Source organism: Musca vetustissima, unplaced genomic scaffold (assembly GCF_032173495.1).
Source record: "Musca vetustissima isolate MV318-11 ecotype Yass unplaced genomic scaffold, APGP_CSIRO_Mvet_v1 utg7477, whole genome shotgun sequence".
NCBI classification, from domain to species: domain Eukaryota; kingdom Metazoa; phylum Arthropoda; class Insecta; order Diptera; family Muscidae; genus Musca; species Musca vetustissima.
In genome coordinates this window covers 1-72,089 of record NW_026872851.1, presented here as the reverse complement: position 1 = coordinate 72,089, position 72,089 = coordinate 1, and the positions used below count along the sequence as shown (strand labels likewise).

The window sequence follows — 72,089 nt, the reverse complement described above, 5'->3', positions numbered from 1 at the left end:
ATTAATTCAGCAAAGTATTTCCATATTCAGCAATATTTTAAAATACGTTTCTTGGCTATAAAACATATGAAAGGTCATAAAATAATTTATTTTGTATCGATAATGTATATTCAGCTACTAAAATGTGTATTCAGCTGCTAAAATGTGTATTTAGCTGCAACATTTTAAATTCAGCAAATTTTTTTTCAATACAATTGTATTAAATTTTATGATTTACTACAATAAAAATTAATTTATGAGAAATTTTTATTGATAAATTGCATTGAAATTGCTATTCAGCTACTAAAAATGTTAATTCAGCTGCAAAATATTAATTAAATATTTTTTTTTTGCAATAAAATGGCATATATTCTATGAGTTTTGTTGATTTAATTTAAATAAATTATTTTCAAAATTATTTTTGTTCAAAATTATGTTCAAACTACTATTCAGCTTTAGAAAAAGTAATTCAGCAAAGTATTTTCATATTCAGCAATATTTTAAAATAATTTTCTTGGCTATAAAACATGATGTCAAAAATAATTTATTTTGTATCGATAATGTATATTCAGCTACTAAAATGTGTATTCAGCTGCAAAATTTTAAATTCAGCAATTTTTTTTCAATAAAATTTTATTAAATTCTATGATTTAATACGACAAAAATTAATGTATGATAAATTTTTATTGATAATTTGCTTTTAAAATTGATATTCCGCTGTACAACAAACAATTCAGCAAAGTTTTTCTTATATTTAAAATAAGTTTTCTGCACCTATAAGCCTATAAAAAGCCTTTAAATAACTATGTGATGTCAAAAATGTTTATTCAGCTACTAAAAATGTTAATTCAGCTGCAAAATATTATAATTCAGCTAATTTTTTTTTTTTTTTTTTTTGCAAAAAATTGCATGTTTTCTATGATTTGATGTAATTAAACTAGGGTAAAACCAATTTTTATTGAATATGTGCTTTAAAATTGTTATTCAGCTATATTAAAAATCAATTCAGCCAAGCATTTTCCAATTCAGCAATATTCAAAAATTATTTTCTTAACTTAAAAACCTATTAAAACCCATCAAATATTGTATATGGGGTCAATAATATGTATTCAGCTAGTAAAATGATAATTCAACCGTCCAAAAATATCAACTCTTTTAGGAAAAATGTTAACATTCTATGAATTTTGGGTAATTCAGGTTATGGGTCAAAATAATAATTTTTTAGTAATTTTTAAAAATTTAAAAAAAAACTTCCCTTTCCCCTTTCAAAATTATTCCCAAATTACCATTTATTTATTAAAAATAAATGAATTTGCTGCTTCTTATTACCGCCAAAAAATGAATGACAAAAAACAATCATCGTTTTAAACGTTCGGCCATAAAGCGAACGCATTGAACCGGCCAAACAACGCTGAGACGGCTGATAGGCAGGCCAACCCCGGGTATAACCTGTTGTTCGGTTGGTAGGTTGTTTGGTTGGCTGCTATTACAACATTTAACGTTATTTCGACTTAAACAATTTTATTTTTGTTCATAAACAATTTACAGCAACAACAACAGTAATTATTTTTTGCCGCGCTATTAAAAAAAAACGTCCAAGGTTGCCAACTGGTTTACTGTGTTAACTGTTTTGAATTGGGCCCAAAATGAAAAAAAATAAAGTCAATAGTTATTATGGCTTATGAGAGCCAGCCAGGCCAAGAGCTGGTGCTACAATGCACATTGGCCAGAGAGGTGACAATCGGAAGACAGTATAAATATGTTTGTTACTGTTGTTGTTCTTTTTTTGTCTTGGGGGGATCGACCGCCACCACGGCGGCATGAATGTTTCTTTCGAAGGGGGATTTCCCAGGCCTTCACAAGAAATAAACCAGTATTGATGATTGGCCACAGTTGGTGGGGTGTAATGGAATGACATTTTACGGAAGGGAGGAAGGAATGAAGGATGGAGGAATGTTCGGTAGATAACCTTTAGAAGGAATTCTAAGATAGACCAAACCTAGAGGAAATTTGGAAACATATTTTAAAACAAGTGAGCGGAGCAGTATAGTCGGACGGGGCCGACCATGATACCCTACATAACTTCCACGAAAAACTAACTTTCTGTAGATTTATATTTCGATCTTGGGCAATATTTCGCGATAGTTGAACGATCTGGACCAACTAGAGACCGACAATTATTACTAATGTTCAGTACAGCCCAACCCTTATTCCCATTGGAGCCTATAGATCGACTCGAAAAAACACAAAAAAAAAATAAGTTTTCGGTCCACTTCATCACAATATAATTATCTGGTCGTCACCGAAAATTATAGGCGTTATCCTTGACCATAACTGGAACTTCATGGAACATTTTAAAGCGATCCGCGCTATATTTCCGCCCTCTAGTGTGGTAAAGGCTTACTAAATAATTTCTGAATACTTAAGCACCTGTAAATGTTTAAGTGTAACTCCCACATCTGAGTACATACGACCATATAATTGGTATCATTTTAAAGGCCAACCACTGCCCTTGGATATACCAATAACTTTGCGGGTCTGTGTCCTTCAGGTGTGAATCTATACGCTATAGAATACAAATTTTGTAATTTTTCACACAAAAATCAGGGTCCATTTGACCTGCTAAATATTGACCGATCCTTATCGAAACAGGCATGCTTATTCTTTGGCCCGATCCCCTTCTCTATGTAAAAATTCGCGATAAAAATTAAGTATTTGGTCCATTTCATCCCCTAGATATTAACCGATCTTTACCAAAAACAATAGGGGTCTTCATTGGGCAGAACCCATCATACATGCAAAATTTCGGGAAGATTGGTCTATAACTGTGGCCTGTATCGTGTTTACAAAATATAATGGACAGACGGACGGACACACATGTGTAGATCGACTCAGCTAGTCGAGATATGACTATCGGTATGCTTAAAGGTGGGTCTAGGACCAATATTTCGCGGCGTTACAAACTCTTGGAGCTGCACAAAGCTATAATACCCTGACAACATAGTTGTGTGGGGTATACTTATTTTTAGAAGGTGTGGAGATTTAAAAAAATATATATTATTTCGAAGTTTTAAATAAGAGTTGGATTTTTTAAAATTTAATTTTGATCCTTATCATGAGGAAAATAGGTGTGGATTTTTATACCCTCTAGTTGTGGATTTTTATACCCTCGAGGCAAAAGGAAACGAGACAGACACATGCTCGTCTGTACGTCCGTCCATGTATTTTTGTGAACAAAGTACAGGTCGCATTTATGATCCGATTTGGATGAAATTTGGCATAGGTCACTTATTTGGCCCAAGGACGAACCCTATTGAAATTGGAAAAATCGGTTCAGATTTAGATATAGCTCCCGTATATATTTTAGTCCGATTTAATGTAAATGGTGTACCAAAGTCTCTATATGTCTTTCGATTTGCACGAAATTTGGTATAGTGTACTAAACTAGGCCTGGAATGATGTGTGTTAAGTTTCATGAAAATCGGTTCAGATTTAGATATAGCTTCCATATATATTTTCGTCCGATTTAATATAAATGGTGTACCAAAGTCCCTATATATCTTTCGATTTGCACGAAATTTGGCACAGCGTACTGAACTAGGTCTAGAATGGTGTGTGTTAAGTTTCCTGAAAATCGGTACAGCTTTAGATATAGCTCCCATACATATTTTCGTCCGATTTATTGTAAGTGGGGCACCAAAGTCCCTAAATATCTTTCGATTTGCACGAAATTTGGCATAGCGTAATGAATTAGGTCTCGAATGATGTGTGTTAAGTTTCCTGAAAATCGGTTCAGATTTCGATATAGCTCCTATATATATTTTCGTCCGATTTAAGGTAAATGGTGCACCAAAGTCCCTATATATCTTTCGATTTGCACGAAATTTGGTATAGTGTACTAAATTAGGTCTAGAATGATGTATGTTAAGTTTCGTGAAAATCGGTTGAGGTTTGGATATAGCTCCCATATATATTTTCGCCCGATTTAATGTAAATGGTGTACCAAAGTCCCTACACATCTTTCGATTTGCTCGAAATTTGGTATAGCGTAATGAATTAGGTCTAGAATGATGTGTGTTAAGTTTCCTGAAAATCGGTACAGCTTTAGATATAGCTCCCATACATATTTTCGTCCGATTTATTGTAAATGGGGCACCAAAGTCCCTATATATCTTTCGATTTGCACGAAATTTGGTATAGCGTAATGAATTAGGTCTAGAATGATGTGTGTTAAGTTTCCTGAAAATTGGTCCATATTTAGATATAGCTCCCATATATATTTTCCTCCGATTTTATGTATATATATAATGGTCCTTCAAAAATTCGACGTCTGTTAGGATTCATCTGTTGAATATACCCAAAGTGGTGAAGGGTATCATATAGTCGGTCCCGTCCGACTTTACTACTTTCCTTACTGGTTTTTTAGAATATTATCAGCAGTGTTTCCTGTTAACTTCTTCACTTTAATATTTTTTTTAAACTAAAACCCCCAACATCATATCTCTCCATCTACTGAGAATTTCAATTATTTATTTGTTTTTTTTTTTTTTATTCTCAGTTATTTTCCACATAATCGGCTGCTACTATGATTTCAGATACCTCGAATACCCATAATTATTCCATTGAATTGATAATGACTCAATTCTAACATTACGATGTCGTCATTATAGCAAACCAAAAAAAAATTTGAAATTTGGAGCGTTGGAGATTTTTCTAGACCTGGTAGCTCAATAAAAATTCTATTGAGCCGAGAAAAACAATTCCGAACAATGGCAACAGCAGCAACAACAACAGAACAATCTAATTGTTATTCTCAACGTAGAACAATTTCAATTCAATTCAATTTAGAATGTGGCATGATAATTCTCCAAATCACCCTTCCAAATCAGTTTTCATTTGACGCTTCGCCAACATGTAATTAATTATAATTATAGGTTTGAATGTGGGGGGAGAGATTGAGAGAAAATGGAGGTGAGCCTCTCTTGAAAAATAGAAAAAAAAAACATAACAATAATTTTTAGAGGATATGAAGAGGTGAGGATTCTTTTTTTTAATATTTTTAGGGGTCATAATTTAAAAAAAAACATGCGCTATAAAAGAGGCGTAGATTTTTTTGAACCGATTTTCTCGAAACTTAACACACGTCATTCTACTCTTAACTCAGTACGCTATGCCAAATTTCGTGCTAATCGAAAGATATATAGGGACTTTGGTGCCTCATTTACCTTAAATCGGACGAAACTATATATGGGAGCTATATCTAATTCTGAACCGATTTTCACGAAATTTTGCACACATCATTCTGTACCCAATTCAGTACTCTATGCCATATTTCGTGCAAATCGAAAGATATATATACGGACTTTGGTGCCCCATTTACCTTAAATCGGACGAAACTATATATGGGAGCTATATCTAAATCTAAACCGATTTTCACGAAACTTGGCAGACATCATCCTAGACTCATGTCAGTGTGCTATGCTAAATTTCGTGCAAATTGAAAGATATATAGGGACTTTGCTGCCCCATTTACCTTAAATCGGACAAAACTATATATGGGAGCTATATCTAATTCTGAACCGATTTTCTCGAAACTTGGCACACATCATTCTGTACCTAATTCAGTACTCTATGCCATATTTCGTGGTAATCGAAAGACATGTAGGGACTTATGTGGACCATTTACATTAAATCGGACGAAACTATATATGGGAGCTATATCTAAATCTATACCGATTTTCACGAAACTTGGCAGACATCATTCTAGACTTATGTCAGTGTGCTATGCTAAATTTCGTGCAAATTGAAAGATATATAGGGACTTTGGTGCCCCATTTACATTAAATCGGACGAAAGTATATATGAGAGATGTTTCTAATTCTGAACCGATTTTCTCGAAACTTGGCACACATCATTCTAGATCTGATTCATTACGCTGTGCCATATTTCGTGCAAATCGAAAGATATATAGGGACTTTGGTGCCCCATTTTCATGAAATCGGACGAAAATATATATGGGAGCTATATATAAATCTGATCCTATTTTTCCCAATTTCAATAGGGTTCGTCCTTGGGCCAAATAAGTGACCTTTGCCAAATTTTATCCAAATCGAATCATAAATGCGACCTGTACTTTGTTTTCAATTTAAAATCTACAGACGGACGGACATGCGTAAATCGACTCTGAAAGTGCTTCTATGCATATTCTCAAAAGGAACCATGTGTCTATCTCATTTCCTTTTGCCTGTTACACACATATGCACAAAGACAATACCCTGTACCACTTAAGAAGGGTATATTTTTTAGATTTTTAAAAAATATTTTCCAAAGTCTATAAAAGGCGTAGATTTTTTTTTAATATTTAAAAGGGTCTATAGGAGGTGTGAATTAAAAAAAATGTTTTTAAAGGTCTACTAGAGCCGTAGATTTTGTAAAGTATATTTTTAGGTGTTCAGAAGAGACGTTGATTTTTTACAGAATATTTTTTTAAGAGACGTGGATTGTTTAAAAAACATTTTTGGGTTCATAGAAGAGGCGTGGATATTTCAGAGGATCAGAAGAGACGGGTTTTTATAAAAAAAATGTATTTTAAAGAATATTTTTAGGGGTTCAGAAGAGACGGGGATTTGTTAAAAACATTTTTATACCCTACACAACTATGTTGTCAGGGTATTATAGCTTTGTGCAGCCCCAAGAGTTTGTAACGCCGCGAAATATTGGTCCTAGACTCACCTTTAAGTATACCGATCGTCATATCTCGACTAGCTGAGTCGATCTAGACATGTGTGTCCGTCCGTCCGTCCGTGTGTCCATTATATTTTGTAAACACGATACAGGCCACACTTATGGACCAATCTTCACGAAATTTTGCATGTAGGATGGGTTCTGGTCAATGAAGACCCCTATTGTTATTGGTAAAGATCGGTTAATATCTAGGGGATGAAATGGACCAAATACTTAATTTGTATCGATTTTTCTGGTCGCTCTAGAGGCCGCAATTATGACCCAAACATCGCGAATTTCTACATAGAGAAGGGGATCGGACCAAAGAATAAGCATGCCTGTTTTGATAAGGATCGGTCAATATTTAGCGGTTCAAATGGACCCTGATTTTTGTGTGAAAAATTACAAAATTTGTATTCTATAGCGTATAGATTTACCCCTGAAGGACATAGACCCGAAAATTGTTGGTATATTCAAGGGCAGTGGTTGACCTTTGATTGATCGGCCGCGTCCGACTATACTGCTCCGCTCACTGGTTGGAAGTTATTGAAGATAAGTGCCTTTAAAAAAAATTATATTAAAGGTTCAATAGAGGCGGGAATTTGAACAAATATATTCTTAGAGGGTCTATAGGATAAAATATGTGTTGGTGGCTATAAAAGAGACGTGGTCTTTAAAAAAAATATTTTGGAGGCTATAAAAGAGACGTGGATTTTTTTAGAAAATATCTGGAAAGCTATAAAAGAGGCGTGGCCACTTAAAAATATTTTTAAAAAATTCAAGCCTTTGGTAAGGCCTCCAAAAAAATATTTTTAAAAAATCCACGCTTCTGTTATTGAAATATTTTTTTTTTATTTTTAAAAGTTTGTAGTAAATTTTGAAAAGAGTGGCTTTTGAAGAACTTTTTTTATTGCCATTGTATAATTTGTATTTCTTGAACCCCAATTTATTACATTCTATGTATGTGTATCGGACATTTCAATGATTTACGTTACCGTCTTTATGATAATTATATTTAAACGTTGTATTTATTATTTAAATGTTTTTTTTCTTGTTTTTGCCGGCTTATACAATGGCCACTTGTGGTTATTATTTTTTTTTCTTTTTTTTTTTTCTAATATTATTGTCTTCGAAAAGACAAAGAACGACTTGACGGAATTTGTTGTGTCATTCGCAATTAAGATGAATAATTTGAATTTATTTTTTTTCAGTTTTTAAATATATATTTTTTTTCAATATACTTTTTCTATGCTCTTTAGAAGACAAAGTGGAGGTTTTGTGTAATCCTTATGACAATGACTTGCCATAACTATTTTTTTTATTTATATATTTGTTTTCATTGCATAAAAAATGTCTTTGTTTTAGGATTTTTTTCACTTCTTTTTGAGTTATGGGGTTAATATAAGGAAAGCAGTAAAGACGGATGGGGCCGACTATATGATACCCTTCACCACTTTGGGGTATATTCAACAGATGAATCCTAACAGATGTCGCATTTTTAAAGAACTCGTAAAATGAAATTGGATCCATAAACATGTCATTCTGTAACCGATACTAAATTTTTCATTTGGTCAGATATAGAAGCTATATCTAAATCTGAACCGATTTTCAAGAAACTTAACACACATCATCCTAGACCTGAAACATTAGGCTATGCTGAATTTCATGCAAATCGAAAGATATTAAGGGACTTTGGTACACAATTTAGCTTAAATCGGACGAAAATATATATGGGAGCTATATCTAAATCAGAACCGATTTTCAGGAAATTTAACACACATCATTCTAGAGCTAATTAATTACGCTGTGCCAAATTTCATGCAAATCGAAAGATATATAGGGACTTTAATACACCATTTACCTTAAATCGGACAAAAATATATATGGGAGCTATATCTAAATCTGAACCAATTTTCAGGAAACTTTACACACATCATTCTAGACCTGAATCATTAGGCTATGTCATATATTGGAGTTATATCCAAATCTGAAGCGATTTTCAGGAAACTTAGCACACATCATTTAGAGCTAATTCATTGCTTCGTGCAAATCGAAAGATATATAGGGACTTTGGTGCACCATTTACTTTAAATCGGACGAAAATTTATATAGGAGCTATATCCAAATCTGAACCGATTTTCAGGAATGTGTGTTAACATCATTCTAGAGCTAATTCATTGCGCTGTGCCGAATTTCGTGCAAATCGAGAGATATATAGGGACTTTGGGACACCATTTACCTTAAATCGGACAAAAATATATATGGGAGCTATATCTAAATCTGAACCGATTTTCAGGAAACTTAACACACATCATTCTAGACCTGAGTCATTAGGCTATGTCAAATTTCATGCAAATCGAAAATTATATAGGGACATTGGTGCACCATTTATCTTAAATCGGACGAAAATATATATGGGAGCTATATCCAAATCTGAACCGATTTTCACGAAACTTACCACACATCATTCTAGAGCTAATTCATTACGCTGTGCCAAATTTCATGCAAATCGAAAGAAATATAAGGACTTTGGTGCACCATTTACATTAAATCGGACGAAAATATATATGGGAGCTATATCTAAATCTGAATGGATTTTCAGGAAACTTAACACACATCATTCTAGAGCTAATTCATTGCGCTGTGCCAAATTTCGTGCAAATCGAAAGATATATAGGGACTTTGGTACACCATTTTCCTTAAAATCTGACGAAAATATATATGGGAGCTATATCTAAACCAGAACCGATTTTCAGGGAATTTAACACACATCATTCTAGACCTAATTCATTACGCTATGCCAAATTTCGTGCAAATCGAAAGATATATAAGGACTTTGGTGCACCATTTACCTTAAATCTAATGAAAATATATATGGGAGCTATATCTAAATCTGAACCGATTTTCACAAATTTTAATAGGGTTCGTCATTGGTCCAAATAAGTGACCTATGCCAAATTTCATCCAAATTGAATCATAAATGGGACCTGTACTTTGATCACAAAAATACATGGAGGGACAGACAGACAGACGGACATGCCTAAATCGACTCAGAAAGTGATTCAATGCATATTCTCAAAAGGAACCATGTGTCTATCTCGTTTCCTTTTCCCTGTTACAAACATATACTCAACGATATAATACCCTGCATCACAGTGTGGCGAAGGGTATAAGAAAAGACATCTTTTCTAAAAACCCATGGAATTTTTTTTTTTTAAATCCACGCCTTTTATGGAGCACAGAATTTTTTTTTAAATCCACGCCTTTTATGGAGCACAGAATTTTTTTTTTAAATCCACGCCTTTTATGGAGCCCAGAATTTTTTTTTAAATCCACGCCTTTTATGGAGCACAGATTTTTTTTAAATCCACGCCTTTTATGGAGCCCAGAATTTTTTTTTAAATTTACGCCTTTTATGGAGCCCAGAATTTTTTTTTAAATCCACGCCTTTTATGGAGCCCAGAATTTTTTTTAAATCCACGCCTTTTATGGAGCCCAGAATTTTTTTTTAAATCCACGCCTTATGGAGAGCCCATAAAAAATGATTTAAAAAATCCACGCCTCGTAGAGACTCCAGAAAAAATGATTTAAAAAATCCACGCCTCGTAGGGACTCCAGAAAAAAAATGATTTAAAAAATTCACGCCTCGTAGGGACTCCAGAAAAAAATGATTTAAAAAATCCACGCCTCGTAGGGACTCCAGAAAAAATGATTTAAAAAATCCACGCCTCGTAGGGACTCCAGAAAAAATGATTTAAAAAATCCACGCCTCGTAGGGACTCCAGAAAAAATGATTTAAAAAATCCACGCCTCGTAGGGACTCCAGAAAAAATGATTTAAAAAATCCACGCCTCGTAGGGACTACAGAAAAAAAGATTTAAAAAATCCACGCCTCGTAGGGACTCCAGAAAAAATGATTTAAAAAATCCACGCCTCGTAGGGACTCCAGAAAAAATGATTTAAAAAATCCACGCCTCGTATTGACTCCAGAAAAAAATGATTTAAAAAATTCACGCCTCGTAGGGACTCCAGAAAAAATGATTTAAAAAATCCACGCCTTGTTGGGACTCCAGGAAAAATGATTTAAAAAATCCACGCCTTGTTGGGACTCCAGAAAAAATGATTTAAAAAATCCACGCCTCGTAGGGACTCCAGAAAAAATGATTTAAAAAATCCACGCCTTATGGAGAGCCCATAGAAAATGATTTAAAAAATCCACGCCCTATGGAGAGCCCATAAAAAAAATGATTTAAAAAATCCACGCCTCGTAGGGACTCCAGAAAAAATGATTTAAAAAATCCACGCCCTATAGAGAACCCAATATTCTACCAAAATATAAATGCATGCACATGGTCAATGGCCGGTCTTTTTTGGGCCACTGATTAAATCCACGCCTTTTATGGAGCACATATTTTTTTTTTAAATCCACGCCTTGTATGGAGCACAGAATTTTTTTTTTTAAATCCACGCCTTATGGAGAGCCCATAAAAAATGATTTAAAAAATCCCCGCCTCGTAGGGACTCCAGAAAAAATGATTTGAAAAATCCACGCCTCGTAGGGACTCCAGAAAAAATGATTTAAAAAATCCACGCCTTATAGAGAACCTAATATTCTACCAAAAAATAAATGCATGCACATGGTCAATGGCCGGTCTTTTTTTTTGGCCACTGAAATGCAGTTTTTTTTATTATTATTTTTTTTTTTTTGTTCTCAGAAGTTTTGGTGTTTTTTTTTTTTAGAAACCGGTTGACGGGTTTCTTGCAATTCAATTCAGTGGAATTTCATTTCGATTTCAACACTTGTTGGGTTTTTTTTCAGAGTGCATTGCACTCTTATATGTATGTGAGTATGTGTGGATGTTCTACTTTTGCAGCGATCTGACTACATAATTTTATATAAACACACATATATTTATTTAAAATTTATTTTTTTAAAAACTTTTAATTTTCCAAAACACGTTTTTTTTTCTTAGCTTGCTATGGTGTTAATTTTGTTTTGGCCCCAAAACAAAAATCGAGTTCTTCAATTAAACAAATTAACACCAGAGTGCAAATTATTTTTTTACAATAAAGCAATGAGTATTTATTTACACATACACACACATAGATTCTTAAAAAAAAAATATTAAAATCAATTGAATTTATTTTAAAAACTTTAAAAAGTGTAACAAAACTGAGTTTCGAAGGTGTCAATTGCCAGGGAATCTCTCAGCCATATTTTTTTATTTCTTATGTGTCAATACGCACACACCTTTATTTTTTTTATTTTTATTTTACGCAGATTTTTTTTAACTATGTACAATTAAAGATATAACAACAAATAATAACTCTAATTGCTGTCATTGCCCCATTTTTTCGTAAGTGGCTCTAATCGGATTTAATCGGTGTAGAAATAATTACAACTAAAAGCCAGCCAAGCTCAATTACAAGGATTGAGCAACTAATTGCAATGCGATTTAAATAATAAATCCGCAATGCGACTATCTACGGAAATGATCAATGAAAATACTTATATAGAAAAAATAGGTCAGGCGTAAAACAACGTGAAGATCAATCCACGCCTTATAAAGAGCACCGAAAAAAATTATTTTAAAAATCCACGCCTTATAAAGAGCCCCGAAAAAAAATTTTTAAAAACTCCACGCCTTATAAAAAGCCCCGAAAAAAAAATTATTTAAAAAATCCACGCCTTGTATAGACCCCGAAAAAATTATTTAAAAAATCCACGCCTTATAAAAAGCCCCGAAAAAAAATTATTTAAAAAATCCACGCCTTGTATAGACCCCGAAAAAATTATTTAAAAAATCCACGCCTTGTATAGACCCCGAAAAAAATTATTTAAAAAATCCACGCCTTGTATAGACCCCGAAAAAAATTATTTAAAAAATCCACGCCTTGTATAGACCCCGAAAAAAATTATTTAAAAAATCCACGCCTTGTATAGACCCCGAAAAAATTATTTAAAAAATCCACGCCTTGTATAGACCCCGAAAAAAATTATTTAAAAAATCCACGCCTTATAAAGAGCCCCGAAAAAAATATTTAAAAAATCCACGCCTTGTATAGACCCAGAAAAAAATATTTTAAAAAATCCACGCCTTGTATAAACCCCGAAAAAATTATTTAAAAAATCCACGCCTTGTATAGACCCAGAAAAAAATATTTTAAAAAATGACCCCTAAAAAAATTATTTAAAAAATCCACGCATCTTTTAATGCCTTGTTAAAAAATTTTTTAAAAAATCCACGCCTCTTTGATGACCCCTAAAATTAGTCTTTAAAAATCCACGCCTCTTTGATGACCCCTAAAATTAGTCTTTAAAAATCCACGCCTCTTTGATGACCCCTAAAATTAGTCTTTAAAAATCCACGCCTCTTTGATGACCCCTAAAAATATTCTTTAAAAAAAACCACGCCCTTTTCCTGTTTCTCATCTAAGATAAAGTTCTCGAAATAATGTATACAATTTATTCCGCAATTAATTATTTAATTACAAATTGAAAAATTATTAATAATTAATTATTTGTTTATTATAAAACTTGCGCATTAAATAGGTACTTGAGAATAAAAAACAAATATTTTCTAATTAATAATTGGCGTTCTTTACATAATTTACACGTGTCAGGGTGTGCAGATGACGTCAAACTTTATTTGATGATTATAAAAAAAAAAATCATGTTTAATATTGATTAAAATTGTCCCCACAAGGCGAGAAAAAAAATAACCAACAGCTATAGGATAAATGTCAAAGCTTTGTTTTGCGGAAAATTAAAAAAAAGAGCGGAGATTGGGGAGGTTACGAACCTGTAAAAGCCTCTAAAAATTTTTTACAAACCTGTAGGAGCCTCGGAAGATATTTTACGAACCTGTAAGAGCCTCCATCAATATTTGAGGAACCTGTAGGAGCCTCTAAAAATAGTTTACAGACCTGTAAGGGTCTCCAAAAATAGTTTAGGAACCTATAAATAATATTTTAGGAACCTGTAAGAGCCTCCAGCACAATTTTACGAACCTGTAGGAGGCTTTAAAAACATTTTACGAACATGAAAGAGCCTCTTAAAGGCGAGGAAAAAATAAACCAAGAGCAGTACGATAAATCTCAAAGCTTTATATTGCGGGAAATTTTGAAAAAAAGAGGGGAGATTGGGGAGGTTACGAACCTGTAAGAGCCTCTAAAAATATTTTACAAACCAGTAGGAGCCTCGGAAGATATTTGAGGAACCTGTAAGAGCCTCCATCAATATTTGAGGAACCTGTAGAAGCCTCTAAAAATAGTTTACAAACCTGTAAGGGTCTCCAAAAATAGTTTAGAAACCTATAAATAATATTTTAGGAACCTGTAAGAGCCTCCAGCATTATTTTACGAACCTGTAGGAGCCTCCAACAATATCCTGCGAACCTAAACGAGCCTCCAAAAACATTTTACGAACCTGTAAGAGCCTCTAAACATATTTTATGAACCAGTAGGTGGCTCTAAAAACATTTTACGAACCTGTATGAGCCTCTAAACATATTTTACGAGCCTGTGAGAGTCTCTAAACATATTTTATTAAAATTAAATTAAATTCTGTAATAATTGTGAAGCATACATATTTTACGAACATGTTAGAGCCTCTACAATATGTTACAAACCTGTAAGAGTCTCTAAAAATATTTTACGAACCTGTAAGAGCCACCATCACTATTTTACGAATCTGTAGGAGCTTTTAAAACTATTTTACGAACCTGAAAGAACCTCTAAAATTATTTTTCGAACCTGTGGGAGCCTCTACAACATTTTCCGAACCTGTAAGGACCTCTAAAAATATTCTACGAATCTGTAAGAGGCTCCAACACTATTTTACGAACCTGTAGGAGCCTTTAAAACTATTTTACGAACCTGAAAGAACCTCTAAAAATGTTTTACGAATATGTTAGAGCCTGTAGGAGCCTCTAAAAATATTTTGCGAAACTCTAAGAGTGTCTAACATATTTTACGAACCCGTAAGAGCCCCTGAAGATATTTTACGGGCCTGTTGGAGCCTCGGAAGATATTTTACGGGCCTGTTGGAGCCTCGTAAGGTATTTTACGAACCTGTGAGGGCCTCTAATAATATTTTACGAACCTGAGGGAGCCTCTGAAGATATTTTACGAGCCTGTAAGAGCATCTAAACATATTTTACGGACCTGTAAAAGGCTGCAAATATATGTTAAGAACCTGTTGGAGCCTCGGAAGATATTTTACGAACCTGTAAGATCCCCTAAAAATATTTTACGAACCTGTGAGAGCCTCTACAACATTTTACGAACCTGTGGCAGCCTCTACAACATTTTACGAACCTGTAAGGGCCTCCAAATATTTTACGAACCTGGAAGAGGCTCTAAAAATATTTGACGGACTTGTAAGAGCCTCCAAATATATGTTACGAACCTGTAAGAGCCTCTAAAAATATCGTACGAATCTAAAAAAAAAGTTTGAAAAAATCTTCTCATCTTTTTTTATGTCCACTTCTCTCTCTCTCCGAATTTAGATCTTTATTTTCAACGTAAAAAAATAATTAAATTGTTTTTATTACTGCTCAAGATCTTTGCTCGAAATTATATCATAATTCTGTTTTAGTTTTAATATCTCAATAATTGTTGATAATAAGCTAATTTTAGAAGTGTGTACGATTTTAATAAGCTTTTTTTAAACACGTACTCAAATAATCATACGAAATTATCGTAAATTGTTGAAATAATTTATTACATTTTTTAATGGACTTGCAGCGGATTTTTTTTGTCGAGGGTCCAGAATGAAAATTTCCACAGTTCATTTTTTAATTCTTATTTTTCAGAATTATCAATTTTATATATACTCTTTATTTAAAATTATTTCAAAATATTTAATTTGGAAAAGTTGAAAAAATTTTCCCACCTCCAAAATTTTGAAACGGAAAAATCAGCTGGGGTTTGTTTTTCTGGTTGCAACATCTGATGTCGATGATGATGGATGTCGTCATTGTAGTTTTTGATGCGGTTTGAAGTTTATGCATGACTGGTAATAATTTTTGTTCAAGCAGGTCTTTGTTGTTGTTGTTGGCGATCGAAAGATTTTCTTTGGAAATACTAGCAACAACAACAAGAAAATATACACGACAGTAGTCACAACAACAACAACACCAATATTAAACTATCAAACCATCCACTCAATGCAATTAAAACAGGCCAAGCCAGACCAGCCAGACCATCTAACATCGAACAGCTGGGGAACATGGCCATACTCCCTCCCCCTCCTTGGGGAGATTTTTGGCGCTCCACTCACTATTACAGTAAAAACAACAAATATTGAAGGCCTTTCCTCAACAAACAAGAAATTGAAATGAAAAAATCAAAAAAAAAAAAAAAATCGAAAAAACTGGGTATTTGGTGTAGAGGAGTACTCGTATTTGTGTCTTTTCCCGCTGTTGCTGCTGCTGTTGCTGGTTTTATTTCTTTGTAACACTTCCTCTAAAATTGGTAAAGAAAATTTACAACAACAACGACCGCCACAAAAATAAACAATAATATAAAACACAAAGTTGTTGTTGTTTTTTCTGTGAAGTAGGAAAAATTTTGTTGTACATGGTGGCTGACGATTGACTGCCCCCACAAGGCGAGGAAAACAAAAAAATAACCAACAGCTGTAGGATAAATGTCAAAGCTTTATTTTGCGGGAAATTTTGAAAAAAAGAGGGAAGATTGGGGATGTTACGAACCTGTAAGAGCCTCTAAAAATATTTTACATACCTCTAGGAGACTCGAGAGATATTTTACGAACCTGTAAGGGCCTCCAACAATTTTTAAGGAACCTGTAGGAGCCTCTAACAATATTTTGCAAACCTGTAAGGGTCTCCGAAATGAAAATATTTTAGGAACCTGTAAGAGCCTCCATCACTATTTTACGAACCTGTAAGAGCCTCCGACAATATTTGAGGAACCCGAAGGAGCCTCTAAAAATATTTTACAGACCTGTAAGAGTCTCCAGAAATATTTTAGGAACGTGTAAGAGCCTCCATCACTATTTTACGAACCTATAACAGCCTCCAACAACATTCTGCGAACCTATACGAGCCTCCAAAAATATTTTAGGAACCTGTAGGTGCCTTTAAAAACATTTTACGAACCTATACCAGCCTCCAAAGATATTTTACGAACCTGTAGGTGCCTCTAAAAACATTTTACGAACCTATACCAGCCTCCAAAGATGTTTTATGAACCAGTAGGTGCCTCTGAAGATATTTTACGAACCTGTAAGAGCCTCTAAAAATAACCCGTAGGAGCCTCTTCAAATATTTTACGAACCTGAAAGAGCCTTTGAAAACTTCTTACGAACCTGTAAAAACCTCTAAAAATATTTTACGAACCTGTAAGAACCTCTAAAAATATACTATGAACCTATATGAGCCTCTAAACATATTTTACAGACCTGTAAGTGTCTCCAAAATATTTTACGAACCTGTAGGAGCTTCTAAAAATATTTTCGAACCTGTAAGAGTCTCTAAACTATTTAACGAACTTGTAAGAGCCGCTAAAAATATTTTGCGAACCTGTATAAGCTTTTAAACATATTTGAGGAACCTGCAAGAGCATCTAAAAATATTTTACAAACCTGTAGGAGCCTCTAAAAATATTTTCGAACCTGTAAGAGTCTCTAAATATATTTTCGAACCTGTAAAAGCCTCTAAAAATATTTTGCGAACCTGTATAAGCTTTTAAACATATTTGAGGAACCTGCAAGAGCATCTAAACATATTTTACAAACCTGTGGGAGCCTCTAAAAATATTTTACGAGCCCTTTAAGAGCCTCCAAAAATGTTGAGGAGCCTATTAGAGCATCCAAAATATTTTACGAACCTGTGGGAGCCTCTAAAATATTTTACAAAACTGTAAGAGCCTCTGAAAATATTTTATGAACCTGTAAAAGTCTCTAAAAATATTTTGCGAACCTGTATATGCTCCTAAAATATTTGAGGAACCTGTAAGGGCCTCTAAAAATATTTTACAAACCTCTAAAAATATCTTTCGAACCCGTATAAGCTTCTAAAATATTTGAGGAAACTGTAAGAGCCTCCAGCACAATTTTATGAACCTGTTACGAACCTGTTAGAACCTCTACAACCTGTGAACCTGTAAGAGCCTCTAAAAAATATCTTTCGAACCCATATAAGCTTCTACAAATATTTGAGGAAACTGTAAGAGCCTCCAGCACAATATTATGAACCTGTAGGAGCCTCTACAATATGTTACGAACCTGTTAGAACCTCTGAAGATATTTTACGAACCTGTAAGATCCTCTAAAAATATCTTTCGAACCCATATAAGCTTCTAAAAATATTTGAGGAAACTGTAAGAGCACAGTTTTATGAACCTGTAGGAGCCTCTACAATATGTTACGAACCTGTTAGAGCCTCTAAAGATATTTTACGAAGCTCTAAGAGCCTCTACAAATAGCTTACGAACCCGTATAAGCTTCTAAAAATATTTGAGGAACCTGCAAGAGCCTCCAGCACAATTTTTGAACCTGTAGGAGCCGCTACAATATGTTACGAACCTGTAAGAACCTCTGAAGATATTTTACGAACCTTTAAGAGACTCTGAAAATATTTTACGAACCTGTAAGAACCTTTGAAGATATTTTACGAACCTGTGAGAGCCTCTAAAGATTTCTTTGGAACCCATATAAGCTTCTAAAATATTTGAGGAACCTGTAAGAACCTCCAGTACAATTTTATGGGCCTGTAGGAGTCTGTACAATATGTTACGAACCTGTAAGAACCTCTGAAGATATTTTACGAATCTATATGAGCCTCTGAAGATATTTTACGAACTTGGAAAAGCCTCTAAACATATTTTACGAACTTGTAAGAGCCTCTAAAAATATCTTACGAACCCGTATAAACTTCTAAAAATATTTGAGGAACCTGTAAGAACCTCTAAAAACATTTTACTAACCTATAAGAGGCTCTAAAGATATTTTACGAACCTGTAAGAGGCCCTAAACATATTTTACGAGCCTGTAAGAGCCTCTAAACATATTTTACGAACCTGTGAGAGACTCTGAATATATTTAACCTTTAGGAGCCTCTGAAGATAGTTCACGAACCTGAAAGATCTTTTGAAAACTTTTTACGAATCTCTAAAAGCCTCTAAAAATATTTTACGAACCTGTAAGAGCCTCCAACAATATTCTACGAACCTATACAAGCCTCCAAAAATATTTTACGAACCTGTAAGAGCCCCTACAATATGTTATGAACCTGTTTGAGGCTCTGAAGATATTTTACGAACCTGTAGGAGCCTCTAAACATATTTTACGGACCTGTAGATGCCTCTAAAAATATTTTTCAGACCTGTAAGGGCTTCTAAAAATATCTTACGAACATGTAGGAGCCTCTGAAGATACTTTACGAACCTGTAAAAGACTCTAAACATATTTTACAGGTTCGTAAAAGCCTCTAAAAATATCTTACGAACATGTAGGGACCTCTGAAAATATTTTAAGAACCTGTAAGAGCCTCTAAAAATATTTTACGAACCTGTAAGAGCCTCCAACAATATTCTACGAACCTATATGAGCCTAGAAAATATTTTACGAAAATGTAAGAGCATCTAAAAAAATTTAGAAAATATTTTACGAAAATGTAAGAGCATCTAAAAATATTTTACGAACCTGAAAGATCCTTTGAAAACTTTGTAAGAACCTGTAAGAGCCTCTGGCAATATTTTACGAACCTGTAAGAGAGTTCAACAATATGTTACGAACCTGTTAGAGCCTCTGAAAGTATTTTGAGAACCTTTATAAATTTCTAAAAATATTTGAGGAACCTGGAAGAGCCTCTGAAAACATTTTGCGAACCTGTAAGAGCCTCCGAAGATATTTTAAGGACCTCTAAGAGCCTCCAAATATATGTTACAGACCTGTAAGGGATTCTAAAAATATCTTACGAACCTATAGGAGCCTCTGAAAATATTTTGCGAGCCTCTAAGAGCCCCCAACAATATTTTACGAACCTGAATGAGCCTTTGATAACTTTTTATAAACCTGTAAGGACCTCTAAAAATATCTTACGAACCTATAAGAACCTCTAAAAATATCTTACGAACCTGTGAGAGCCTCCAAACATAATTGAGGAACTTTTAAGAGCCTCTAAAAATATTTTGACGAACATCCTACCACACCCTTTTCTTTGACCCCTTTAAAATATTCTTTAAAAAAAAACCCACCTCCTAAAAATATTCCCTACCTCTTAGTATCACCCCTCGTTAAGGGGGGGATTTATAATAATTACATTACCACATTTCACGAGAGTGAGTGTAGTAGGTTAGCCGTTAGTTCGCTGCAAAACGAAGTAGGCAATTGCACAGCAGAGCCATGTTGCAAGTTTGTTTAGCAAGTAAATAGTAAAATAGACCCCACATCTCTCCCCACCAGACAGACAGACCGACAAGAGCAGTTATTTTGTTTTTTTTTGTGTTTTGTGGTGTGTGGAGATTTGCCAACAGGTTCCAGACCGCGCGCAACTTTTTGCAATTGTGTGATGCTGTGAGTGTGCAAGCACAAAAATCAATTGCTGTATGCGTCACACATTGGTCAAATATTATATAATAGAAAAAAATAACAACAACAACAAGAAAACCAACAACAACAACAACAGTGAATTCATTATGAACCAACTGAAACCTAGTGACAGAAGAAAAAAAATTAAACAACTGGTACACCGGCAATGAGTCGGAAATGTCAGTTTTCAAAAGGAGAGAAAAAAAAACTATTTATTTCAAATAGGATATTGTGTCAGGATTTTGGGAATGAAAAAATGGAAATTAAAAAAAAAAAATATTAAAAAAAAATCCTAACCACTTTTAAGGCCTCTAAAATTTTTTTAAAGAAATTCCAAGACTTCGATTTTTAAAATTTGGTTTATATTCAAAATATTAATGTAAAACGAAAATTTATTGCCTTCTTATTTTAAATTTAAATTCAAAAAAAATTGCTTTAATTTAGTTTTTATTGCTACCGTATTTTGTCTGTGTGTGTGTGTTTGTGTGGCGTTGGTGTGACGTGTGGTCTATTATACACGCGTTCGTTTCTTAAGTCTTTTGTTTTAATTAACAACAATTTACGTTGATGCCATTTTTAGTGCTCTTTTTGGCAATTTGTAGACATTCAAACTTTTTTTATTGTTTTTGCAAATTTCGGTTTTTGTTGTTGTTGTTGTGTTATTACGTTGACATGTTTTCTATTATTCATGTTTGAACAGAATACACATGTTTGTTGGTTGTTGCTTTTTGTGTTCACATTAGAAAGGGCGGGCGGAATTTCTATTGACAATTTTTTTTGTTTTAATTTTTAAAATACATTTGGAGGTTGTCATCAAGCTGCCAACAAAATGAAATGCGGTTTTAAAATGACAAAGTCTCGACAAAATCGACTTTTAAAAAATTTATTACGAGCCTCCAAAATATTTTACGAACCTGTAAGAGCATTTGAAAATATATTACGAACCTATAGGAGCCGCTAAAAATATTTTACAGACCTTTAAGGGTCTCCAAAAATATTTTACGAACCTGTAGGAGCCTCTTAAAATATTTTCGAATCTGTAAGAGTCTCTAAACTATTTAACGAACCGGTAAGAACCAGGAAACTGTAGGAACCTCTAAAAACATTTTACGAACCTGTATAAGCTTCTAAAAATATTTGAGGAACCTGTAAGAGCCTCTAAAAATATTTTACAAACCGATTTTACAAATCGATCGCACTTCAATGGAACTTCAAAAAATATTTTTAAAAATTCCACGAATTATCTTCTTAAAAAAATGCGGGTCTATCTATAGGAAAAAATAGTCCTGATGGCCTATCAAGTTTTTTTTATATAGAAAAAAATAGTCCTGAGGGCCTATCGAATTTTTTTCTATAAAAAAATAGTCCTGAGGGTCTATTGAATTTTTTTCTATAAAAAAATAGCCCAGAGGGCCTATCAAATTTGTTTCTATAGAAAAAATGGCCCTAGGGGCCTATCGAATTTTTTTCTATAGAAAAAAATAGGCCTGAGGGCCTATCGAATTTTTTTCTATAGAAAAAAATAGGCCTGAGGGCCTATCGAATTTTTTTCTATAGAAAAAAATAGGCCTGAGGGCCTATCGAATTTTTTTCTTTCTATAGAAAAAAATAGGCCTGAGGGCCCATCGAATTTTTTTCTATAGAAAAAAATAGGCCTGAGGGCCCATCGAATTTTTTTCTATAGAAAAAAATAGTCCTGAGGGCCTATCGAATTTTTTTCTATAGAAAAAAATAGTCCTGAGGGCCTATCGATTTTTTTCTATAGAAAAAAATAGCCCTGAGGGCCTATCAATTTTTTTCTATAGAAAAAAATAGCCCTGAGGGCCTATCGATTTTTTTCTATAGAAAAAAATAGCCCTGAGGGCCTATCGATTTTTTTCTATAGAAAAAAATAGCCCTGAAGGCCTATCGATTTTTTTCTATAGAAAAAATAGTCCTGAGGGCCTATCGAATTTTTTTCTATAGAAAAAAATAGTCCTGAGGGCCTATCGAATTTTTTTCTATAGAAAAAAATAGTCTTGAGGGCCTATCGAATTTTTTTCTATAGAAAAATATAGCCCTGAGGGCCTATCGATTTTTTTTCTATAGAAAAGAATAGCCCTGAGGGCCTATCGAATTTTTTTTTTCTATAGAAAAAAATAGCCCTGAGGGCCTATCGAATTTTTTTCTATAGAAAATAATAGCCCTGAGGGAGTATCGATTTTTTTCTATAGAAAAAATAGCCCTGAGGGCCTATCGAATTTTTTTCTATAGAAAAAATAGGCCTGAGGGCCTATCGAATTTTTTTCTATAGAAAAAAATAGGCCTGAGGGCCTATCGAATTTTTTTCTATAGAAAAAAATAGCCCTGAGTGCCTATCGATTTTTTTTTCTACAGGAAAAAAATAGTCCTGAGAGCCTATCGAATTTTTTTCTATAGAAAAAAATATCCCTGAGGGCCTATCGAATTTTTTTCTATAGAAAAAAGTAGGCCTGAGGGTCTATCGAATTTTTTTCTATAGAAAAAAATAGCCCTGAGGGCCTATCGAATTTTTTTCTATAGAAAAAAAATGTCTTGAGTGTGTATCGAATTTTTTTTCTATAGAAAAAAATAGTCCTGAGGGCCTATCGAATTTTTTTCTATAGAAAAAAGTAGGCCTGAGGGCCTATCGAATTTTTTTCTATAGAAAAAAGTAGGCCTGAGGGCCTATCGAATTTTTTTTATAGGAAAAAATGGCCTGAGAGCCTATCAATTTTTTATATAGAAAAAAAAAATAGTCTTGAGTGTCTATCGATTTTTTTAAATATTTATTTTTTATAGAAAAAAATTGTCCTGAGCGACTGGAAAAAAATGTGCTGAGGGACTGCTAAGCCTTTGTTAAGTTCTCCAAAAAATATTTTTAAGAACTCCACGCCTTGGCTGAGACCTCAATAAATTAATTTAAAAAAATCCCTCACTTGGCGAAGTTATCCTAAAATTTTTTAAAACCAGTGACCGGAGCAGTATACGATATCCTACACAACTACCAAAGAACTCTATCATTCTGTGGAATTTAATTTCGAGTCTGGGTAATATTTCGTGATAGTTGCACCCTCTTGCCCGATTAGAGGTCAACAGCACCTCTTCCTTACACTGACATATTTTCCGAATATCACCAATATTCAGTACAGCCCTTCTAATTACTTGTCCAGATTCCCTTTACTGTGGGTTGTATGGTGATGTTCGGCTTATAATTGTAACCTATAGATTGAATCGAAAAAACATAAGAAAATAAGTTTTCGGTCCACTTCAAACTGATAATTAAAAAATCTACGCCTTGTCTAGTCTAGGGCTCCGAAAAAATATTTAAAAAATCTACGGATTGTCTAGGGCTCCGAAAAAAATTATTTTAAAAATCTACGGCTTGTCTAGGGCTCCGAAAAAATTATTTAAAAAATCTACGGCTTGTCTAGCCTTTGGAAAAAATTATTTAAAACGCCTTGTCTAGGCCTTGCCTAGCCTTTGGAAAAAATTATTTAAAAAATCTACGCCTTGTCTAGGCCTTGCCTAGCCTTTGGAAAAAATTATTTAAAAAATCTACGCCTTGTCTAGGCCTTGCCTAGCCGTTGGAAAAAATTATTTAAAAAATCTACGCCTTGCCTAGCCTTTGGAAAAAATTATTTAAAAAATCTACGCCTTGCCTAGCCTTTGGAAAAAATTATTTAAAAAATCTACGCCTTGCCTAGCCTTTGGAAAAAATTATTTAAAAAATCTACGCCTTGCCTAGCCTTTGGAAAAAATTATTTAAAAAATCTACGCCTTGCCTAGCCTTTGGAAAAAATTATTTAAAAAATCTACGCCTTGCCTAGCCTTTGGAAAAAATTATTTAAAAAATCTACGCCTTGCCTAGCCTTTGGAAAAAATTATTTAAAAAATCTACGCCTTGCCTAGCCTTTGGAAAAAATTATTTAAAAAATCTACGCCTTGTCTAGGGCTCCGAAACAATTATTTAAAAAATCTACGCCTTGTCTAGGCCTTGCCTAGCCTTTGGAAAAAATTATTTAAAAAATCTACGCCTTGTCTAGGCCTTGCCTAGCCTTTGGAAAAAATTATTTAAAAAAATCTACGCCTTGTCTAATATGTGGAAAAAATTATTCAAAAAATCTACGCCCTGTCTAGTCTTTGGAAAAAATTATTTAAAAAATCTACGCCTTGTCTAGGCATTGCCTAGCCTTTGGAAAAAATTATTTAAAAAATCTACGCCTTGTCTAGTCTTTGGAAAAAATTATTTAAAAAATCTACGCCTTGCCTAGCCTTTGGAAAAAAATTATTTAAAAAATCTACGCCTTGTCTAGGCATTGCCTAGCCTTTGGAAAAAATTATTTAAAAAATCTACGCCTTGCCTAGTCTTTGGAAAAAATTATTTAAAAAATCTACGCCTTGCCTAGCCTTTGGAAAAAAATTATTTAAAAAATCTACGCCTTGTCTAGGCCTTGCCTAGCCTTTGGAAAAAATTATTTAAAAAATCTACGCCTTGCCTAGCCTTTGGAAAAAATTATTTAAAAAATCTACGCCTTGCCTAGCCTTTGGAAAAAATTATTTAAAAAATCTACGCCTTGCCTAGCTTTTGGAAAAAATTATTTAAAAAATCTACGCCTTGCCTAGCCTTTGGAAAAAATTATTTAAAAAATCTACGCCTTGCCTAGCCTTTGGAAAAAATTATTTAAAAAATCTACGCCTTGTCTAGGGCTCCGAAACAATTATTTAAAAAATCTACGCCTTGTCTAGGCCTTGCCTAGCCTTTGGAAAAATTATTTAAAAAATCTACGCCTTGTCTAGGCCTTGCCTAGCCTTTGGAAAAAATTATTTAAAAAAATCTACGCCTTGTCTAATATTTGGAAAAAATTATTCAAAAAATCTACGCCTTGCCTAGCCTTTGGAAAAAATTATTTAAAAAATCTACGCCTTGTCTAGTCTTTGGAAAAAATTATTTAAAAAATCTACGCCTTGCCTAGCCTTTGGAAAAAATTATTTAAAAAATCTACGCCTTGCCTAGCCTTTGGAAAAAATTATTTGAAAAAAATCCACGGTTTGTATAGGTCATTGAAAAAAAATATTTAAAAAATCTACGCCTTGTCTAGGCCTTGCCTAGCCTTTGGCAAAAATTATTTAAAAAATCTACGCCTTGTCTAGGCTTTGCTTAGCCTTTGGAAAAAAATTATTTAAAAAATCTACGCCTTGTCTAGGCCTTGCCTAGCGTTTGGAAAAAATTATTTAAAAAATCTACGCCTTATCTAGGCCTTGCCTAGCGTTTGGAAAAAATTATTTGAAAAATCTACGCCTTGTCTAGGCCTTGCCTAGCGTTTGGAAAAAATTATTTAAAAAATCTACGCCTTGTTTAGGCCTTGCCTAGCCTTTGGAAAAAATTATTTAAAAAATCTACGCCTTGTCTACGCCTTGCCTAGCCTTTGGAAAAAAATATTTAAAAAATCTACGCCTTGTCTAGGGTTCCGAAAAAATTATTTAAAAAATCTGCGCCTTGTCTAGTCTTTGGAAAAAATTATTTAAAAAATCTACGCCTTATCTAGGCCTTGGAAAAAATTATTTAAAAAATCTACGCCTTGTCTAGGCCTTGCCTTTGAAAAAAATAATTTAAAAAATCTACGCCTTGTCTACGCCTTGCCTAGCCTTTGGAAAAAAATATTTAAAAAATCTACGCCTTGTCTAGGGTTCCGAAAAAATTATTTAAAAAATCTGCGCCTTGTCTAGTCTTTGGAAAAAATTATTTAAAAAATCTACGCCTTGTCTAGGGCTCCGAAAAAATTATTTAAAAAAATGTACGCCTTGTCTAGCCTTTGGAAAAAATTATTTAAAAAAATGTACGCCTTGTCTAGCCTTTGGAAAAAATTATTTCAAAAATCTACGCCTTGTCTAGGCCTTGGAAAAAATTATTTAAAAAATCTACGCCTTGTCTAGGCCTTGCCTTTGAAAAAAATAATTTAAAAAATCTACGCCTTGTCTAGGCCTTGCCTTTGAAAAAAATAATTTAAAAAATCTACGCCTTGTCTAGCCTTTGGAAAAAATTATTTAAAAAATCTACGCCTTGTCTAGTCTAGGGCTCCGAAAAAAATATTTAAAAAATCTACGCCTTGTCTAGCGCTCCGAAAAAAATATTTAAAATATCTACGCCTTGTCTAGCGCTCCGAAAAAAATATTTAAAAAATCTACGCCTTGTCTAGCCTTTGGAAAAAATTATTTAAAAAATCTACGCCTTGTTTAGGCCTCCGATGTTAAGGCCTTCAAAAAATATTTTTTAAAAAATCCAAACCTCTGTTAAGACCACCTGGATCCTCTCTCTGTTTCCTTTCGTTTTTCAGTGAGTATCTTGAAATTCGAGAAATGGCGCCCAACATGAAGAATTTTAAAATATATTTTATTTTTTTATTTTAATTATTTTTATTGCAAAAATTAATTCTTCCTTATTATTTTTTTATAAAAAAGATTTGTTTCTTACTCACGGCTGCCTAATAAAAATTATTTTTTTTTATTTTTTTAAATTTTTCAATTTTAGTTTTTTTAGGTTGTTTTTTTTTTTCTTCCATCCAAAAAAACACCTTTATTGTTGTTTTTATTTCCACTTGAAATTTGGTATTAAATATTTTGGACACGATTTCCTTTCCAAAATAATTTTTTTTTGTTGTTTGTACTTTTTTTCCAATATTTTGTTGTTGTAATTTTTTGTTTTTTTTCCACAATTTTGTTACTTCATGCTTCTATGCCATAATAATAATAAATTATTTTTCTTCTTCTTTTCCTTTTTTGTTTTCCATTGACTTGATTTCGTTTGTTTTTTTAAATATTTTTTTTTTTATTTTACAATTCAATTCCAAAATAATTATTTTTTTTTCGATTTCGTACCCCACAAAACCAGATGATTACAATTTGTATTTCCACTGCCAAAACAGAAAATTAGCGGCCCGTTCACAACCAAAACTTAGTCAAGTGACGCGATCAAGCTATTTACTCAAACTGAATTTAGCTTTTCAACAAACTTGGCTTACAAGCTTTGTGGCCACAGAAACCTTTTTTCGAAACTCAAAAAAAAAAAAAAAAAAAAAATCATAACACATACGCTGCTGCTCCAGCTACGCTCGCTCACACATTTTTACATGGTAGAGTGGAGTGGTGGATGGATGGTGAGAGGTCCCTCTCAAACAGCAGCAGCAACAACAACCTCATTGGAAAACTACAACTGACATTACGCTCACATTTTAATGACAATTTGATTTTGTTGTTGTTTTTGTTTTTGTGTTCAAGCTTAGCCTAAACGGCCATGGTCGGATCTCCACTAAATCTACTATCGGGGTAGTAGAGCTCCAACTTTGGTAAGGCAAGTTGTTGTTGTAAATTGTTGGTGTGTTGCTGTATTTTTGTTCTCCGCCAAAAAGCTTAATGCCACACATGTGTGTATGGCTGGCCTGGGCCTGAGCCGTAATGGTCTCAGTTGTAAACATTTGTCTTGCGGCGGGTGATTGTGCCGAAAAAAACCTCGTGTTCAACGATCAGAAGTCCAAAATTTCGAAAAAACAGAGATTTTCACACGAAAACAAATACAACAGCAAAACTTCGAAGCCAAGAACCTCCAAACAAAAATAGTTTTGGTCAAAATGTCAACTATGGCGGCAGTGGTCAATGGTCGCAGTAGTTCCTTGAATAAATTACCGCAGGTAATTAGAATTTGGAATCGGATTTTAATAAAAAAAAAAAATAATAATAAAAATTGTGGTCAACTTATACAAAAAAAAAAAAAAATATTTTTCCAAAGGCGTGGAATTAAAAAAAAAAAATCAAGGCCTTAATCAATCTGAACCGATTGCTGAACCGATTTTCACGAAACTTACCACACATCATCTCAGACTCAACTCAGTACGCTGTGCCAAATTTCGTGCACATCGAAGGATATATAGGGACTTTGGTGCACCATATGCATTAAATCGGACGAAAATATATATGGGAGCTATATCTAAATCTGAACCGATTTTCACGAAACTTAAGACACATCTTTTTAGACATAATTCATTACGCTGTGCCAAATTTCGTGCAAATCGAAAGCTACATAGGGACTTTGGTACACCATTTACCTTAAATCGGACGAAAATATATATGGGAGCTATATCTAAATCTGAACCGATTTTTCCCAATTTCAATAGGGTTCGTCCTTGGACCAAATAAGTGACCTATGCCAAATTTCATCCAATTCAGATCATAAATGCGACCTGTACTTTGTTCACAAAAATACATGGTCGGACAGACGGACATGCGTAAATCTACTCAGAAAGTGATTCTATACATATTCTCAAAAGGAACCATGGGTCTATCTCGTTTCCTTTTGCCTGTTACAAACATATCACAAATCCTCTCCAAAAATTAATTTAAAAAAATCCACGCCTTTGTGGAGGTCTCCAAAAATTAATTTAAAAAAATCCACGCCTTTGTGGAGGTCTCCAAAAATTAATTTAAAAAAATCCACGCCTTTGTGGAGGTCTCCAAAAATTAATTTAAAAAAATCCACGCCTTTGTGGAGGTCTCCAAAAATTAATTTAAAAAAATCCACGCCTTTGTGGAGGTCTCCAAAAATTAATTTAAAAAAATCCACGCCTTTGTGGAGGTCTCCAAAAATTAATTTAAAAAAATCCACGCCTTTGTGGAGGTCTCCAAAAATTAATTTAAAAAAATCCACGCCTTTGTGGAGGTCTCCAAAAATTAATTTAAAAAATCCACGCCTTTGTGGAGGTCTCCAAAAATTAATTTAAAAAAATCCACGCCTTTGTGGAGGTCTCCAAAAATTAATTTAAAAAAATCCACGCCTTTGTGGAGGTCTCCAAAAATTAATTTAAAAAAATCCACGCCTTTGTGGAGGTCTCCAAAAATTAATTTAAAAAAATCCACGCCTTTGTGGAGGTCTCCAAAAATTAATTTAAAAAAAATCCACGCCTTTGTGGAGGTCTCCAAAAATTAATTTAAAAAAAATCCACGCCTTTGTGGAGGTCTCCAAAAATTAATTTAAAAAAATCCACGCCTTTGTGGAGGTCTCCAAAAATTAATTTAAAAAAATCCACGCCTTTGTGGAGGTCTCCAAAAATTAATTTAAAAAAATCCACGCCTTTGTGGAGGTCTCCAAAAATTAATTTAAAAAAATCCACGCCTTTGTGGAGGTCTCCAAAAATTAATTTAAAAAAATCCACGCCTTTGTGGAGGTCTCCAAAAATTAATTTAAAAAAATCCACGCCTTTGTGGAGGTCTCCAAAAATTAATTTAAAAAAATCCACGCCTTTGTGGAGGTCTCCAAAAATTAATTTAAAAAAAATCCACGCCTTTGTGGAGGTCTCCAAAAATTAATTTAAAAAAATCCACGCCTTTGTGGAGGTCTCCAAAAATTAATTTAAAAAATCCACGCCTTTGTGGAGGTCTCCAAAAATTAATTTAAAAAAATCCACGCCTTTGTGGAGGTCTCCAAAAATTAATTTAAAAAATCCACGCCTTTGTGGAGGTCTCCAAAAATTAATTTAAAAAAATCCACGCCTTTGTGTAGGTCTCCAAAAATTAATTTAAAAAATCCACGACTTTGTGTAGGTCTGCAAAAATTAATTTTAAAAATCCACGCCTTTTGTGTAGGTCTCCAAAAATTAATTTTGAAAATCCACGTCTTTGTGGAGGTCTCCAAAAATTAATTTTAAAAATCCACGCCTTTGTGGAGGTCCCCAAAAATTAATTTTAAAAATCCACGCCTTTGTGGAGGTTCCCAAAAATTAATTTTAAAAATCCACGCCTTTGTGGAGGTCCCCAAAAATTAATTTTAAAAATCCACGCCTTTGTGATAGTCTCCAAAAATTAATTTAAAAAAAATCCATGGAGGTCTCCAAAAATTAATTTAAAAAATCCACGCCTTTGTGTAGGTCTCCAAAAATTAATTTTAAAAATCACGCCTTTGTGATAGTCTCCAAAAATTAATTTAAAAAAAATCCATGGAGGTCTCCAAAAATTAATTTTAAAAATTCACGCCTTTTGTGTAGGTCTCCAAAAATTAATTTTGAAAATCCACGTCTTTGTGGAGGTCTCCAAAAATTAATTTTAAAAATCCACGTCTTTGTGGAGGTCCCCAAAAATTAATTTTAAAAATCCACGCCTTTGTGTAGGTCTCCAAAAATTAATTTTAAAAATCACGCCTTTGTGATAGTCTCCAAAAATTAATTTAAAAAAATCCATGGAGGTCTCCAAAAATTAATTTAAAAAATCCACGCCTTTGTGTAGGTCTCCAAAAATTAATTTTAAAAATCACGCCTTTGTGATAGTCACCAAAAATTAATTTAAAAAAAAATCCATGGAGGTCTCCAAAAATTAATTTAGAAAAATCCATGGAGGTCTCCAAAAATTAATTTAAAAAAATCCATGGAGGTCTCCAAAAATTAATTTAAAAAAATCCACGCCTTTGTGGAGGTCTCCAAAAATTAATTTAAAAAAATCCACGCCTTTGTGGAGGTCTCCAAAAATTAATTTAAAAAAATCCACGCCTTTGTGGAGGTCTCCAAAAATTAATTTAAAAAAATCCACGCCTTTGTGGAGGTCTCCAAAAATTAATTTAAAAAAATCCACGCCTTTGTGGAGGTCTCCAAAAATTAATTTAAAAAAATCCACGCCTTTGTGGAGGTCTCCAAAAATTAATTTAAAAAAATCCACGCCTTTGTGGAGGTCTCCAAAAATTAATTTAAAAAAAATCCACGCCTTTGTGGAGGTCTCCAAAAATTAATTTAAAAAAATCCACGCCTTTGTGGAGGTCTCCAAAAATTAATTTAAAAAATCCACGCCTTTGTGTAGGTCTGCAAAAATTAATTTTAAAAATCCACGTCTTTGTGGAGGTCCCCAAAAATTAATTTTAAAAATCTACGCCTTTGTGTAGGTCTCCAAAAATTAATTTTAATAATCACGCCTTTGTGATAGTCTCCAAAAATTAATTTAAAAAATCCATGGAAGTCTCCAAAAATTAATTTAAAAAAATCCATGGAGGTCTCCAAAAATTAATTTTAAAAATCCACGCCTTTTTGGAGGTCTCCAAAAATTAATTTTAAAAATCCACGCCTTTGTGTAGGTCTCCAAAAATTATTTTAAAATATCCACGTCTTTGTGGAGGTCTCCAAAAATGAATTTAAAAAAATCCACCCCTTTGTTAAGGCCTCCAAAATTTCATTTAAGAAATTCCCGACTTTGAGGTAATCTCCCCCTAAAAACGGATTTTTTTCCACAGCATAAAAAAAATTCCCAAAATTAAGTTTTTATCTGAACCACACGTGTTTGTTGTTGCTGATTGTTTTTTTTTTGTGTATTTTCAAAATATTTAGCATATTTACAACATGGCAAATTTTAACAAAAAAAAAAAAATAAGCAGACCTGACCTTGAATGTGAAATTCTTTGCATCATTGGTGTGAGTCAATTCATGCGATCGGTTCGGATCGCTTCGTTTGGTTCATTTATTTATTTACCTTTTTTCGATATGGCCATCTTGTGTTGTGGTTGTTGCTAAAATCTATGACAATACCAAAAAAAAGTTGAAGACAAAACTCTAAACCTTAAAAAGCTAATGGGATCAACAAAAAAAAAAAAAAAAACATCAACAATAATGGTGGTCATTCAGATAGACGCTGACGATATTGACTGACTGATGACAGCAGTAAGAGTAGAAAAAATCATTGGAAAAAATTATTTAACAAATCTACTCTTTATATAGGCCTTGGAAAAAATTATTTAAAAAATCTACTCCTTATATAGGCCTCCGAAAAAATTATTTAAAAAATCTACGCCTTGTTTAGGCCTCCGAAAAAATTATTTAAAAAATCTACGCCTTGTTTAGGCCTCCGAAAAAATTGTTTAAAGAACCTACGCCTTGTTTAGGCCTCCGAAAAAATTGTTTAAAAAATCTACGCCTTGTTTCTGCCTCCGAAATTTTTTTTTAAAAATCTACGCCTTGTTTCTGCCTCCGAAAATTTTTTTAAAAAATCTACGCCTTGTTTCTGCCTCCGAAATTTTTTTTTAAAAAATCTACGCCTTATATAGGTCTCTCAAAAATTTTTTTTAAAAAATCTACGCCTTACATAGGCCTTGGAAAAATGTTTTTTAAAAAATCTACGCCTTATATAGGTCTCTCAAAAATTTTTTTTAAAAAATCTACGCCTTACATAGGCCTTGGAAAAATGTTTTTTAAAAAATCTACGCCTTACATAGGCCTTGGAAAAAATTATTTAAAAAATCTACGCCTTACACAGGCCCTGGAAAAAATTATTTAAAAAAATCTACGCCTTGTTTAGGCCTCCAAAAAAATTATTTAAAAAATCTACGCCTTGTTTAGGCCTCCGAAAAAATTATTTAAAAAATCTACGCCTTGTTTAGGCCTCCGAAAAAATTATTTAAAAAATCTACGCCTTGTTTAGGCCTCCGAAAAAATTATTTAAAAAATCTACGTCTTGTTTAGGCCTCCAAAAAAATTATTTAAAAAATCTACGCCTTATATAGGCCTTGGAAAAAATTATTTAAAAAATCTACGCCTTATATAGGCCTTGGAAAAAATTATTTAAAAAATCTACGCCTTGTTTAGGCCTCCAAAAAAATTATTTAAAAAATCCTCGCCTTGTTTATGCCTCCGAAAAAATTATTTAAAAAATCTACGCCTTATATAGGCCTCCCAAAAAATTCTTTAAAAAATCTTTATATAGGCCTCCCAAAATTTTTTTTTAAAAAATCTACGCCTGATATAGGCCACTAAAAAAATTATTTAAAAAATCTACGCCTTATATACCCTTGGAAAAAATTATTTAAAAAATCAACGCCTTATATAGGCCTTGGAAAAAATTATTTAAAAAATCTACGCCTTATATAGGCCTTGGAAAAAATTATTTAAAAAATCTACGCCTTACATAGGCCTTGGAAAAAATTATTTAAAAAATCTACGCCTTACATAGGCCTTGGAAAAAATTATTTAAAAAATCTACGCCTTACATAGGCCTTGGAAAAAATTATTTAAAAAATCTACGCCTTACATAGGCCTCTCAAAAAATTATTTAAAAAATCTACGCCTTATATAGGCCTTGGAAAAAATTATTTAAAAAATCTACGCCTTATATAGGCATTGGAAAAAATTATTTAAAAAATCTACGCCTTATATAGGCCTCTCAAAAAATTATTTAAAAAATCTACGCCTTATATAGGCATTGGAAAAAATTATTTAAAAAATCTACGCCTTATATAGGCCTCTCAAAAAATTATTTAAAAAATCTACGCCTTATATAGGCCTCTCAAAAAATTATTTAAAAAATTTACGCTTATATAGGCCTCTCAAAAAATTATTTAAAAAATTTACGCCTTATATAGGCCTTGGAAAAAATTATTTAAAAAATCTACGCCTTATATAGGCCTCTCAAAAAATTATTTAAAAAATCTACGCCTTATATAGGCCTTGGAAAAAATTATTTAAAAAATCTACGCCTTATATAGGCATTGGAAAAAATTATTTAAAAAATCTACGCCTTATATAGGCCTCTCAAAAAATTATTTAAAAAATCTACGCCTTATATAGGCCTTGGAAAAAATTATTTAAAAAATCTACGCCTTATATAGGCCTCTCAAAAAATTATTTAAAAAATCTACGCCTTATATAGGCCTCCGAAAAAATTGTTTAAAAAATCTACGCCTTATATAGGCCTTGGAAAAAATTATTTAAAAAATCTACGCCTTACATAGGCCTTGGAAAAAATTATTTAAAAAATCTACGCCTTACATAGGCCTTGGAAAAAATTATTTAAAAAATCTACGCCTTACATAGGCCTTGGAAAAAATTATTTAAAAAATCTACGCCTTACATAGGCCCTGGAAAAAATTATTTAAAAAATCTACGCCTTATATAGGCCTTGGAAAAAATTATTTAAAAAATCTACGCCTTATATAGGCCTTGGAAAAAATTATTTAAAAAATCTACGCCTTGTTTAGGCCTGCGAAAAAATATTTAAAAAATCTACGCCTTGTTTAGGCCTCCGAAAAAATTGTTTAAAAAATCTACGCCTTATATAGGCCTTGGAAAAAATTATTTAAAAAATCTACGCCTTGTTTAGGCCTCCGAACAAAATTGTTTAAAAAATCTACGCCTTGTTTAGGCCTCCGAAAAAAAATTGTTTAAAAAATCTACACCTTGGTATTTTTTTTTTAAATTGAAAATATCAATCAAGAAAATTGACGATTCGAACAATAAAATCGCCAACTATGTTCGTCATTGCTAATTTCGAAAATTATGCAAATTTATTTGGTATTGTCTTTTTTTTACAAAAAAAGGTAAGGGAAGTCTGTAAAACCGAGACCAGAAATCAAATAACAGACAAAAATTTCGCATTATCTTAATGATTGACCGGTTTTATTTGGCAATGTAATCGTCGAAGCGACTTTTGACCATTTTGTGGACCATTTACTACTGCCGCCTCATAAACCCAACAAACACACAAAGCCACACACAAGCGGATCTCAAAATCCACACAGCTTAGCTCTAATTCCAAACCATTGTCTGCGGCCATAAGTCCAGAGACTGCATGCAGATTTACAGGTGCTGAGATATGTCTGTTTCTGAAATCATCACATTTCGAAGTTGATAATATTTTTTTTTGTGTGCAGATCGTTTGTCCGACCGCTCAGTTGTGCGCGTTATGTTATAATTATGATGTTGCAATTTATTTCGCAAAGAAACGAAATAAAAACAAAAAAACTGAATGTTTTAAAATGTCTGGAAAAAATATTTCGAAAAGGAGGAAAAAACGCAGACACACACCCGGACACATAGATGCGGACCGGCATAAGGGCAGCAAAGTGCCAGCGAACGCCATCATTAAAGCGGGACAAATATTTGCCAATCTCAACTTTAAACGTCTAGCGGTGGTTGAGTATTCGGATTGACGTATATCTATCGATGCGTTCGACTGGACCACTAGCTAGGGGAGGGGGGTCAATATTGAATTTACGACGCTGTGTTTTTTACACCATTGTTTGTTAATGATTTCTGTGTGAACACTAAATGTTGAATATTGTTTAAATATATTCATTTGTTCGGTACATCCATCACATCGTATCGACATGACTATAAACAGTTGATATTGTAAATTAAATTTAAAGAGAGAGGCAAAAAATAATAAAGATTTTTTAAAATAGTTAAATGCAGTTCAGGTCCATAAAAATAAGTTAAATGTCTTTGGCAAGGTCATGGTTTGCAAAAGGCAATTACATTGATTGTAACGGGTCAAAACAAGGTAACAGGAAAAAAAGAGATCAGATAAAAAGATAATTTTTCAAAATAATTTTTTCGGAGGTCTATACAAGGCGTAGATTTTTAAAATAATTTTTTCGGAGGTCTATATAAGGCGTAGATTAAAAAAAAATTTCGGAGGTCTATATAAGGCGCAGATTTTATAAATAATTTTTTTCGGAGGTCTATATAAGGCGTAGATTTTTTAAAAATAATTTTTTCGAAGGTCTATATAAGGCGTAGATTTTATAAATAATTTTTTCGGAAGTCTATATAAGGCGTAGATTTTATAAACAATTTTTTCAGAGGTCTATATAAGGCGTAGATTTTATAAATAATTTTTTCCAAGGTCTATGTAAGGCGTAGATTTTAAAAATAATTTTTTCCGAGGTCTATATAAGGCGTAGATTTTATAAATAATTTTTTCCGAGGTCTATATAAGGGGTAGATTTTATAAATAATTTTTTCCGAGGTCTATATAAGACGTAGATTTTATAAATAATTTTTTCCGAGGTCTATATAAGACGTAGATTTTATAAATAATTTTTTCCGAGGTCTATATAAGACGTAGATTTTATAAATAATTTTTTCGAGATTTTATATATATTTCGATTTGCACGAAATTTGGCATATCGTACTGAATTGAGTCTAGAATGATGTGTGATAAGTTTCTTGAAAATCGATTCAGATTTAGATATAGCTCCCATATATAGTTTCGCCCAATTTTAGTAAATGGTGTACCAAAGTCCCTATAGATCTTTCGATTTGCACGACACTTGGCACAGCGTACTGAATTGAGTCTAGAATGATTTGTTGAAGGTTTCCTGAAAATCGGTCCAGATTTAGATATAGCTCCCATATATATTTTCGTCCGATTTAAGGTAAATGATGCACCAAAGTCCCTATATATCTTTCGATTTGCACAAAATTTTGCATATCGTACTGAATTGAGTCTAGAATGATGTGTGATAAGTTTCCTGAAAATCGGTCCAGATTTAGATATATCTCCCATATATATCTTCGTCCGATTTAAGGTAAATGGTGTACCAAAGACCCGAAATATCTTTCGATTTGCTCGAAATTTGGCATAACGTAATGAATTAGGCCTAGATTGATGTGTGTTAAGTTTCATGAAAATCGGTTCAGATTTAGATATAGCTCCCATATATATTTTCGTCCGATATAATGTAAATGGTGTACCGATATCCCGAAATATCTTTCGATTTGCACGAAATTTGGAAAATGGTACTGAATTGCGTCTATAATAATGTGTGCTAAGTTTCATGAAAATCGGTTCAGATTTATATGTCGCTCCCATATATATTTTCGTCCGATATAATGTAAATGGTGTACCGATATCCCGAAATATCTTTCGATTTGCACGAAATTTGGAAAATGGTACTGAATTGCGTCTATAATAATGTGTGCTAAGTTTCATGAAAATCGGTTCAGATTTATATGTCGCTCCCATATATATTTCTATATTCTAGGTTAGGTTGAAAAGACGGGTGGATGATACCACCACATGTCCAAACATGAGAAGGGCATACTCATAAGCCAATTGAGGCCTGTTGTGCACTCTAGAAATGCGGAGAATTAGTGAAAGTTTATATTAAAAAACATTTGGGTTTGATTCCCCTATGAATCTAGGAATTCTGTTTTTTTTTTGCGAACTCTTTCAATCTTCTCCTTCCTATTTCTCCTTCCTGTGGAAGACTTCCCATTTCTTCACGTGCAGTGTCTTGTTTTGTAGGCTGAAGACCTCGACCATGCGTTCCGTGCATTGTTCCATCTATGAGTCCAATGCTTGCCACTACCTTGCCCAGGGCTGGATTTTCAAATTCCAGCTTTGGATAGTCCCCCTTGAAAGGGCAGGTATCCAGGTTTAATAGAGTCCCCTCCTTGTCGTAGGTACTTCATAATATTGGTGTTGACCGCATTTAACACTTCCTTATGGGTCTCCTTCTTTAGCTTACCGGACCAGCCCTTTTCCCGTCGATCACTGCATAGCATAGCTCGTCTCGATAGCGTTTCCTGGCAACCTTGGCATAAGACGGCGGCTCCTTACCATCTGTTGCTGTCATCTTCCTCTTTCGCAAATTCCGGTTGGTCCTTTTGGGATTGCCGGCCTTTGCGGAAGATTACGACTCAGCACTCCTGATATCAGAGCTAGCATTGTGTGCCCTCGTCAGCGGATTCTCGTGGCAGTCTCCTTTGACGCTGGTTTGACTGAGCTTTCTCTTATTATCGGTCGACGTGAAGCTCCTTTTACTTTTTGGCAGATTTGACAGCGCCTGCTCATCCGGATACCTTATCCTCTTCGTCGCTTCCGCGGAAAGGTCAGGCTTATCCTTTTGAGCCTCTGTCTGTATCTCGCTCTTTTTGTTCATCCGGTTCATTCTGGCCAACTTCCGCGGTAGGAGACTAACAACTCCCTCGGATTGGATGAACTATATAAGGCGTATTTTTTTAAATATATTTTTTTTCGGAGGCCTATGCAAAGCGTAGCTTTTAAATTATTTTTTGTGTAAGTCTGAAAGCGGATTCTTCCAATTTAAATTTCAATTTCCATGAATTCGAACCTTTTTGTTTTGTTTTTATTAAAACTTAACGCTTAGATGAATTTGAGCAAATGAGTTCTTTGTTTAAATTGCATTGTTGTTGTTGTTGTTGCTGTTTGTTTATCTGTCTAAGCCATGTAAATAATCAATATTTTATTCTCATGTAAATAATAAGTGAGTTATTAAATCAAATATTTGTTAACTTGTTAGGCGGTGCAATGGAAAATTGAGAATTTTCAGAATCCCTGAAAAAAATTATTTAAAAAATCTACGCCTTGTGTAGACCCTTGAAAAAATTATTTAAAAAATCTACGCTTTGTGTAGACCCCTGAAAAAAATTATTCAAAAAATCTACGCCTTGTGTAGACCCTTGAAAAAATTATTTAAAAAATCTACGCTTTGTGTAGACCCCTGAAAAAAATTATTTAAAAAATCTACGCCTTGTGTAGACCCCTGAAAAAATTATTTAAAAAATCTACGCCTTGTGTAGACCCCTGAAAAAATTATTTAAAAAATCTACGCCTTGTGTAGACCCCTGAAAAAATTATTTAAAAAATCTACGCCTTGTGTAGACCCTTGAAAAAATTATTTAAAAAATCTACGCCTTGTGTAGACCCTTGAAAAAATTATTTAAAAAATCTACGCCTTGTGTAGACCCTTGAAAAAATTATTTAAAAAATCTACGCCTTGTGTAGACCCTTGAAAAAATTATTTAAAAAATCTACGCCTTGTGTAGACCCTTGAAAAAATTATTTAAAAAATCTACGCCTTGTGTAGACCCTTGAAAAAATTATTTAAAAAATCTACGCCTTGTGTAGACCCTTGAAAAAATTATTTAAAAAATCTACGCCTTGTGTAGACCCTTGAAAAAATTATTTAAAAAATCTACGCTTTGTGTAGACCCTTGAAAAAATTATTTAAAAAATCTACGCCTTGTGTAGACCCTTGAAAAAATTATTTAAAAAATCTACGCCTTGTGTAGACCCTTGAAAAAATTATTTAAAAAATCTACGCCTTGTGTAGACCCTTGAAAAAATTATTTAAAAAATCTACGCCTTGTGTAGACCCTTGAAAAAATTATTTAAAAAATCTACGCCTTGTGTAGACCCTTGAAAAAATTATTTAAAAAATCTACGCCTTGTGTAGACCCTTGAAAAAATTATTTAAAAAATCTACGCCTTGTGTAGACCCTTGAAAAAATTATTTAAAAAATCTACGCCTTGTGTAGACCCTTGAAAAAATTATTTAAAAAATCTACGCCTTGTGTAGACCCTTGAAAAAATTATTTAAAAAATCTACGCCTTGTGTAGACCCTTGAAAAAATTATTTAAAAAATCTACGCCTTGTGTAGACCCTTGAAAAAATTATTTAAAAAATCTACGCCTTGTGTAGACCCTTGAAAAAATTATTTAAAAAATCTACGCCTTGTGTAGACCCTTGAAAAAATTATTTAAAAAATCTACGCCTTGTGTAGACCCTTGAAAAAATTATTTAAAAAATCTACGCCTTGTGTAGACCCTTGAAAAAATTATTTAAAAAATCTACGCCTTGTGTAGACCCTTGAAAAAATTATTTAAAAAATCTACGCCTTGTGTAGACCCTTGAAAAAATTATTTAAAAAATCTACGCCTTGTGTAGACCCTTGAAAAAATTATTTAAAAAATCTACGCCTTGTGTAGACCCTTGAAAAAATTATTTAAAAAATCTACGCCTTGTGTAGACCCTTGAAAAAATTATTTAAAAAATCTACGCCTTGTGTAGACCCTTGAAAAAATTATTTAAAAAATCTACGCCTTGTGTAGACCCTTGAAAAAATTATTTAAAAAATCTACGCCTTGTGTAGACCCTTGAAAAAATTATTTAAAAAATCTACGCCTTGTGTAGACCCTTGAAAAAATTATTTAAAAAATCTACGCCTTGTGTAGACCCTTGAACAAATTATTTAAAAAATCTACGCCTTGTGTAGACCCTTGAAAAAATTATTTAAAAAATCTACGCCTTGTGTAGACCCTTGAAAAAATTATTTAAAAAATCTACGCCTTGTGTAGACGCCTTGTGTAGACCCTTGAAAAAATTAATTAAAAAATCTACGCCTTGTGTAGACCCTTGAAAAAATTATTTAAAAAATCTACGCCTTGTGTAGACCCTTGAAAAAATTATTTAAAAAATCTACGCCTTGTGTAGACCCTTGAAAAAATTATTTAAAAAATCTACGCCTTGTGTAGACCCTTGAAAAAATTATTTAAAAAATCTACGCCTTGTGTAGACCCTTGAAAAAATTATTTAAAAAATCTACGCCTTGTGTAGACCCTTGAAAAAATTATTTAAAAAATCTACGCCTTGTGTAGACCCTTGAAAAAATTATTTAAAAAATCTACGCCTTGTGAGACCCTTGAAAAAATTATTTAAAAAATCTACGCCTTGTGTAGACCCTTGAAAAAATTATTTAAAAAATCTACGCCTTGTGTAGACCCTTGAAAAAATTATTTAAAAAATCTACGCCTTGTGTAGACCCCTGAAAAAATTTCCAACGTTGGGGCCAAAGATATTTTCCCTTCCGATTTTTGCATTAAAATCTCCAACAGAATTTTATTGTCATGGCCAGGGCAACGATGATATGCTGTTTCTAGGCGCTCGTAAAATATGTCTTTGGTCTGTTCATCTTTATCTTCGGTCGGAGCATGGGCGCAAATGCGACTGATGTAAAAGAACTTCGCTTTTATACGGATTATAGCAATTCGCTCATCTACTGGAGTGAATCTGAAGACGAGGCCTTTTATTCTCCTGTTAACCATAAATCCATAAATCCGCAGCCAAATTCACGTCTTGTTTCATGGCAGCTATAATACAGGGCATAATCATCTGATTTACTTACTCCAGTCCCTTTCCATCGCATTTCCTGTAATACAATAATATCGGCTTTGTACTTCTTGAGTACATCCGCCAAAGCGAAAACTACGCCCGTTCTGTGTAACTTGCGCACATTCCAAGTGCAAATTCGCAGATCGTGGTCCTTTATACGTTTGCGGGGGTCGTCAACATTAGGGGGGTTTAGTTTTCTTTTTCTTTGCTTTTTCATAGTAGATTGGGTTTTCCGAGAGTGGGCACTTAACCCGACGCCTCAACCCATTTTTTATAGTTCTTATGGGTGAACTCGCGGCACATATTAGCTCACTATTTCAACGGGTGATGAAAATGGCTACCCCAGGTGACACGGCGGGGAGGTCAGTGTCCACAATTGAGGGATTGATAGATGCCAAGCAACGGCTCTGATTGGCTTTAACATGGCGAAGTCCAGGCTTATCTTCGTTCATCGCCACCCACGAAGATAAGCCTGGACTTTGCCATGTTAAAGCCAATCAGAGCTGTTGCTTGGCATCCATCATCTCCTACGCCACCCACGCCTTATATAGGGGCTGGAAAAAAATATTTTAAAAATCCAGGCCTTATATAGGTGCTGGAAAATTTTTTTTTTCAAAAAATTTCACGCCTTAAAAAATATTTTACAAAAATTTTATTTATTTGTTTTTTTTTTTTTAATGTCTTTCCAGGTATGTCCAACTTTTATTGCTTTCCCTTAATTCCTAAATCTCCACATAGTTGGTAAGTATTTTTTTTTTCTTTTTCAATATTTTGTGAAAGCCCAGACCATTGTGCATATCGCCAGCAGCTAATCAATATTTGCTGCTACCTCTTCTTGCCGTTGACTGACTGACCGACCAAACGACCTTGACGGTGCATAAAAATTTGGTATGTTTTACATGCCCTCTTCATTCATTCAACGTTCGTTGGTTCGCTCGTCGAATGTTGTTTTCAAACAGATTGTCTGACGAACTAACTGCCTGCCTGCCCTCGCCCTCTCTGTGTGCGTTTGTGTGCACGCATCCGATGGCCGGTTAATCGGATGGTCAAGCATACTTCATCCCCCACCTCCAATTTGAACCTGCAGCAAAAATTGTTATTATGATTATTTATTTTTGTTGTTGTTGTTGTATTTTATAGTCATATATTTATTGATGGTCTGGTTTAAGTTAGTCGTTCGTTTGGTCGTTGTACGATAAACGGCGCTTTGTTTGTGTGTGTGTGTGTGTCGGGATTGCATAATTTTCGTCTCACAGTCATGAATTGGACAGACCTGTTTGTTTGCTAGATGGGGAGGTTGAGCTTTTGCACATGCGCACCACCGATCATGATGGCTCTTTAACAAATTCAAGAAGTTCGATAGGTTCTCTGTAAAGAGGAGGAGGAACTTTTATTATTGGACACGTGGTTCGTCATGCTCTCTTCTACAGACCCAGCCGACTTCACTGCCAATTTTTTTGTTCGGTTTTTTTTTTCTTGTAAAATTTTTTTGACAGCTATGGTCATGAATATCAACTAGTCAATTCTTAAAATATTACAACACCCTGAATGGATGGCTGGTGGTCGGCGGACGGTCTGTGCTAGAAGTTTTAGTGGTCATGTTCCTATTTACAGTTTTGGACAAATTTGGAATTTCCCCTCGGTGATTTGGTTTTTGGCCACCATGTAATGCAGAGAATATTAAATGGCCTGCAGCGTGCCGGCATAACGTTACAATTCTTTGGAGGGTGGAGGTATCGGTGTATGTTATTGATGGGTGCCACACGATTATGTAATACAGAATAATATCTGTTTACCTGAATTGGTAATTTTATTTTTTTTTATTAATTGATAAAAAATTAAGAATTCCAAAAAGGTAGAAGGTCCGGACAAGAAAAAAATTACCGCTGAAAAAAAAATATTTTTTCAAGAGCCATTACAGGTGCAGATTTGTAAAAAAGATTTTTTGAGGCCTTAACAGAGGCGTAAATTTTTTAAATATTTTTTTCAAAAAGACTAGACAAGGCGCAGGAGTGGCGTAGGGGCTGATAGATACTAAGCAACGGCTCTGATTGGCTCTACCATGGCTATGTCCAGGCTTATCTTGGTGGTCCCTCTTTCATCTCAATTGTGGACACTGACCTCCCACCTGGGGTAGCTATTTTCATCACCTGATGAAATAGTGAGCTAATATGTGCCTCGAGTTCACCCATATGAACCATACAAATATGGGTTGAGACGTCGGGTTAGTTGCCCACTCTCGGAACCCCAACCTACTATGAAAAAGCAAAGAATAAGAAAACCAAACCCACGTAATGTTGACCACCCCCGCAAACGTATAAATGACCACGATCTGCGAATCTGCACTTGGAATGTGCGCATGTTGTACAGAACAGGCGCAGTGTTCGCTTTGGCGGATCGACTCAAGAAGTACAAAGCCGATATTATTGCCTTACAGGAAATACGATGGAAAGGAACAGGCGTAAGTAAATCAGACGATTACGCCCGGTATTATAGCTACCATGAAACGAGACATTAATTTGGCTGCGGATTTATGCTTAACTGGAGAATAAAAGACCTCGTCTTCAGATTCACTCCTGTAGATGAGCGTATTGCTATAATCCGTATAAAAGCGAAGTTCTTCTACATCAGTCTTATTTGCGCCCATGCCCCGACCGAAGACAAAGATGAGCAGACCAAAGACATAGTTTACGAGCGCCTAGAAACAGCATATGATCGCAGCCCTGGCCATGACATTAAAATTCTGCTGGGAGATTTTTAATGCAAAAATCGGAATGGAAAATATCTTTGGCCCCACCGTTGGAAAATTCAGCCTTCATGAAGAAAGAAATCCGACAACGGCATAAGGTTGATTGACTTCGCGGCAGCCTAAAAACATGGTATTTAGCAGCACCAGATTCAAGCATCTCGTTATACCCAAGGCCACCTGGATTTCTCCCGATCGAACAACGAGAAATGAAATTGATCATGTTGTGATAGACAGAAGGCATTCATCCAGTGTATTAGACGTTCGATCGATACGAGGAGGGAATGTCGATTCGGACCATTTCCTTGTAGCAGCCAAGGTTCGCACTCGTCTTAATGCTACAGCAAAGGTGCGGAAATTTTCACGGAAATTTGATGTCGAAAAGCTGCAAACACAACAGGAAGCAGAGGCCTACTCCGCTCAACTTACCCACATGCTTGACGAAAGCACTTCTTGTCCCGATAATAGTATAGAAGCGCAATGACAGAGAATTGTCCACTCCCAAACTCCCAAACTGCAGCAAAATCAACACTTGGGTAAAACTTCTGGTATCAAATAGTAGCGGTGAAGAAGATACCCCAGAACCAATAATAGATGACGATATAGAGTGTATACCACCTAGCCAAGATGAAGTCGGAATAGCAATCAATCGGCTGAAGAATAATAAAGCAGCAGGTGCCGATGGGTTACAAGCCAAACTATTCTAGACTGGTGGTCAGATGCTGGTAAGCAGCATGCACCAGCTGATTAATAAAATTTTTCTAGCGGAATGAATTCACAATGATTGGAACCTCAGCATCCTGTGTCCCGTGCACAAAAAAGGAGACATGACGATATGTGCCAACTATAGAGGAATTAGCCTCCTTCCCATCGTATATAAAGTGCTATCCAGCGTACTGTGTGAACGACGAAGCCAATGGTCAATGACATTATTGGACCATATCAATGCGGCATTAGACCTGGCAAATCCACTATTGACCAGATTTTCACTCTGCGCCAAATCCTGGAAAAGACCCACTAGAAATACATCGACACATTCCATCTAGTCGTCGACTATAAAGCCGCATTCGACAACCCTATCCGTTCAGAGGTGTATGAAGCCATGTATGCGTTTGGCATTCCTGCAAAATTAATACGGCTATGCAGGATAACTTTAAGTGGCACAATCAGCAGTTAAAGTCGGAAAGGACCTCTCGGAGCCCTTCCGAATACCGAAAGAGGATTCAGACAAGGTGATAGTTTGTCGTGTGACCTTTTTAACATCCTGCTGGAAAAGGTCATACGAGAGGCAAACGTGAACAGAAATGGTGCTCTGTAAACCAAACAACACATGTTACTCGCCTACGCCGATGACATCGACATAATGTGTCGATCATTGCGAGCGGTAACAGTCACCTTTGAACAAATTGAAAAGGAGTCTGAAAAAGTGGGTCTGGCAATAAACGGCGAAAAGACCAAGCTGATGCTATCAACGCGCAAGATGTCCAGTAGACTCGGACCAACTGTGGAACTTGAGAACTACAGCTTCGAGGTAGTCAAAGATTTTATATACCTTGGTACCGCCATAAACAAAACGAATGACATCAGTTTTGAAATTCGGAGAAAGATGGTGATGACCAACCGATGCTACTATGATCTGAGCAAAGAACTCAAAAGCAACCCACCTCCCGCCAGACCAAACTCACACTCTACAAGACGCTGATACTACCCGTGCTGTTATATATATATACGCTAACAGATTAGGCAGCTCTTGGAGTATTTGAGAGAAAATTTCTCAGAAAGATCTATGATCCGATGTGCGTTGACGGTGAATATCGCCGTCGAATGACCCATGAGTTGTACCAGCTATTCTCGGACATCGACATTGTTAGATGTATTGAGCTGCAGCGACTACGTTGGCTAGGTCATGTAGTGAGAATGGATGAAGATGCCCCAGCCCAGAAGTGAACCAGCTGATGATGGTTCACGCAGAAGGGGAAGGCCGCGAATAAAATGGAAAGATCAAGTGGAAGCCAAATTTGCCGAAATTGGAAAAACTGCGCAAAAGACCGACACGCCTGGAAATCTTTTTTAAGCTCGGCTTATGGAACGAAAGTTCTGTCACAAGCCAGCTAATTAAGACAAGGCGTAGATTTTTTAAAGAATTTTTTCCAGAGACTAGACAAGGTGTAGATTTAAAAAAAAATCCAGAGACTACACAAGGCGTAGATTAAAAAAAAATCCAGAGACTACACACGGCGTAGATTTTTTAAAGAATTTTTTCCAGAGACTATTGTTTCAATACACTCTGATACCGAAGCTCATGTTGATCTGCAACTATTGTTTCGATACATTCTGATACCGAAGCTCATGTTGATCTGCAACTATTGTTTCGATACATTCTGATACCGAAGCTCATGTTGATCTGCAACTATTGTTTCAATATACACTGTGATACCGAAGCTCATGTTGCTAAACTCAAACTTAAAAGCTCGTACTGATCCTATGTTATCGATAATGTTGTTGCTTAACAGCTATGGTAACCATGAGTCGGAAAACTTTCCTAAACTAACATAACTTAACATGTTAAAATTCATTACTTAGCTTTTGATTACAGTGACAGTCATAATTATAATGACAAACAAAAAATGATTTAAAAAATCCACGCCTCATTAAGACAATAAAAAATTATTTAAAAAATCCACGCCTTATATAGGCCTTGAAAAAAATTATTTAAAAAATCCACGCCTTATATAGGCCTTGAAAAAAATTATTTAAAAAATCCACGCCTTATATAGGCCTTGAAAAAAATTATTTAAAAAATCCACGCCTTATATAGGCCTTGAAAAAAATTATTTAAAAAATCCACGCCTTATATAGGCCTTGAAAAAAATTATTTAAAAAATCCACGCCTTATATAGGCCTCGAAAAAAATTATTTAAAAAATCCACGCCTTATATAGGCCTTGAAAAAAATTATTTAAAAAATCCACGCCTTATATAGGCCTTGAAAAAAATTATAGGCCTTTAAAAAATCCACGCCTTATATAGGCCTTGAAAAAAATTATTTAAAAAATCCACGCCTTATATAGGCCTTGGAAAAAATTATTTAAAAAATCCACGCCTTATATAGGCCTTGGAAAAAATTATTTAAAAAATCCACGCCTTATATAGGCCTTGGAAAAAATTATTTAAAAAAATAATTTAGGGTTTTTTGTAAAACATTTTTATTGACTAGCTCGTAAGGTCCTAACATAGATAATTACGAATACTGATACCTAACTTAATAACTAATTCTCCTGATTTTTTCCATGACCCCCTTATTTTATATTTTTCCACTATTCCCCCTTGTGGCCAAATATGGTCGCTCTTCACTGGGACATTCAAAGACCTCAAAGGCCTTTGGATGAAAGCTGTCATCCTTGGCTCCCACGGGCTGCAACATATTATTCCACAGCATATTGGCCACCGCGGCGTGACCCAATTGACTCAGATGAAAACAGTCAGGACCAAAATATCGATAATCGGTATTTCCTTTCCGATTCGTTGGAGTATACCAATTTCGCATTAATGGCTGATAGACCACCGCAAAGTCGTCACTTTGAAATTCCGGCAAATTAGCAACCTCTTCATCGATTTCTTGAACCTTTCGTACCGCCTTCGATAGGTCCTGTAATTGCTGGGGATCATGTTTCCTTCTTACTATACAATGGCAGGCAAAAATATGCGTTGCCTCACATGCCAATGGCAGGTTATTTATCCCCTTTACTATATCCGGAATATTCGGTGTGGACATTACATTCACCAAGGCCCGTGGTATGTGGGCCTTGAGAATTTCCAAAGTCTTGTAAAGGCTACGACGATGCACCTGATAAAATTCCTCCATTGTCCGATAATAACACATATCAAAGCAGACATCATTGCCCCCGATGAAGAGGGTAATGAGTTTCCAATGCTTCGACATATCCACCTTGGGATCCCTTTCGAGGCGCCGAATCAAAACCCTTGCCTGGTATGGCATATCCAAGGTCAAGGCACTACCTTCGCCAACATTAAAACGTGAAGCCCTTTCACGGGACACCACATTGCCAATGGCATAGCCATAGAGTTGGGGATTAAATACCTTAATAATATTCGGCAGGGTGAGAAAGGTTCTCCAATCTCGCAGACCACCACCTGTGGACACCACACCACGATATTCGGCAATATCATCCAGAAGGCTTTCCGACATGATGGCTGTTCCTGCAGTCAACGAATCTCCCATGGCAGCAATTATGTCAATATCACCGGGACGTAGACGATGCACGGAGTCGGGTACCTCCGCCGAGCGGGTTCCATTCAGCGGGCAGGGGAATTTTTGCGACTTTTGTATTTTCTTTTGCAACTTTCCCCTTTGACGATTCAGTTCCAAATTCGCCTTTTCATTGCGATTTACCAGACTGCCCCGGAAGACGCTGTAAATATCGCGGAGATTTTCGAAGTTAGTATAAATTGGCAAATGGCTGCCGCGAGCATTCACAGGAGTAAAGGGTTCCCGCTGGATGCCGGACAAACGCAAAAGTTCATCAATGGCTTGTTGTTGGGCAAAAATCGGGAATACGAAGTGGCAGATGACAAGGGCAGAGCTACAAAATTTAAGCATCTGGAAAAAATCGAAAAAAAAATAAATTAGATTGTTTTTTAAAATATTTTTTCAAGGGTCGTGGATTTTTTTAAAAATATTTTTTCAAGGGTCCTCCTAAGGCGTGGATTTTTTAAAAATATTTTTTCAAGGGTCCTCCTAAGGCGTGGATTTTTTAAAAATATTTTTTCAAGGGTCCCCCTAAAGCGTGGATTTTTTAAAAATATTTTTTCAAGGGTCCTCCTAAGGCGTGGATTTTTTAAAAATATTTTTTCAAGGGTCCTCCTAAGGCGTGAATTTTTTAAAAATACTTTTTCAAGGGTCCTCCTAAGGCGTGGATTTTTTAAAAATATTTTTTCAAATGTTCTCCTAAGGCGTGGATTTTTTAAAAATATTTTTTCAAGGGTCCTCCTAAGGCGTGGATTTTTTAAAAATATTTTTCAAGGGTCCCCCTGAGCCGTGGATTTTTTAAAAATATTTTTTCAAGGGTCCCCCTAAACCGTGGATTTTTTAAAAATATTTTTTCAAGGGCCCCCCTAAGGCGTGGATTTTTTAAAAATATTTTTTTCAAGGGTCCCCCTAAGGCGTGGATTTTTTAAAAATATTTTTTCAAGGGTCCCCTAAGGCGTGGATTTTTTAAAAATATTTTTTCAAGGGTCCCCCTAAGGCGTGGATTTTTTAAAAATATTTTTTCAAGGGTCCCCCTAAGGCGTGGATTTTTTAAAAATATTTTTTCAAGGGTCCCCCTAAGGCGTGGATTTTTTAAAAATATTTTTTCAAGGGACCCCCTAAGGCGTGGATTTTTTAAAAATATTTTTTCAAGGGTCCCCCTAAGGCGTGGATTTTTTAAAAATATTTTTTCAAGGGTCCCCCTAAGGCGTGGATTTTTTAAAAATATTTTTTCAAGGGTCCTCCTAAGGCGTGGATTTTTTAAAAATATTTTTTCAACGGTCCTCCTAAGGCGTGGATTTTTTAAATATATTTTTTCAAGGGTCCCCTAAGACGTGGATTTTTTAAAAATATTTTTTCAAGGGTACCCCCAAGGCGTGGATTTTTTAAAAATATTTTTTCAAGGGTCCCCTAGGGCGTGGATTTTTTTAAAAATATTTTTTCAAGGGTCCCCTAGGGCGTGGAGTTTTTTTTAAAAATATTTTTTCAAGGGTCCTCCTAAGGCGTGGATTTTTTAAAAATATTTTTTCAAGGGTCCCCTAAGGCGTGGATTTTTTAAAAAATATTTTTTCAAGGGTCCCCCTAAGGCGTGGATTTTTTAAAAATATTTTTTCAAGGGTCCCCCTAAGGCGTGGATTTTTTAAAAATAGTTTTTCATGGGTCGCCTTGACGTCGCCTAGGGCGTGGATTTTTTAAAAATATTTTTTCAAGGGTCCCCCTAAGGCGTGGATTTTTTAAAAATATTTTTTGAAGGGTCCCCCTAAGGCGTGGATTTTTTAAAAATATTTTTTTCAAGGGTCCCCCTAAGGCGTGGATTTATTAAAAATATTTTTTTTCGAGGATCCCCCTAAGGCTTGGATTTTTTAAAAATATTTTTTCATAGGTCCCCCTAAGGCGTGGATTTTTTAAAAATATTTTTTCAAGGGTCCTCCTAAGGCGTAGATTTTTTAAAAATATTTTTTCAAGGGTCGCCTTGACGTCGCCTAGGGCGTGGATTTTTTAAAAATATTTTTTCAAGGGTCGCCTTGACGTCGCCTAGGGCGTGGATTTTTTAAAAATATTTTTTCAAGGGTCGCCTTGACGTCGCCTAGGGCGTGGATTTTTTAAAAATATTTTTTCAAGAGTCGCCTTGACGTCGCCTAGGGCGTGGATTTTTTAAAAATATTTTTTTCAAAGTTCATACTTACATTGTTTGTCGTCGGATTATTTAACCTTTGCAATTTTTTTTTCTTCTTCTTCTTCTTCTCCCCCTCAACAAATCTTCCGTGTATTGTTGACTGCACTTCTGTAGAGATTCTCAATATCAACTGTTTAGATGCGGCGATCAATTAGAACTAACCCAATCACCCCATCGGTAGTGATTGGATATGGTCAGTTTCCTACCCCTCAATCCTACACCCTCCTCTCTTCGGAAAACAAGTTTTATTTTTCTACTAGAATTTAATTGATGATTGGCATTCTAAAAAAAAATATATGCTAAAGAAAGGGCATTCTTAATTCCGGTTCATATATAAAATCGCACATATCGCAACCGCATATGCGCCAGCATTCGAATCTGTGCGAAATATAAAAATATCGAAACAAATGTTGAGTTAAATATTGTCTTTGTTATGAATTCTTCTATCCCAGCCAAATCGCCGTCACCCATACTCATCTCATCTCGATCGAATATTAATTATTATGCAAAATGTTCGGTGATAATTTGAAACATAATAGCTGCGGACAGAGGAAGTATGAAAGCGGCTAAAAATGAAATAGGTTATGGAAATTTTTATTGTTTTTTTTTTTTTTTTTAGATTTTAAATTATGTTTTTTATTTTATGTTTTGAAGATTAGAGCATTCAAAAAAAAAAAAAAAAATAAATAATAATAATGGCACGTGACTTTAATCGATTGCAGAACAATCTCCTTGTTACTTGCTTCTAAATGTACGCCTTTGGAAAGGTTTTCATTATTTTATTTATTTAAAATCCGCGCTACGTGGGCGAATTTGGAACTGAATCGTCAAAGGGGGAAATTACAAAAGAAAATACCAAAATCACAAAAATTCCCTTGCCCGCTGAATGGAACCCGTTCCGACGAGGTACCTGACTCCGTGCATCGTCTACGTCCCGGTGATATTGACATAATTGCTGCCATGGGAGATTCGTTGACTGCATGAACGGCCATCATGTCGTAGAGTCTCCTGGATGATATTGCCGAATATCGTGGTGTGGTGTGCACAGGTGGTGGTCTGCGAGATTGGAGAACCTTTCTCACCCTGCCAAATATTTTTAAGGTATTTAATCCCCAACTCTATGGCTATGCCATTGGCAATGTGGTGTCGCGTGAAAGGGCTTCACGTTTTAATGTGGGCGAAGGCAGTGCCTTGACCTTGGATATGCCATATCAGGCCAGGGTTTTGATTCGGCGACTCGAGACGGACCCTAAGGTCGATATGTCAAAGCATTGGAAGCTAATTACCCTCTTAATAGGGAGCAATGATGTCTGCTTTGATATGTGTTATTATCGGACCATGGAGGAATTTTACCAAAGTACATCGTCGTAGCCTTTACAAGACTTTGGAAATTCTCAAGGCCCACATACCACGGGCCTTGGTAAATGTAATGTCCACACCGAATATTCCAGATATAGTAAAGTGTATAAATAACCTGCCATTGGCATGTGAGGCAACGCACATCTTTGCCTGCCACTATATAGCAAGAAGGAAACATGATCCGCAGCAATTGCAGGACCTATCGAAGGCGATGAGAAAGGTTCAAGAAATCGATGAAGAAGTTGCTAATTTGCAGGAATTTCAAAGTGACGACTTTGCGGTGGTCTATCAACCATTGATGCGGAATTGGTATACCCCGACGAATCGGAAAGGAAATACCGATTATCGATACTTTGGTCCTGATTGTTTTCATCTGAGTCAATTGGGTCACGCCGCGGTGGCCAATATGCTGTGGAATAATATGTTGCAACCGGTGGGAGCCAAGGATGACAGCTTTCATCCAAAGGCCTTTGAGGTTTTTGAATGTCCCAGCGAAGAGAGGCCATATTTGGCCACAAGGGGGAATAGTGGAAAAATATGAAATAAGGGGGTCATGGAAAAAATCAGGAGAGTTAGTTATTAAGTTAGGTATCAGTATTCGTAATTATCTATGTTAGGACTGTTTAGGCGAGGGACTTGCTCAACTCCTCGCCTTGGTGTTGATGGAGGGGGTGTGCAAATAATTAACTCGAGGGAGCGGGGGGATGACGACAACGAGAGCTCCCAAGCAGTTAATGGTGATACGCGCGTGTGGTGCAAATGCAAAGAAAAGAGAAGATATAGCAAGGAAATAAAACACAAGTGATTAATATAATATTCAATTCATTGGTTTTATTGGTGATTCTTCTTCTTCTTCTTTTCGTACAACAAATAAATTACCTTTGTGTAATTTGGTGTGGTGGCGTCAGAGGCCTGTTAGTGCTAACACGTAGATGTTAGCTCGACAAGAGTTAGTTAGCAAGTGAACGCAGAGGTTCACGTGGATCGCAGAGGATCGTTGGATTTTAATGATCTTTGTATTTGTGCAGCTACAACTACATACCCATATTCCAGTAAGAGAGTGTCAAGCAAGGGGAGCAAACCAACAACAACCGTTGCCCTTTGGTATATACGCTCTGCGGTGTCCGCGGAGGGAACTTGCAGAGGCAATACCCGAGCTGTCAATCAGCATCCGTGATCGACTGAGCTCAGGAAGTTGTAGGCCAATGTATCAAACTTAAACATTCCGGCCCCCTTGCTACGACCGACTAAGTAGCAATAAAAATGGAATATGGGTTAGTTAAATCTTTCAAATGAACGTAAATTCAGATTTCAAGTGAGCAGTTCAAAGTTACGAGTTACAAGATTAGCGATATGTATAGTAAATAGGCGATATCTATGTTCAAACCGATATTTGATTTACGAAAATGGTCAATTTCAACATCGGTGCGTGATTAGGTGCTAGTAAGTTGAGGAAACGAACCGGTGAGTAAGTACCCGAAAATAGACTTTTGGGCCAACAACGAATTCAAAACAATTTTTGGGGGTTCAGCTTCCAATATTTGGGGGTACAAATCAGCGCCAAGTAGCAAATCTATTGGGCTGCCATCAAAGGTATCAGCTAAATCTAAAGGAATTTTAGATTTCAACATCGAAATAGGTGGAGGTGAATACAATTTCCCCTTAACACTGGGCCGAACAAGTGCTTTTGCTTCAACAATTTTAGAATTTTTAGGGGACGACAACTGTAGAGAACAAACTTTTCTTGGTGTAGGAGATTTGCAATCTTTCTTCGAATCAACCGAAATGTTAAGTGCATTTTTAAGTCTTTTACTAACAATAGATACCTTTGAAGAAGGATCAATAATGGCACGCGTTGGATGCGTTTTCCCATTATGAACAATATTTACCACAGCTGTTCCCAAGAGCACATTACTATCCTGGGCGGTAATAGGTATCTGGCGATTTTTATACGAGGAAGTGTGCGACAAATTAGATGCTCGACTTTTGACTTTGGTAAAAGCCGGAGAAGGGTTTTCCGCTGAACGGGACAACAAATTATTTACTCGACTTCTGACCTTGGTAAAAGCCGGAGGAGAATTCGATGAAGCAACTCTATTTATTTGTGGCCGGTGAAGAAGGCTGTGGTGCCTCTGATTGCACAAATTGCAACTATATTTGCTTTTGCAGTTTTTGACTGCATGGCCAAGGGAAAGACAGTTCATACAACGCTTATTTTTCTTCACTATCAAAAATTTGTCCTCAAATGAAAGTTTTAAAAACTGGGGGCAAAGTCGCAGATGATGACTCTGATTAGGACAAATGGTGCAAGAAATTTTCAATGATGATTTCACAGTTGGAGAATGAGTGGCACATTTTGAATGCTGCACCGACAACAATTTATGGGTGGAATTAGGTGGAGTGATATTGCAAGGTGAAAGAGTTTTCTTTGGCGAAAAAAATACCTTTTTGGAGGGGAAGATATTTTCAAGGCAGATCAATGTTTGTATTCTCTCTGTTAGAAAAGTATTTAATCCTCTCCACGTAGACAACGACGATTTGATTTTGATACTTTGCTCCCACAGAGTCAAAGTCAATTTTGGCAATCGCTGCAAACAAATAAAAACATCAATCGGATCCCAATGATCCGTGGTGACGTCATAGACTGACATTGCAGCGAGACAACTATTTATTCCACGTTGGATTGCTTTCAAACCAGAAATAGTTTCAATCTCGACGGAGGGGATGTCAAAGACAGATTTGAGGTGATAATGTACTATGATACGTTTATTTTCATAAGTATCTGAGAGAGGTTTCCACGTTAAACGGAAACTACAATTGGTGAGTGGAAATCTGGAAACGATTTCACGAGCCTCGCCGGTGGTCTTCTGTACTAGATGACAGAGACGTTCAATATCCGATAAACGACCATTGTTTATAAAAAGGGTGGTGAAGAGATCCCGGAAAGTGGGCCAAGATATGAAATCCCCAGCAAAAACTTCAATGTCGATAGGTGGGACAACAAAACTATGATTATCGACAGGCGGGCAAGTGTAGTTATTGGAGGTGGTAGAATATTGAATTTCAGGAGCAACGAGAGAGGTGGTGGACTGCACAGATTTGCTTGAGGGCAAACCGGAAGGAGAGCAATTCAACAATGTGCTTGATGGATTGGAGGTACTACAACTTGATGGAGGTGATGAAAGTAAAGGAGCTATAGTAGGAGAACTATTATCATTTGCTTGTAATTTAAGGTGACCGACATGCCGATTGATGGTGGATAAACACCAGGAATATGCAATAAATGCAGTATTATATTTTTCCTCTACGACATCAATATTATCTGTCTGTGCAGTCTCGGATGCCGTGAGGTATGTTTTACACTCATCATAAGTGCACTGGACTTTATTCCACAACGTTCGAATTTCTGAACTACGAATGTCGAGGTTGTGGACAGAATACGTAGATTCTTTTACATTTTCAAATGCTGCTACACTTTTCAAAACAATTTCAGTAGCGCTCTAATGAAACGAGTAAGAGGAGTTATCGACATTTTGTTCCTGAAATGTGAAAACCCGCAAAACGAAATTTCTCAATTGAAGAATAAATAACAATTAATTAAATGAAAAAATCGCAAAATTCAACAAATGTTACTGTAGCTCAACATAAATAGAAAAATACAACTAAACCTCCAAAATAATAGGGAATTTAGCAAAAATATCTTCCAAAGACAAATGTAGAGCAAATTATAAGAAACTCACCCCAGTACGACAACAAAAAACAAATGTTTTTGTTTTCTTTTTTTTTAATATCCTCAAATTTAGCAGAATTAATCAAATGTATGGTGTATTTGAGGAGGGGTATGCCAGTAGTAGGGTGTAACTATTTAAAAAGTACTGCGACAACCGAATACTTTGCAGTAATAATTGTGTGCAATTAGTAGAAACTTGAATAATACTATATTTTTATAAAAAAGGAGAAAATTTTGTCCAAATATGCCAAATGTAGGGTGCAGGTGACCAACAATTTCGAAAACCGTACAAGAAGTACTCAAATTTTCAAAAATATTGAATAAATAACCAAAAACAATGAAGAAATATTCGAAAAATTAATATTTTCCCATGTGCTAAATATGCTCCAATATAGTTGCAATAGTTGCCGACTGTAGGGTACAAATGTCCAAAAATATCAAATACCCTACCAATAAACAGTAATTATTTCGAAAAGATTTAAAAAAAAAAAAAAATAATTTTAATATTAATTTTTGCAAATTCACAATTTTTGTCGCTTGGTACCACTGTGCTGTAGTGTGGTGAATAACGAATATCACACAAAACAGAATAAAACACAAGCGACGCTAACAGAGAAATGTCTATGCGAAAGCAGCTACGCACCAACACAACACACGACGCGAGAAACGATCCAACAGTGAGAGTTGGAGCCGACAACAATTGTTGGTGGTATATTTTTTATTACACCAAGGTGACGCTAGAAAAAGGCGCGTGGAATACACGTGTGTTGTTGTTGTTGCAAAATGACTGTGCAAAATCTCCAGTGAGAATTGATCAACGCAGTAGAACAACAATAACAATTGGTTGGCGAAAAATGTAGCAACAACTATACCAAACGAGTAATAGGTGGAGAAGTGTGTATGTTGTTATTGTAACCAAAGTCGAGGAGACGTTTGAAATAAATAGAGGAGAATAACAACAGCAATAATTTCGTTTGGTTTGGTGAGGAATGAGCAACAAATAAACCAAACAAAAAGACAGTGGACTGTTAGCGTATATACCAAAGGGCAACGGTTGTTGCTTTGGTATATACGCTCTGCGGTGTCCGCGGAGGGAACTTGCAGAGGCAATACCCGAGCTGTCAATCAGCATCCGTGATCGACTGAGCTCAGGAAGTTGTAGGCCAATGTATCAAACTTAAACAAGGACCTTACGAGCTAGTCAATAAAACAAAATTTAAAGATACAAAAATAAATAAAATAATAATATTTTTTAATTAAAAAAAAAATTGGAGGATTATTAAAAAATATTTTTTTACAAGGAGTGGATTTTTTAAAAATATGTTTTTAAGGTTCCAACTAAGGCGTGGATTTTTTAAATCATTTCTTTTTTCAAGGCCTATATAAGGCTTGGATTTTTTAAGTAATTTACTCCAAGGCCTATACGCCTTTGGAAAGTTCTACATTATTTTATTTTTTGAAAATCCACGCTACGTGGATGCCTCCTAAAATTAAGTTTAAAAGTCAAAAGTGTTTTCCAAATACATGCACATACATGAATACCGTCTACTATGTTGCAAATCCACAAGACAGCACTATCGTTCCATAAGCCGAGCTTAACAAATCTTTCCAGGCACGTCGGTCTTTTGCGCAGTTTTTCCAATTTGAAAGACCCTATTCGGCAATGTTGTCTTCGACTTGATCTTTCCATCTTATTCGCGGCCTTCCCATTCTGTGTGAACCATCAGCTGGTTCGCTTATATATGCCTTCTGGGTTGGGCCACATTCATGCATTCTCACAACATGACGTAGCCTACGTAGTCGCTGCAGCTCAATACGTCCGAACAATGTCGATGTCCGAGAATAGGTGGTACAACTCATGGTTCATTCGAAGACGATATTCACCGTCAACGCAGATCGGCCCATAGATTTTTCGAAGAATTTTTTCTCTAGAAAAAATCTCCAAGAGCTGTCTCATCTACTTGCGTAAGTACCCATGCCTCACAACCATATAACAGCACGGGTAGTATCAACGTCTTGTAAAGTGTGAGTTTGGTGTGGCGACAAACTGTCACCTTGTCTGAATCCTCGTACGGTAATAAAGGGCTCCGAGAGGTCCTTTCCGACTTTAATTGCTGATCTTGTGCCAGTTAACGTTATCCTGCACAGCCGAATTAATTTTGCAGGAATACCAAACGCACACACCTCTGAACGGATAGGGCTGTCCTTTGAACAGATAGGGCGTCGAATGCGGCTTTATAGTCGACGAATAGGTGAAATGTGTCGATGTGTTTTTTGTGGGTTTTTTTCCTGGATTTGGCGCAGAATGAAAATCTGGTCAATGGTGGATTTGCCAGGTCTGAAGCCGCATTGTTATGGTCCAATAATGTCGTTGACCATTGGCTTCAGTCGTTCACACAGTACGCTGGATAGCACTTTATATACGATGGGAAGGAGACCTATTCCTCTATAGTTGGCACATATCGTCTTGTCTCCTTTTTTGTGCACGGGACGCAGGATGCTGAGGTTCCAATCATTGGGCATGCATTCTTCTAGTCAAATTGTACTAATCAGCTGGAGCATGCTCCTTACCAGCTAATGACGACCAGTCTTGAATAGTTCGGCTTGTAGCCCTGCTGCTTTATTATTCTTCACCCAATTGATTGCTATTCTGACTTCATATTGGCTAGGTGGTATACACTCTATACCGTCATCTATTATTGGTTCTGGGGGTATCCACTTCACTGCTACTATTTGATGCCAGAAGTTTTTCAAAATGCTCCTTCCAGATCCTCAGCACGCTGTCTGTATCTGTCACCAGGTTTCCTTCTTTATCTCTACAGGAGGATGTGCCTGCGCCAAAGTCTTCGGTTTGGTGTTTTACCCGTTGGTAGAATTTTCGAACTTCATTCTGACTCCTGTACATCTCGACTTGCTCACGCTCACGTTTTTCTTGTTCTTTCTTCTTTAGTTTCTGAAAATACGTTTCTTCTCTCTCCTTTTCTCCCGATAGTTCTCCATCGCATTACGTGTTGCTACTGTATGCAGGGTTGCCCTATACGCTGCGTTTTTCACATCAGTAGCATTACGGCACTCCTGATCGTACCACGGATTTCTTGATAGTGGTCTTTGATAACCAAGTGTTGCCTTTGCTGCAGTTTGTATGGAGTGGGCAATTCTCTGCCCCTGTGCTTCTATATTATTATCGGGACCAGGGCTGCTGTGAAGGTTCTCTAAGAAATTTTCTTTAAAAATCCACACCTTAATGCTGTGAAGGTTCTCTAAGAATTTTTCTTTAAACATCCACGCCTTAATGCTGCAATGGTTCTCTATCTGTAGCGTTTTCAGCTTTTCGACGTCAAATTTCCATTTTACATTAGATCGCACCTTTGCTTCTATACTAAGACGGGTGCGAACCTTGGCTGCTACTAGGTAATGGTCCGAATCGATATTCGCTCCCCGGATCGATCGGACGTCTAAAACACCGAATCAATGCCTTCCGTCTATAACAACCTGATCAATTTGATTTCTCGTTGCTTGATCAGGAGAGATCCATGTGGCCTTGTGTATATCGAGATGCCTGAATCTGGTGCTGCTAACTACCATGTTTTTTGTTGCCGCGAAGTCAATCAACCTCATGCCGCTGTCTGATGTTTCATCATGGAGGCTGAATTTTCCGACGGTGGGGCCAACGATATTTTCCCTTCCGATTTTTGCAATAAAATCTCCTAGCAGATTTTTAATGTCAAGGCCAGGGCAGCGATCATATGCTCGTAAAATATATCTTTGGTCTGTTCATCTTTATCTTCGGTCGGAGCATGGGCGCAAATGTGACTGATGTAGAAGAACTTCGCTTTTATACGGATTATAGCAATTTGCTCATCTACTGGAGTGAATCTGGAGACGAGGTCTTTTATTCTCCTGTTAACCATAAATCCGCAGCCAAATTCATGTCTCCTTTCATGGCAGCTATAATACAGGGCGTAATCATCTGATTTACTTACGCCAGTCCCTTTCCTTCGCATTTCCTGTAAGGCAATAATATCAGCTCTGAACTTCTTGAGTACATCCGCCAAAGCGAATATTGCGCCTATTCTCTACTATGTGCGCACATTCCAAGTGCAGATTCGCAGATCGGTTTGGTGTTTTACCCGTTGGTAGAATTTTCGGACTTCATTCTGACTCCTGTACATCTCGATTTGCTCACGCTCACGTTTTTCTTGTTCTTTCTTCTTTTTTTCTGAAAATACGTTTCTTCTCTCTCCTTTTCTCCCGATAAGTCTCCATCACATTAGGTGTTGCTACTGTCTGCAGGGTTGCTTCTGACCGTATCATGGGTTTCTTGATGGTGGTCGTTGGTACCCCAAGTGTTGATTTTGCTGCAGTTTGTAGGTAGTATGTAATTCTTTGCCATTGTGCTTCTATACTATTATCGGGACAAGAAGTGCTTTCGTCAAGCAGGTGGGTAAGTTGAGCGGAGTAGGCTCTGCTATCTGTTGCGTTTGCACCTTTGCTGCTACATTCGCACCTTTGCTGCTACATTATGATGGGTGCCTACCTTGGCTGCCACAAGGTAACGGTTCGAATCGATAGTCGCCTTGTTGTGGTCCTTGATATTTTTAAAAAATCTACGCCTTGTAATGAAAAAATATTTTTAAAAAATCCAAAAAGTATTTTTGGTATGTCCGGAATCTGATTGTGCTTGTCAAAAACATATGCGTTTGCAGCTTTGCTTAAATGATGATGATGTTGTAATCCATTTTTTATTTCCTCAAATGGGTTGGCGGGTCTCTTTTTATTATTTTTTTTTTAATTTCCATATTGAAAGAAAAAGTGAAACCCGTCCTTTTTCCGGATACTTCATAGATTTCGAATTTGCGGGTGTGGATGTTTATTTATTTTTTTATTTCATTAAATAAAAATCTGCGATGCCATACCACCCCAAGCCCAGGCTATGATTATCCCGTACACAGACAGGCAGCTCTTTTTCCTCCTCCCCCGAAAAAATCTCAACACTCATCGTATTTACCCGGAAAAGGTCTGAGAAAAATATCCATTATTTTTTTCGGCGGCATATCATTGCATTTTTAATGTGGAGTATATTTTTTTAGTATTCCGCATCATATTCGTCGGAGGATATATTTTTTTGTAAAACCCCGTGTTGCTATATCCACGGAATGTTTTTTTCTCGGGATGCTTGTTCTCCTCATAAGTCATGTGGCATGCCACTTGTTCCATCATCTGCCAGCACAAAAAAAGGGGTAGTTAATGGACAAGTTTAAATGTTCGCTGAAGTATCTACTAGGCGAATATGAAGAGGATGGAGGGTGGAGAGGACCATGCAGGCAATCATATGTGAAACGCTGTTATTTGTTTTTCATTCTCCGTGGATGATGTTCGACCAGGAGATGGGGTCCAGATTTTTTTCCATTTAGCCGTGTAATGTCCGGTAGCGGAAAAGGTGTTTTTTTTTGTTTTCCCTTTTTGACGTTTTTTTGTTGTAATCTGGATATGATAAAGTATTAAACCCCAGCCCCCAATGCAGGATAAAACATAACAACCATTGCCATTTTGTTTTTTTTTCCTAGAACAGCAGCCATGAGCCTCCTTTTTAACCCTTACCTATATACGACTGTCCTATTTGAGCCATGATTTCATATTTTTTATATTTTTGCTTTGGGCTGGCGGAACGATGATTTTTTTCCGCTTCTAGATTGCGCGTTACGCCTGTTATTTTTGTTTTTTATTTTTAATTAATTAATAAATTGAAAAACAAAGTTTCGAAAAAAAAACATTCTTGCGAACCTTGAGAAGCCTTACACATTCCAAAATAATTCTAAGGGGGTGAGAGATATTAAAAAAAAATAATTTAAATAAATATCTCAATGTCTAATTAGAACGGTACGAAAAGTACTAAAAGGTACTAAATGTGATACCATTTGTAATTGGGCGAACCGGTAGAGCTAGAACTGTGAAATTTTGGATTGGTGGTTGCTGATGGAGGGTAGGATAGATGTACCAAAAAGGTATATTTGGAAATTCGGACTATAACTATGAGAAAAGTCCAAAATTGTACTAAATTTAGTACAATGAACTCGGGTAGAGCTAGAACTCTGAAATTTTGGATTGGTGGTCGCTGATGGAGGGTAGGATAGATGTACCAAAAAGTTCGAAAATTCGAACTATAACTATGCGAAAAGTCCAAAAATGTACTAAATTTAGTACAATGAATTCGTAGCATGTGAATCGATAGAGCTAAAAACTTCAAAATTTGGAATACGAATAAGGGTTGAGATGTTGGGTATATTTATGGAGATGGTTTTGAAATCGTGTTCTCATGTCTACGAAATGTACTGTATCGTACTATATTTAGTACAAATTTAATTTGGAGATACAAATCGAGCTGGAATCCTGGAATTTAAAGTTAACAAAACCGTCGGAGTTTAGAATTGGGACGTAGTTTTAGAACATTGTTACTTATGTGTACGAAAGAGGTACTAAATCGTACTATAATTGGTACAATTTGGATTTGGGTGAACCGATAGAACGGGAACAAAAAAATTGAAATTTGTAGTCACAATCATTGTAGGGGTGTATAGCATTAAAGGTCAGGATTCAGTTTAACAAATTAATACTTATGGGTACTAAATGGTACTAAATTTGGTACTATTTGAATTTTAAGTGAACCAATAGAGTTAGAATCATGAAATTTGGAGTCAGGATCATTATGGACGTGTAAGATTGAAATGTGTAGGAAGTTTTAGAATTTGTACTAATGTGTACTAAATTTGGTACAATTTAAAATGTGGGTGAAGCGATAGAGTTGAAATCATGAAATTTTGATTTAGGATCACTGTGCAGGTAAAGGATTGGGGTATGCAGGAAGTTTTGTGAATTGGTACTACTGTGTACTAAATTTGGTACATTTTGAATTGTGAGTGAACCGATAGAGTTTGAATCCTGAAACTTGGATTTAGGATCTGTGTGGGGGTAGGATTGGGGTATGTGGAATGTTTTAGAAATTGGTACTACTGTGTACTAATTTTGGTACAATTTGAATTTTATGTGAACCAATAGAGCTAGAATCATGAAATTTGGAATCAGGATCATTATCGAGGTGTAAGATTGAAATATGTAGGAAGTTTTAGATACTTGTACTAATGTGTACTAAATTTGGTACAATTTAAATTGTGGGTGAAGCGATAGAGTTGAAATCATGACATTTTGATTTAGGATCACTGTGCAGGTAAAGGATTGAGGTATGCAGGAAGTTTTGTGAATTGGTACTACTGTGTACTAAATTTGGTACAAATTGAATTGTGGGTGAACTGATAGAGTCAGAATCCTTAAACTTGGATTTAGGATCACTGTGGGGTATTGGTTTGGGGTAAGAAGGAGGTTTTGGAGATTCGTACTACTGTATACTAAATTTTGGTACAATTTGAATTGTGGTAGAGTCAGAATTTTGAAACTTGGATTTGGAATTGGCACTGCTGCGTACAAAATTTGGTACAATTTGAATTGTGGATGAACCGATAGAGTTAGAATCCTAAAATTTGAATTTGGAATCATTGTGAAGGTTTGAGTTAAGTAGAAAGTGTTGGAAATTGGTTCTACTGTGTACTAAATTTGGTACAATTTGAATTGTGGGTGAACCAATAGAGTTGAAATCCTAAAATTTGAATTTGGAATCATTGTGGTGGTGTAGGATTGCGGTGTGCAGGAAGTTATATTAGATGATTGAGGAGGGTACTTATGAAAATAATGTGTGCTAAATGGAAAATTTGGTAAAATTTGGATTTGGGTGAATCTTTAGAGCTTGAATCACGAAATTTGGTACTAAGTGGTACTCAAATTTAATTTATGATCGATATTAATGTGTGGATTGTCTATAAAAGGCGTAGATTTTTTAAATAATTTTTTGAAGGGTCTACACAAGGCGTAGATTTTTTAAGTAATTTTTTCAAGGGTCTACACAAGGCGTAGATTTTTTAAACAATTTTTTCAAAGGTTTACACAAGGCGTAGATTTTTTTAATAATTTTTTTCAAGGCTCCATTAAAGGCGTAGATTTTTTAAAAAAAATTTTCAAAGGTTTACACAAGGCGTAGATTTTTTTAATAATTTTTTTCAAGGCTCCATACAAGGCGTAGATTTTTTAAAAAAAATTTTCAAAGGTTTACACAAGGCGTAGATTTTTTAAATAATATTTTTCAAGGGTCTACACAAGGCGTAGATTTTTTTTAAATAATTTTTTCAAGGGTCTACACAAGGCGTAGATTTTTTAAATAATTTTTTCAAGGGTCTACACAGGGCGTACATTTTTTAAATAATTTTATTCAAGGGTCTACACAAGGCGTAGATTTTTTAAATAATTTTTTCAAGGGTCTACACAGGGCGTACATTTTTTAAATAATTTTATTCAAGGGTCTACACAAGGCGTAGATTTTTTAAATAATTTTTTCAAGGGTCTACACAAGGCGTAGATTTTTTAAATAATTTTTTCAAGGGTCCATACAAGGCGTAGATTTTTTAAATAATTTTTTCAAGGGTCCATACAAGGCGTAGATTTTTTAAATCATTTTTTCATGGGTCTACACAAGGCGTAGATTTTTTAAATAATTTTTTTTAAGGGTCTACACAAGGCGTAGATTTTTTTAATAATTTTTTCAAGGGTCTATACAAGGCGTAGATGTTTTAAATAATTTTTTCAAGGGTCCACACAAGGCGTAGATTTTTTTAAATAATTTTTTCAAGGGTCCATAGAAAATAATTTTTTCAAGGGTCCATAGAAGGCGTAGATTTTTTAAATAATTTTTTCAAGGGTCCATACAAGGCGTAGATTTTTTAAATAATTTTTTCAAGGGTCCATAGAAGGCGTAGATTTTTTAAATAAATTTTTCAAGGGTCCATAGAAGGCGTAGATTTTTTAAATAATTTTTTCAAGGGTCCATACAAGGCGTAGATTTTTTAAATAATTTTTTCAAGGGTCCATAGAAGGCGTAGATTTTTTAAATAATTTTTTCAAGGGTCCATACAAGGCGTAGATTTTTTAAATAATTTTTTCAAGGGTCCATAGAAGGCGTAGATTTTTTAAATAATTTTTTCAAGGGTCCATACAAGGCGTAGATTTTTTAAATAATTTTTTCAAGGGTCCATAGAAGGCGTAGATTTTTTTAAATAATTTTTTTTTAAATAATTTTTTCAAGGGTCCATAGAAGGCGTAGATTTTTTAAATAATTTTTTCAAGGGTCCATACAAGGCGTAGATTTTTTAAATCATTTTTTCATGGGTCTACACAAGGCGTAGATTTTTTAAAGAATATTTTTTCATGGGTCTACACAAGGCGTAGATTTTTTAAAGAATATTTTTTCATGGGTCTACACAAGGCGTAGATTTTTTAAATCATTTTTTCATGGGTCTACACAAGGCGTAGATTTTTTAAATAATTTTTTCATGGGTCCATACAAGGCGTAGATTTTTTAAATAATTTTTTCAAGGGTCCATACAAGGCGTAGATTTTTTAAATAATTTTTTCAAGGGTCCATACAAGGCGTAGATTTTTTAAATAATTTTTTCAAGGGTCCATACAAGGCGTAGATTTTTTAAATAATTTTTTCAAGGGTCCATACAAGGCGTAGATTTTTTAAATAATTTTTTCAAGGGTCCATACAAGGCGTAGATTTTTTAAATAATTTTTTCAAGGGTCCATAGAAGGCGTAGATTTTTTAAATAATTTTTTCAAGGGTCCATAGAAGGCGTAGATTTTTTAAATAATTTTTTCAAGGGTCCATACAAGGCGTAGATTTTTTAAATAATTTTTTCAAGGGTCTACACAAGGCGTAGATTTTTTAAATAATTTTTTCAAGGGTCTACACAAGGCGTAGATTTTTTAAATAATTTTTTCAAGAGTCTACACAAGGCGTAGATTTTTTAAATAATTTTTCAAAGGTTTGAACAGTTCCTAATTTCTTATTTTTCTCTCTCTCTATTTCCAGGTATGTTCGAAATATTTATATGGAAAATTCAATAATATAAGGAGGGTAAGTCCTGCATTTTTTCGAGCTATTTGAGGAGGAGCTCTACATTTTTTCATCGAATTTTTAAAGCTCATACATTTTTAAGCCTTCCATTAGTGTCAAAATAAAATTTTCCTTTCCTCATAAAATCTAAAAGCAAAACTAATTTCTAGTGGAAACTAGTGATTCTCACTAAAAGATACAAAAAACCTATCAAAATCGAAAACTATAAAAACATGTTGGAGGGTGAACCGAGGACCCCATCTCACCACCCAATCATCCGGTCCCCCATTTTTTATGATTTCTCTTACATATTTCGCGCTTTTTATTGCCATTACTGTCAAAGTAAAAGTTTTCGCGGATCTGAGGGGTGATTTGACGCGAAAAAGCAGATAAGGGGGAGGAGGGGGTTTGCATGGGGAAGTTAAGGCTGAAATAAAAAAACCCATCACGCGAAGGCAATAGCCGCCATAAGGCTTGAATAAAAAAAGGATATGTTGTCGCTGTTTGATATTCGCGCGCGCGGCAATGGTGGGTCGTCAAATGGAAATTCTCTACAACTAATGCCCAGCTAGACGAGGCAAACAAGCAGACCAAAAAAAGTAAACCAAACGGGAAGCGCGTCACAATCACGAGGAAGATATCATTCAATTTTTACCCTTCATATTTTCCTCCACGTTTGTTACTTTTGTTTAACCTCCCCACACCCTTGGCTTGTGACCGGCTACGCTTTGGAATGGTTTGTGACCAAACATTTGACATACCCGTTTAAAAAGCGCCGATGCTGCTACGACTGCCGTTGCTGGTGGCCAAAGATATGATACCAAACAACAATGGCAAAACAGAAATCACATTTTTTCCGATTGTTGTAGTTTTTTTTTTTTTTTTTTTTTGATGGATGGAGGTTACAAAAAATCCAAAACCTCTACAAATGCTCTTCGAAAATGGAAAACACAATTTTTGTAAAGTGAACTCTGATCCGAAGAGGGTTTTTTGATAAGTTGGTAGGGAGAAGGGGATAATGTTTAAAAAATAATGGAATACTTGGCTTCTGCACCTCCAACACCACGGTCATGGTCTAGGGAAAAATTATTTAAAAGATACACGCTTTATATAGGTGTCGAAAAAAATATTAAAAAGTCCACGCCCCGAAAATAATTATTTAAGAAATCCTAACTACTTATTTACTTAGCTGGCTTGTGACAGAACTTTCGTTCCATAAGCCGAGCTTAGAAAAGATTTCCAAACGCGTCGGTCTCTTGCGCAGTTTTTCCAATTTGAAAGACCATTTTCGGCAATGTTGTCTTCGACTTGATCTTTCCAACGTATTCTTGGCCTTCCCCATCTGCGTGAACCATCATCAGCTGGTTCGCTTTTATATGCCTTCTGGGCTGGGGCATCATCATCCATTCTCACAACATGACCTAGCCAACGTAGTCACTGCAGCTCTATACGTCTAACAATGTCGATGTCCGAGAATAGCCCGCACAGCTCATGCTTCATTCGACGGCGATATTCACCGTCAACGCAGATCGGCCCATAGATCTTTCGGAGAATTTTTCTCTCAAACACTCCAAGAGCTGTCTCATCTGCTTACGTAAGTAACCATTCTTCAGATCCATATAACACAGTACGGGTAGTATCAGCGTCTTGTAGAGTGTGAGTTTGGTCTGGCGGGAGTCGGCCTTGTTTCTAAACTGCTTACTTAGACCATAGTAGCATCGGTTGTCCATCACTATCCTTCTCCGAATTTCAAAACTGATGTCATTCGTTTTGTTTATGGCGGTACCGAGGTATATACAATCGTTGACTACCCCGAAGCTGTAGTTCTCAAGTTACACAGTTGGTCCGAGTCTACTGGACGTTTTGCGCGTTGATACCATCAACATGGTCTTCTCGCCGTTTACTCCCAGACCCACTTTGGCAGACACCTTCTCAATTTGTTCAAAGGTGGCTGTTACCGCTCTCAATGTTCGACCCATTATGTCGATGTCATCGGGCGTAGGCGAGTAACTGGTTTTGTTTGGTGTACAGAGTGCCATTTCTGTGGACTTTTGCCTCTCGTATGACCTTTTCCAGCGGGATATTAAAAATATCACACGACAAACTATCACCTTGTCTGAATCACCTTGTCTGAAGGGCTCCGAGAGGTCCTTTCCGACTTTAACTGCTGATCTTGTGCCAGTTAAAGTTATCCTGCATAGCCGTAATAATTTTGCGGGAATGCCAAGCGCAGACATGGCTTTAAACACCTCTTAAACACCTCGGATAGGGCTGTCGAATGCGGCTTTATAGTCGACAAATAGATGGTATGAGTCAATGTGTTTTTCGTGGGTCTTTTCCAGTGGATTTGCCAGGTCTGAAGCCACATTGATATGGTCCAGTAATGTCATTGACCATTGGCTTCAGTCGTTCACACAGTACGCTGGATAGCACTTTATATGCGATGGGAGGGAGACATATTCCTCTATAGTTGGCACATATCGTCTTGTCTTCTTTTTTTGTGCACGGGACACAGGGTGCTGAGGTTCCAATCATTGGGCATGCCTTCTTCTAGCCAAATTGTACTAATCAGCTGGTGCATGCTCCTTACCAGCATCGGACCACCAGTCTTGAATAGTTCGGCTTACCAGCATCTGACCACCAGTCTTCAATAGTTCGGCTTGTAACCTATCGGCACCTGCTACTTTATTATTCTTCAGCCGATTGATTGCTATTCTGACTTCATCTTGGCTAGGTGGTATACGCCCTTTACCGTCATCTATTATTGGTTCTGGTGTATCCTCTTCAACCCTACTATTTGATACCAGAAGTTTTTCAAAATGCTCCTTCCAGATCCTCAGCACGCTGTCTGTATCTATCACCAGGTTTCCTTCTTTATCTCTACAGGAGGATGTGCCTGCATCAAAAAGCCTTCGGTTTGGTGTTTTACCCGTTGGCAGAATTTTCGGACTTCATTCTGACTCCTGTACATCTCGATTTGCTCACGCTAACGTCTTTCTTGCTCTTGTTTTTTCTGAAAATACGTTTCTTCTTTCTCCTTTTATCCCGATAGTTCTCCATCGCATTACGTGTTGCTACTGTCCGCAGGGTTGCCCTATACGCTGCGTTTTTCATATCAGTAGCATTACGACACTCCTGATCGTACCACGGATTTCTTGATGGTGGTATTTGGTACCCAAGTGTCGCCTTTGCTGCAGTTTGTAGGGAGTGGTCAATTCTCTGCCATTGTGCTTCAATATTATTATCGGGACAAAGGGTGCTTTCGTCAAGCAGTTGGGTAAGTTGAGCGGAGTAGGCTTCGCTATCTGTTGTGTTTGCAGCTTTTCGACGTCAAATTTCCGTGTTACGTTAGATCACACCTTTGCTGCTACATTAAAACGGCTGCGTACCTTGGCTGCCACAAGGTAATGATCCGAATAGATATTCGCTCCCGGTCTCCGAAAATCCACGCCTTGTATAGTCCCCGAAAATCCACGCCTTATATAGGCCCCGAATATCCACGCCTTATATAGGCCCCGAAAATCCACGCCTTTTATAGTCCCCGAAAATCCACGCCTTTTATAGTCCTCGAAAATCCACGCCTTTTATAGTCCCCGAAAATCCACGCCTTATATAGTCCCCGAAAATCCATGCCTTTTATAGTCCCCGAAAATCCACGCCTTATATAGTCCCCGGAAATCCACGCCTTTTATAGTCCCCGAAAATCCACGCCTTATATAGTCCCCGAAAAAAATTATTTAAAAAATCCACGCCTTATATAGTCCCCGAAAAAAATTATTTAAAAAATCCACGCCTTATATAGTCCCCGAAAAAAATTATTTAAAAAATCCACGCCTTATATAGTCCCCGAAAAAAATTATTTAAAAAATCCACGCCTTATATAGTCCCCGAAAAAAATTATTTAAAAAATCCACGCCTTATATAGTCCCCGAAAAAAATTATTTAAAAAATCCACGCCTTATATAGTCCCCGAAAAAAATTATTTAAAAAATCCACGCCTTATATAGTCCCCGAAAAAAATTATTTAAAAAATCCACGCCTTATATAGTCCCCGAAAAAAATTATTTAAAAAATCCACGCCTTATATAGTCCCCGAAAAAAATTATTTAAAAAATCCACGCCTTATATAGTCCCCGAAAAAAATTATTTAAAAAATCCACGCCTTATATAGTCCCCGAAAAAAATTATTTAAAAAATCCACGCCTTATATAGTCCCCGAAAAAAATTATTTAAAAAATCCACGCCTTATATAGTCCCCGAAAAAAATTATTTAAAAAATCCACGCCTTATATAGTCCCCGAAAAAAATTATTTAAAAAATCCACGCCTTATATAGTCCCCGAAAAAAATTATTTAAAAAATCCACGCCTTATATAGTCCCCGAAAAAAATTATTTAAAAAATCCACGCCTTATATAGTCCCCGAAAAAAATTATTTAAAAAATCCACGCCTTATATAGTCCCCGAAAAAAATTATTTAAAAAATCCACGCCTTATATAGTCCCCGAAAAAAATTATTTAAAAAATCCACGCCTTATATAGTCCCCGAAAAAAATTATTTAAAAAATCCACGCCTTATATAGTCCCCGAAAAAAATTATTTAAAAAATCCACGCCTTATATAGTCCCCGAAAAAAATTATTTAAAAAATCCACGCCTTATATAGTCCCCGAAAAAAATTATTTAAAAAATCCACGCCTTATATAGTCCCCGAAAAAAATTATTTAAAAAATCCACGCCTTATATAGTCCCCGAAAAAAATTATTTAAAAAATCCACGCCTTATATAGTCCCCGAAAAAAATTATTTAAAAAATCCACGCCTTATATAGTCCCCGAAAAAAATTATTTAAAAAATCCACGCCTTATATAGTCCCCGAAAAAAATTATTTAAAAAATCCACGCCTTATATAGTCCCCGAAAAAAATTATTTAAAAAATCCACGCCTTATATAGTCCCCAAAAAAATTATTTAAAAAATCCACGCCTTATATAGTCCCCGAAAAAAATTATTTAAAAAATCCACGCCTTATATAGTCCCCGAAAAAAATTATTTAAAAAATCCACGCCTTATATAGTCCCCGAAAAAAATTATTTAAAAAATCCACGCCTTATATAGTCCCCGAAAAAAATTATTTAAAAAATCCACGCCTTATATAGTCCCCGAAAAAAATTATTTAAAAAATCCACGCCTTATATAGTCCCCGAAAAAAATTATTTAAAAAATCCACGCCTTATATAGTCCCCGAAAAAAATTATTTAAAAAATCCACGCCTTATATAGTCCCCGAAAAAAATTATTTAAAAAATCCACGCCTTATATAGTCCCCGAAAAAAATTATTTAAAAAATCCACGCCTTATATAATCCACGCCTTATATAGTCCCCAAAAAAATTATTTAAAAAATCCACGCCTTATATAGTCCCCGAAAAAAATTATTTAAAAAATCCACGCCTTATATAGTCCCCGAAAAAAATTATTTAAAAAATCCACGCCTTATATAGTCCCCGAAAAAAATTATTTAAAAAATCCACGCCTTATATAGTCCCCGAAAAAAATTATTTAAAAAATCCACGCCTTATATAGTCCCCGAAAAAAATTATTTAAAAAATCCACGCCTTATATAGTCCCCGAAAAAAATTATTTAAAAAATCCACGCCTTATATAGTCCCCGAAAAAAATTATTTAAAAAATCCACGCCTTATATAGTCCCCGAAAAAAATTATTTAAAAAATCCACGCCTTATATAGGCCTGCAAATTATTTCGCAATGTGTTGTAGACATTTTGGGTTCCTCCAAAACCCTTCCCATCAAGGCAGTCTTCTACTGCCTTACATTAAAATGTAAAGGCATTACTTTTGCACCTCACCCCCTCATATCCTCAATCCGTCGCTGTGTATATCATTTTCCCAAAAAAAGGTCCTGCCATTATTTCGTTCTGATAGTATTGATGGCATAGAATTTTGATGTACGAGAAAACATTGGAATTTGTTTGAAACTCCATTTTTTTTGGAAGCTGCGGAATACAATAACACTTCGACGAGGTTACAATGCCAATGACACCCAATGATGGCGGCAGCGGCCGAGACTGACTGAAACGACAGGAGCATTAACGTGAATTCTGTACTCACGATTCGAACATCCCATATGACATTGTTGTTGTTGTTTTTACTATGTTGTTAATGTTTAATGGATTTGTATTTGACGGCTGCTGGTCTCAACAATTGTTGTTCATCTCGTGTTGTTGTTGTAAAACAAACAAAACAAAAAAACATTTCTGATGTTTGTTTTTTAAACAGCTTCCTCTTTTATTTTTTTCCATTCGATATCGTTCTGTTCTACTGTCATGTTAACATTCATATGTTGTTGTTGTCGCCATCGTTGTTGTTTTTGTAGTTGCATTTCGAATTCATTGCTTATTTACTTAGCGTTTTTGTTAGGAATCAACCCGATTCGCACACCCACTACACGGGTCTCACACCCATTTCACATGCGGAGCTTCAAATCATCATTTCAACATTTATATCAACAACAACAAACTTTATATCCACTTGGGCAACAACAACAACATGTCAGGGAGTTAAAAAACAGCAACACCAAATGGCCATTGAAATTGTCAATATTTACCAAATTAAAAAAACAACCACTTTAAGTAGCATTTGCGACATCCGAAAAAAAATGAAACAAAACGAACGAACGTCCGAACATTTCGAATTGAATCGCGCAAAAATGAATTCTCAATAACATGAAACATTTATTAGCCGGTACTTGAGTTCAACGATACCTTAGTCAAGAACAGATTAAATATTTGGAGTTAAAAAAAAATTTAAGACACCTCAGAAT

General features: G+C 35.4%; 2 protein-coding genes across 2 annotated transcripts; one reads left to right on the top strand and one right to left on the bottom strand.

The window, feature by feature from the left end:
- Positions 1–47,022: 47,022 nt before the first annotated feature.
- LOC133320983 (phospholipase B1, membrane-associated-like) lies at positions 47,023–51,159 on the bottom strand. Its single transcript, XM_061530078.1, has 2 exons — positions 51,058–51,159; positions 47,023–48,339 (listed from the first exon to the last, which is right to left on the bottom strand). The coding sequence occupies exons 1-2, from the start codon at positions 51,157–51,159 to the stop codon at positions 47,023–47,025; spliced, it is 1,419 nt and encodes a 472-aa protein (XP_061386062.1).
- Positions 51,160–51,176: 17 nt separating this feature from the next.
- On the top strand, positions 51,177–52,064 carry LOC133320949 (phospholipase B1, membrane-associated-like). The gene is made up of 3 exons (XM_061530046.1): positions 51,177–51,212; positions 51,266–51,385; positions 51,462–52,064. Exons 1-3 carry the CDS (start codon positions 51,177–51,179, stop codon positions 52,062–52,064), a joined length of 759 nt encoding a protein of 252 aa, XP_061386030.1.
- The last annotated feature ends 20,025 nt before the right edge of the window (positions 52,065–72,089 follow it).

Bases quoted from the DNA above. Each gene is read 5' to 3' on its own strand.
- LOC133320983 (XM_061530078.1), bottom strand. From the start codon at position 51,159: ATGATGGCCGTTCATGCAGTCAACGAATCTCCCATGGCAGCAATTATG. The intron at 48,340-51,057 runs GTTCCATTCAGC...GATTTTTTCCAG, and splicing joins CAGGTACCTCGTCGGAACGG to ATGCTTAAATTTTGTAGCTC.
- LOC133320949 (XM_061530046.1), top strand. From the start codon at position 51,177: ATGATATTGCCGAATATCGTGGTGTGGTGTGCACAG. The intron at 51,213-51,265 runs GTGGTGGTCTGC...AATATTTTTAAG, and splicing joins TCGTGGTGTGGTGTGCACAG to GTATTTAATCCCCAACTCTA. The intron at 51,386-51,461 runs GTTTTGATTCGG...CCCTCTTAATAG, and splicing joins ATATGCCATATCAGGCCAGG to GGAGCAATGATGTCTGCTTT.